The 72,089-nt window shown below is 46.7% G+C and overlaps 1 protein-coding gene across 1 annotated transcript; it reads left to right on the forward strand.

The window, feature by feature from the left end:
- The first annotated feature begins 22,695 nt into the window (after nt 1-22,695).
- On the forward strand, nt 22,696-55,259 carry LOC144179366 (lysosomal acid lipase/cholesteryl ester hydrolase-like). Its single transcript, XM_077707695.1, has 9 exons — nt 22,696-22,863; nt 36,307-36,520; nt 38,724-38,838; nt 39,096-39,246; nt 47,702-47,794; nt 48,969-49,121; nt 53,315-53,386; nt 54,019-54,087; nt 54,944-55,259. Exons 1-9 carry the CDS (start codon nt 22,753-22,755, stop codon nt 55,196-55,198), a joined length of 1,233 nt encoding a protein of 410 aa, XP_077563821.1. The 5' UTR covers nt 22,696-22,752; the 3' UTR covers nt 55,199-55,259.
- The last annotated feature ends 16,830 nt before the right edge of the window (nt 55,260-72,089 follow it).

Genomic DNA, 72,089 nt, shown 5'->3' on the forward strand with positions numbered 1-72,089 from the left:
AGACGATAAGGAGATTCCCACCAAGCATATCATCTTGACGTTTGACCGCGCAGTTCTCCCGCAACATATATATGCAGGTTTTATCCGGTGCTCAATACGTCCGTACACCCCGAACCCGCGGCGCTGTTTTAAGTGCCGGCGGTTTGGGCACGGTACGAACTCTTGCCGTGGCCGAACGACGTGTGCAAAATGCGCGGCGCACGATCATCTGAGCGAGAACTGCCCATCCGAAACCCTCACTTGTGTAAACTGCGGGGGGCCGCATGCGTCATACTCCCGAAAATACGAAAAATTCAAACTAGAAAAAAAGATCATAAACATTAAGGTCACTGAGAACATCACCTTTCCAGAGGCGAGAAAGGTTCGCCTCTTTCCCCCCTGGGAGGTACGCCGACGCAGCTCGCCGGGGGGCGGGGCGGCGTCTGGTGTCCACAAGGACCCAGTTCAGCGAGTCTGACCTGGTCCCGCCTTCGCCCCCCGCTGGGTTGCCTCACGCAGCCCAACCCGGCACCACGCCGCTTGCTGAGGCAGCAGCGCTTGTCGTGCAAACCACTTCTGTTGGGACCGGTGCCGCTGCCGCCTCTGCCTCCCTGTCCTCCAGTGGGTTGGAGGGTGCCGAAGTGATGGACACCACGGGCCCCGCACCGGCTCCCACCGCAACCGAACCGCCCGTGCCACCTCTGCGGCCCCGACGGTGGCTGCTCAAACGAAGGGCTCCCGAAAGGCGGCCAAGTCCGGGGAGCCCGGTTCGACGGGCTCCCCCCGAACATATGAGGACCAGATGGACGTCGCGCAGTTCTTGCCTGCAACGCACCGCAAGGAGTGGCCTCCGACGCCCAAGCCAGCAGAAAGGCCCAAAAAGCCAAACCCTAGAGTAACAGCCCCGAAAGACACATAAACACATATACACACACACTTCAGTAGCTTTTAAAGCTCCATAATGGGAAGAGAAAATATTACACAAAGGAACTGTAGAGGCCTCATTAAAATCTTGATGATGTCCATGAGATATTCCATTCGAACCAGCCAAGTGTGATGTGTCTTCAGGAGACGCATTTGAATCACAATCACACAAATTTCCTAAGTAGGTACATGGTATTTAGAAAGAATAGGGTTAGCTGCACACACTCTTCGGGCGGTGTAGCGATAATAGCCCAGAAATCCCTGGTATGCCACCCTATCGCTCTCAACACCGCCCTTGAGGCTGTAGCAATACGCACAATAATTTTTAATAGGTTGATAACGGTATGCTCCATTTACATTCGCCCTGAATACGCACTTTCGAGCTCTGCCTTCGAGGCTCAGGTCGACCAGCAGCCCGAACCGTACATCCTAACAGGCGACCTTAATGCACACAACTCTCTTTGGCGCTCCTCCAGAACGGATTCCCGAGGTCGCCTGATGGAGAAATTTCTTACATCTTCAGGAGCATGCCTTTTCAACAAAAGCAGCCTACGTACCATAAGTTAGGACATAATACATAATCACATCTCGACTTGGCTATTGGTTCTGCAATTCTATTTCCATGTCTTGAGTGGGGTGTGGGCACTGACCCATATGGTAGTGACCACTTCCCCACTTCCCTAACATATATAGGCAAAGGCCCATGCAGTCTGTCTTCCCATACCAGGTTTAAAGAATCAAAAGCAAAGTGGAGTATATTCACAGAAACATCTAAACTACACCACACAACCATAGAACACCTACACGTGGAGGAAGCATCCCAACTCATCACGGCGCACATCCTCGACGCTGCCGAAAAGTCCATACCCCACGCCTCCAGCGCTCCGCGCAACCAGAGGAGGACGTGGTGGAATGAGGACTGTAGGCGGGCGCGAGAGACCCAGAACAAGGCGTGGGGTGTCCGTCGCCGGTACCCCACGTCAGATAACGTCATTTCTTTCAAACGGGCAAAGGCTTTTGGGAAGCGAGTGCGTCGTGAGGCGAAAAGGGAGAGTTGGCGCACATTCCTCACTTCCATCAACTCATACACTGACACGCGATAACTATGGACACGAATACGTAAACTAGAAGGACAACAGACACACAGCCTGCCCCTGGTTAGTACAACAGGGGACACACTGGAAAACAAGGCTAACACACTCGCACACTTCCAACATGTGTCCAGTTCAGCGCACTACACGAACACTTTCAAAAAACACAAAACATCCTGTGAGTAGAAGTCCTTGCGAGACACTAATAAGTCGACCTCATCTTATAACACCCCCTTCTTACTGCATGAGCTGAAGATCGCACTTAGTACTTGTAAACCTTCAGCTCCAGGCGCAGACAACATTACATACACTATGATTCAACACTTGCACACAGACACACTTGAAACTCTCCTTGACCTCTACGACAAAATATTTCTTTCGGGGCACCTCCCAGGGTCATGGAGGGAGGCCATCGTAGTGGCCTTTCTGAAAGAGGGAAGGACCCTTCCTCTCCGGCAAATTATCGTCCCATCGCCCTCGCAAGCTGCCATTGTAAGCTGTTCGAGAAGATGATCAATAGGAGATTCATGTGCTTCTTAGAGTACAATGGTCTTCTCGACAGCTGCCAGGCTGGCTTCAGGTCTGGGAGATCCACAAACGATCAACTGGATGCGTTGGAATCGTATGTAAAAGATCCCTTTATCCATAGTCAGTTTTGCATAACAGTCTTCTTTGATATGGAAAAGGCCTATGACACTGCCTGGCGGTATGGCATCTTGAGTGACCTCAAGTGGTTTGGTGTCTCCGGCAACATGCTGAACACCCTCGCTAGCTACATGTCGGAAAGTACTTTTCGAGTGAGGGTTGGCAGTGCACTTTCCAATGTATATGTGCAGGAAAATGGCGTTCCTCAAGGCGGTATCCTGAGATGCACACTATTTATGATGAACGCGATGCGGAAGGCGTTGCCACCAACCATTTTCTGTTCCGTATATGTAGATGACGTCCAACTATCTTTTAAGTCGTGTAACTTCTCAATTTGTGAACGCCAAGTCCAGCTTGGGGTGAACAAACTTGCTGGCTGCGCGGACACAAACGGTTTTAAACTGAACCCTGTAAAAAGTACTTGTGTTGTGTTCTCCCAGAAGCGCGGAATTCATGTGGACCCTGATATCTCTATTACTGGTGTAGTAATCCCTGTCCGAGGGGAAAAGAAGTTTTTGGGATCAACATTACACAGTAAACTCACATTTATCCCTCACTTGAACACCTCAAACACAAATGCCTAAAACCAATTAACATTCTTAAAGTCCTGTCACACCAATCTTATGGTGCTGACAAGCAGCTGCTCCTGTGGCTTTACACTGCAGTGGTAGGATCTCGCTTGGATTATGGCAGTGTTGTTTATGTGTCCGCGACGAAGACGACGCTAAAAATGCTTGACCCGGTGCTTCATTTGGGGCTTCGTCTTGCCTCTGGCGCCTTTCGCACTAGCCCCGTTGAAATCCTCTATGCAGAGTGTCACAAATGGTCCCTGTATTACCAGAGGACATACACTAACTTGTTGTATGCCTCTAACATCATGTCTATGACAAATCACCCTTTTAATTCAACCATTCATGATGCATCATCAGAGCAGCTCTTTGCAAATCGTCAATCTATTTACATACCGTTCCCTCTCAGAGTGAAAGCAGAAGCTTCTGAGCTGGCTGTGTCATTTTCACACATCCACAACACACCCATTACTGATTTTATTGCGCGGTGGCAACTCCGCGCAGTTTGTTGTGACTTGTCCTTTCTGCAATTTGACAAAAACAGGGCACCAAGACTAGCCATTATTCAGCATTTACTCTTCCTCAAGGAGAAGTATCAATGCGCAGAGTATTACTGCGACGCATCAAAGACAGCTACGGCTGTGTCTTGTGCTGCTCATGGGCCGAACCTCAACGTGCGTAAAAGAATGAACTCCCACAACAGCATTTTTACAGCTTAAGCACACGGCATTTTACTTGTTTTACACCACAACGTTCAACATCAAATTTCAATGTCCATAGTGTTTACAGATTCTCGTGGTGTTGTACGCCCACTTTTGTCAAGAAAACGCTCAAAAAATTATGTAATCAATCTTGTTTTTAAGGGCCTTATGTCGGCATACGACTCAAGTCTTGGAATAACAATATGTTGGGTTCCTGGCCACTGTGGAATAGCCGGGAATGAAACCGCAGATCAAATGGCCACTGCTGGTACACTCTTGAATACAGTGGACATAGCAACAGTGCCGTACGCAGACATGAAGCCACACATTAGACACCAACTTCGCAACGCATGGCAAGCACACGGGAGTGAACAGACAGATAACAAGTTACATGTAATAAAACCACACCTGGGAGCATACACTACTGACTCACACAACGGACACATTGAAGTTAACTTAGCTAGGTTGCGGATAGGCCATACACATGCAACACACTCACACCTGCTCTCTGGCTCTCCAAGACCCATGTGTAGCAGGTGTGGGGAGGGCCTATCCGTAGTCCACATCTTAATTACATGCAAGGCACTCGACAGAAGACAGACACTTCAAGGAACTATACAGACAACACATTCCGCTACACCCTTCCTTTTTTTGGATGACAATGCCATCGTCTCCGTGCAACGCGTTTTTAAATATTTGTCTGATATTAACTTTTTAAACCTCATATCCTATCATGCGTAATCAACACTAGCCCTATACACCAGCCATCTCCATTGGTTTTATTTGATTTTACTGTTATTCTTGCTTACACACTTTAGTAGCCACTGTTTTCTGTTGTATAATTGTGTTTGGCGCTCTTTGCCACAGCTGGCCTTGCGCCAAAAAAACCCAACCATCATCATCAAGATTAGTGGGACAAACAGTGGGAGTTACAAAAGCGCACGTAAACATACAAGTCACGATTCGTACTGCTGTTAGTACTCAGCGCACTATGCTTCGTTTTGATGCTCAGCACTGCGGGGCTTTGGGGTTGTCTGAGACGACACTGGGCGATTGACCCAAGCGACAGTGTCTTACGTGACCATATTTGCCGAGCAAGCACCAGGTTTCACGAAACGTTTTTTTTCTCCATAAAGAAAAAGAAGCCATGTATAAATACGGTCACTGCCACACCAAAGGCAGAAAACGGCTTGCCGCTGTGTGGTGGCACCATCTAGGTTGACTAACAGTAATCAAGTCTCTGCTCCACACCAAGTGTAGCTGAAAGGTCTGTTCTATTGTGGTGTCATTGCCAACGTCGTTCAAACACACGTTTACTTTTTGGCGCGAGAATCAAAATTTTAGCTGACGTTGAATAATTTGGAAGTGATTAAAGCATCAGTTGCGTCCGGACAAGTGGCAGGGCCCTATACAGCACGAAATCATTCGAATAAAACAAACTTGTATTTTGTCTTCATGGCCCTTTTAAGGTGTCTTTATGTGGGAGGCTTTTCATTCCCGCGGTCGCGGAGCATCTCGTCGGCGTGTAGAGACTGGCAAATTCTATATAGATGGGGGTAATCGATCTAGCCATACCCGTTTACTTATCACGAAGGCATGCAAACAAATAAAGGAAAGTACTGTATTTGCACAATTCGAGCGCATCCCAATTGTAGCGCGCTGGTAAGCTTACGAAGGAAATTTTGAAAAAAAAAATAATTCGACCCCGATTCTACCGTGCAGATGTAAAAGACATGACAATACGTACCTGCCAGATGACATTATGTTTGGGGCACGCAGCTGTGGCAGTAGAAATATATTGCTCTTCCTGAATTTGCGTATCCGGCTCCTGCTGGCTCTACAAGTGGAGCGAAAAACTGGAGCTTCATAGCGGGAACTTTCCGGCGCTATAAAGAATGAAGCGAGATACTAATTGCAGCAGCAAAATAATGTGCAAATTTAAAATAATGTACGGCCAGTGAGGAAACGGCGAGCCAAAATGTACCCGCATGATGGCGACGGAATAATTGAAATTAAAATGAGTTGCAATTTGGGAACCTTTTATGCCCATGGCAATGCTTACACCCGCTTTGAAGACAATTTCAGTTTTGAGCCAGATTGTACAGCGCACACAAATTCGGAGCCAAATTTTAGCCGAAAAAAAAGGTGGGCGTTAGAATCATGCAACTGCGTTACACTGCAGCACAGGCTATGGTAAGGTCTGTTGAAGAGCGCTCTCATTACAGTTCTGAAGACTTTTCCGTTCCCAGCAACCACAGGGATCCTTGTACTAGGAGCCTCTTCGGGGCAGCCATCGCCATCGGAGCATGCTGCATATTGTACAAACTCTCCCTGTAGTAACCGCGCCCGCCCCCCGCCCCCCCCCCCCCCCCAATTGACCACTAAAGCTTGTATTCATTGAAAAGTTTAGAGGTCAATTTCTTCGCTTGACAATACTGGAAACGGCCGCGGGCATGGCCGAAGGGCCACGGACATGGCGCGGCTTGTGCCACTGCGCCCGCACGCCGAAGAAAAATAAACACCGGCGTGCGTCGTCTGCTCAGTTTCAACCCGATTCTGAACGGTAGTTTCAAGAGAGATGTTATTATTTGCACTCACATTGGACTCGAGGCTCTACTTTGCGTTAAGTGGGGTAAAGTTTTGAACGTCCAACACACAATGTGTGTTTAGCACGGCCATGTACCGCCATCTCGCGGAGCCCGGTGTAGCCACTAACGGCGCACTCACGTGGTAGCCTGCATGCGTGCCTCGCCAGAGAATACAGTCTATCACCGGAGCAGCGACCATCACAACGAGAGCAATGGTGCATACGACGTCACTAATAAAGACTCTACTCAAAACATCAAGATTCTTGTTCCTGAAAAGGAAACAGCAGGTGCAGATTTTGGTTGTAGTCATGCTTTTGGTGTTTCACTTCCGACAAGCAGCCTATGCGCAAGGCGTTCTACGACGCTGTTCACATCGCTTAGGTTCTACTCAACATTTTTCTTTGCCTTTTATTACGGGCCATGTTGCTTATGCGACATTATGTTACCCAGGAGAAAGCTCAACTGTTTTTATTTAGAGGAGTATAAAATATGCCCTTACGTTCAGTTTCTCTACCTCCAACTTACTCAATCGAAAGCATGCCTGCAGGAGCTACAAAGTTTTAACATATCCGGCACCTTGTATTGCATACGGAGCAGGACGTGACACATACATTCAGCCCGTGTCCTGTTCTACTTACCTCACACCTGTGGCCCCGCCAGTGGCGTTGCTCTCTCTTTGTGTCACGCCTGGCCTAGACGGCGCTCGGAGGCGCGAATAAGTAATTACCTCCCAGCTTTTATCTCAGGGTACTTTCTGCCGTCTGTTGTTTTTAAATTACCAGCACGAAGTAGTGGCCTCACGTGTTGTTAGAGCAACGTATCCATCCTGTTGCTAAGCCATGAACCAATCTATCCGGATGCATTTGCAATCTGTGTACTTGTTTGCGTGCATTCCTGTCTGCATGCCAACACAGGCAATGAGCGTGCTATGATGCTGTTATGCCGTATTAACTAGTGCAAAGAGTTTCTGTTGAAACAACAACAAACATTAGACTGTGCTTTTGGAATCAGAACTATTTTAAACATTTTACTAGTTTCACAGGTGTAATGTGGCGCTCAGATGAAGATATTGAAGTGACCACCGTAAAATGTGCAAGAACGTTCAAAGCAGAACCATCTTTCCATTTTATTTATTGAGTGCCTAAAGAACAATAACTATAAAATAACTACACCTTTCAAAGGGTTAATTTCATACTCGTTATCGTTCAGAAATGAAGCGATAACTGAGTGTAATGTGCACTTGCTTCCGGTTTTGTTTTACAACCAATGGCTCTTCTTTGCAAATTACATTGCTCCTATTATGTCGTGAAGTGGCCAAACAGCATTGTAAAAACAATCGCGATGTTGCATCGCACGCGTGCCATGTTGCATCGCACGCATCCTTCGTACCTAGCATTACTAACAGCGTTTCAAATAAAAGGCCATATAATTTGTCGATTTCGCCATGCGCCTCCAATGCCTTTATTACTTTCTCAATTTAGGGCACCTAGGTACAATATTCAGAAAAACAAACTACCAAACCACTTATCGATCTTTAAAACATGCATTTAATGATGTCCGTGATATTTTAGTAGAAAAGTGATCGAATGGTTGTTTCTGTAGAGACATTTATATCAGCACAACGCTCGAGCTTGCGGACCAGAACGTTCAACAGTAAACAATGCACGCTTCTTTTTATTACGTGACTGCACCTTTCACATTGTGCAATGCAAGGGAATAATGTAAATATAGCATAAACTGGCAGCCTTCAAATTTCAGTTTCCATGCAAACACTGTTACAATGTACAATAGAAAGCACGCCTGCAAGATTTCAGTAATCAGTTGACTACGCTCCTTTACTATTCTTTTTAGATGCAACGCATCTCTTTCACCCGCCATGTTCCTCCGGCGTAGTCCGGCGGCGTCCGCATCCCTCCCCCATTCTCCTCGCCGCACCAGCTGCGCACTAGCGCCGCTCTCACCGTAGCGCCATCAGCGTGTTAGCGCTCGGCTGCGCTCGCTCTGTCGTCGCCGTGCTAGCTGTGCGTGGGTGCGGGATAACACATGCGCATGCGCTGCTCTTTGCTGCTCTCTCTCATTCCCCTCCCCGTAATTATAAACGCGGTAACTGCGCCGCTCCGCTAAGTCGTTCCGCCGGCACTCCTCCGATGACATCCTTCGGTGGCGGCCGATGATTTCAAATAGAGACTAACAGGCCTGATATCGCGATGGTCGGCGCAACCGTAACAAGCACCGGCCACCCCGATAAAATGTACACCATCTTCCCGCGAGGGGAACCATGGGGTAGATGCGACGCGTCGGCGGTGAACATGCTGCGTAAATATGACACACAACAACAGCAATCCACACGCTAACATAACGGAAACGCAACGGCAACCCCCGATGCGTCGCATCTACCCCATGGTTCTCCTCGCCGGAAGATGGTGTTAATTTTTAATTTTTGATATTTTTACACGAGTGTCTTAAAGGGGGTATTCAGGACCACACGGAAGAGAAAGTACTTAACGCAGCAATTTACAGCGGATTACGCCTTTCCTGAGCGTATGAATAACATTTGAGATAAGAAAAACCGCATTCCATATCCAGGTATGCAGAGCGCTTTACCTGCGTGCCCATTTTCGGCGACCCCGGAAACATACCGACCATGCAAAGGAAGGCCGATCGGGAAAATAGATGATGCCACTTTGAAGTCATCGAGGTTATGCAAGAAGTGGCCTACACAGCCGACGTTTACATTAGAAACGGAAGAAGCTGGGAACAAGGTAGTCAAAATCTACCGAACCAAGATGCTCCCAACAGATTCTTTCTTCATACATTAAGGCGATACATAATGTCTAGTGTGGTTGACGCTCCAGCCACTCTAACTTTCAATGCCGCAGCATACGTCAGCTGCTTCTTTTTTTAAACCGAATGGCTGGGCGCCTGTAATGTTATAGAGCCTTAAAGGGCAACAGACCACAGGCACGCCCTCTGTCTCTCATTCCTGAGAATATATCCACCCAGTCTGGTGGCGTTTTACCTTCCGTGAACATCTCCAAGTTATGTATTTTACCTCTCAATAGGACAGTCATTGCTTCCGCATTGCACTTTTTCGGGGTACCTAAGCCAGCCAACATACTTTGAAATACAATTCATTCGAAATTTTTCTTGAGCTGCCTCTAAAAGTCTTCAGAAGAATATGTTGTTACACACGTTTGCACTCAACTGTGGAATACATCACAGCGCGCAGTTAAACAATTATTATCAGATAAAACACGCAGCAATTGTCTAGTGTTCTGCCTTGCAGTTATTTTCTGCCTCCGCGCTGTAATGTGTTATATACCATATATAAAGGAATTCTGTTAGCGCCTGTTTCTGCATTTTGCTTCCCTCTCGTTTTGCACAAATTACTTTGGCAGACAGACTGGTGACAGTGAGTCTACCAGGCAAGAAAAGGTTTTCCAGAGGAGATTTATTTCAAGCAATGAGGGTATGAGAACATGGACGAGTGTGCGAACCCACATCGGAGTTACAGGTTCTTCTATATGTGCCTTAATATTTATGTATTGCAATATGGTTTTTTGCACATTGAATAAGATGCAGCCAGTGTATTGAACTGTACGCCTGACTGTCCTCGTCCTCATCTGTACATTGTCATCAGTGCTACTTCTCATGTCTCGAGTCATGGTCATCGCTTGTACATAATCATCATCACCGTTAGGGTTCTCCTCCGCCCCAACGCCTGAATAAAAAGTCGTCCCAACCTTTCCCTCATAATACATCAGTATGGGTTTGCCAGATGACATTTTGGGGTTGTAAGAAACGCGCATGTGTATGTTTTATATAGGGGCACGCACTATGGGCATGTTATTTGCAGGCGCAGGTGTATATATTCTTTATAGAATGTTTTTAACTAAGGTGTCTTATCCCTCGACGGTAGTCATTCGAATGCAATTCGTAGAACCTCATGGTTTGTTGATGCGCTATTCCTTTCATTGCTCCAAAATTTCAAGTATCTGGCACCTCTTTCTGTTGTACCTAAAGCCTCCAAGAAATAAGAATTTCTTTCTTTCTCTCTCTCTCTCCTCCCTCAGCGTCCACAGAAGCAGAGTTCTAGGGTTGGTATACATTGGTACACATTGATTGATGGTACACGTCTATTACTGTAGGCTCACAAGCAAATAATCAATCCCTAGAAGTTGACAAAAACGTCTAACTCCCTGAATATAGCCTATATAAAAGGCACCTGATAGCAGCAGATACTAGAATTTGCTGGGTGTTAAATACTAAGCGGAGCTGAAGATAAATTTCAGAGTAGAGCGATGTTGTAGACAAAACCCTTAAGGGTTAGAAGTCCAGAGGCATAGGATACAGCCACTCCTACAAGTCAGGACATTTGCATTTCCTTCTGGCGCCTCGGTGGCCGTAACAACATCCTTGATCGTCATTTCTTCGTGTGTGGCCGCAAATGAGAATGAATTGTGTTGCACAATATTCAAACGCACCTTACGGCGGAAGTGCAGCGTTCCGACGACGGAACTTTTCTATGCGTCTTATATATTATCTCAAGATGGGCACCCCGCCAACCTGCTTCGGGTTAGCCTTGTTTCCAGCGCGCCTCGTTACTCTGTTAAAATGTTTAAAACAGAACAGCACTGCAGTGAGGTCGAAATGACCCTCATCTGTTCTATCTTGCGTGGTCTGATCACAGTGTTTTTTTTTACTGGATGAAACCTCACTATCCCGGAACTGAGACAAGCGGCACCTTGTTCATTCAGGGCCAAAACGTTTGGCTCCCAAGGCAATCACTGACATGACGAAACAAAGGATTCATACATTCTGGCCGCCAAGCTTTGTTCATTCTGCGGCCTGCCGAACACCTGGACGGTGTTCTATGTAGGGCTTAAGCAGATAAGAAGGTCGCACTTTACCTATCCCCTTAGAAAGAGGCAAGACAGAGAGAGAGCAACTTTATTTAGTCGCCTGCAGAGCGGTTTTGGACGACCCTCTCACGAGAGGTTCATCCTAGCCGTGACGCGGCCTGGACGTCGTCCCGGCTGTACCCTAGGACCTGCGCCCTTGCTTCCCCGCTCGGGTCGGAGAGAGCCACCGGTCCCCCTCCCCTCTGCGTGTTGGCTCGGTCGCTGCAAACCTAGGGCCGCCGAGACCTGCTGGCTCACAGTTCTTTGCAAATGGGTCATCACGCTCAACTAAAAACACTTTGATTCAAGAAATTTGGCACGAACAGCAAAAAAGGGCAGTTGCATGTCGCTTTTACAAACCTGTTTCTGCCCCTTTGATGTCCATCAAAAACTTTGGTTATTAACAAGTGTGCTGTGCATCATTCTCACTGAAATTGTGCCCTGTGAGGATTTATTTTGCTACACTACCCTTTTGTGGTCGACTGCTGTACCTAACTTACCTGTACCCGAGGAATCAGCTGCACACTCACCCTTCTCAGGTAGCCTCACTGCAGCACAAGCAAAGGGTTGATTTTCGCATGCCTTAGGCCCATGAAATGGACACAGCTATCTTCTAGGGAACTGAAGTTTCGGACTACAAGCGTCATGGTTGTCAATAAACTGGCTTCGTAAAGTGCCGTGCCACACCTTTTCTTTTTGCTGCCCGTGCCAAGCTGCTCGATAGAAAATACTTTGGGTTCAACATGACTTCACACATTTATACGCCTAGGTAAAATAATAACCTGAGGGAGTTCATTTTTTACAACAGCGCAAACACATAGACAGCAGAAAGGAAAAACTTGCAAGCCCTCTGTGGCTTTTCTTCCTTATACTTGTGTGTTTGCACCATGGTACAATTTCTATCCGGCTATTTCTTTGGGGTAGCTCTTACGTGAAGATCTTGCAGCTGTGTTCGTTGTTAGTGCAGTCAACAGCAGCACAGTCACGCTTAAACGAGAAGCTCCTATACATGTCGAATATCACGCAAGGCGTGGATTTAAAAAGAAAGCAAGGGGCTGTAATAACCAGGGTCTATCAGTGGACATCAAAAAGTCTAGCGCTACAAAATAGAGCCACACAAGTCGCGATTTTAACGAAAACAACGCGCACACGCTGCATTGACATTCTGGGTCCAGCATGGTTAAGCCTGGCAAAAAAATTGGTTCTCGCTTTCCTTGAATATGCTCTCTGGTGAACAAGTAAACTGTGGCATGACTATACATCAAATGAGAAGGAGCTTAGCAATTTTTAAGCCACATGAGACATACGATATCCAGTCCAACACGAGCGATGGCACACTGCTAGGGTGGCAGCTGGTGTGCCTGCAGTTCCCCCACAAAGCGCTTGCATGGCACCGCACTCATCACAAAATAATGGCAGTGCCCTGGGAGAGCCAGACAATTATGGTCCATAAAGATAACTGCGTAAGCCAGACCTCGATTACGCCCCATACACAAAAAAAAGATAATTGGCCATGTGTTCATGGGAAGTGTTAGCCACTCTCCATATGCCTTTTCCTCCGACTTCTTGCCTTTTTAGCGTATTATCGTATGCAAAGCCGCATCAGTCTTTCCTTCTCCCTCTGTGCTTGTGTGTGGTTGCAAGGTATATGCATATTCTTTCTGCGGCCGAATAAAAACTAGTTGCAAGTCAGCAATTGTGTTTTGTCCCTTTTCGTTGTCCTGTTCTTTTGAACAGTGTTGTTTCCCACAATATTAATATCTTAAGTCCCCTCCCATTTTGTAACCATAATCTACCCCTCAGCCTGATCTTAGGTTGAAGAGCTAGAAACATAATTCTTTTTTAATAATACCGATTCCCAAGCAAAAGCACCAAATCGAAACAGGTGTGTCAGCCAGCCGGAAACGTCATATATGCTCTGAATATAACATCAATCGACAATATAACCTTGACCTACTTTTTTTAAACACACATTATAATAATATAAACGTTCACATACGTTTTCAAGTTCCACATCGGCCAAAGATGCTGTCTTTTCGACCGCCCGTGCGATGTTGTCGAAGGTCTGCCCTGTCACATCCTGTACAGACGCTTCTGTAGGGTTGCCAGATCCAGGCAAAATTCGCCATAGGATGCGTTTCGCATCAGCCACGTCCATTTGCGTTGGGCACATCCATGTTTGGACCAATCTGCGCCTGCAATTAGAAAACAAAGCAAATAATTTTTTAACTCCCAGCGGAAAAACTTGGGCTATTTGAATCAGGTATAAGTACTATATCTTGTGTTGAGGTTGTACCTTACTTTATTAGCAAGCTAAATGATGTAATCAAGCCTTACTCCACACCCACAAACCCAACGAATGGATCAAATTATTTTCCTCTTCTGCAACATGCTATACCAGTGGTCGACGAAGAAGGAGCGGTCTCTTTGCGTTCTTCCATGCTCGTTGTTTTCGCCTGAATTCGTAATTACCAGCTGGTTTATCCCCTCTTGTGCCTTTTGATCCACGCTGCAACGTCTCTGGCCCCTCCACGGACAGTCGGCAAGCAAGAGGATGACCCCTCGGGGACGTCCTCTGCTTCGGATCCCGCTCACCGGCCGCTAGGCCTAGCACCTCAATCGCAGTCCAATTGGCGGGCACGGCACCGCTCAGCTATGTCCCAGATGTCAGCGCAACTGGCGGTGACCCTTGCTGCTGCAGAAGCGACTACGCACCCGACGCTAGAGGATTTCCCACCAATGGAGGTAACGCCACCGTTCCCGCTACCTCCGGCTGAGCCCTCCAGTTTATCTAAGCGTCCGTCTGACCAGGGGGCACCCCAAGTCACTACTGAAGACTCAACTTCACCTGCGGCCAAGCGGGCGTGTTCCACGGATACAAACAAGCCACTTCAGCGGTCGGATGAGCGCAGTTCACCACCGGCAGCCGCTCCACCACGTGCAGCGACCGCCGCTCCCCAGGGCTTTACAGCGACGGCCAGCTCCTCCACGTACAAGGTCGCCATCAAACCTCGAGAGCGCTTCAACATCCTGTCTCTTCCAACGAAGGTACTTCAACAGACTCTCGACAGCTGCCTGCAAACCTCTGGATTTACTGGATACGCCTACCACAGTCGCACCAACACTATATCTGTGTGGGTGCCGTCTCTAGAGGCTGTCCAGCGGCTATGCTCCCTACACCGTATTCCACTCGCGGCTGAAAAGCAGCTTACTGTACAAGTGTACCTGCTGTCGGGAAGTGACATCCGGCGATATGTCGTTTCTGGGGTAGATCCCGGCGAGGATCCCGAAGTCCTTCGTGCCAGCCTCCGGTGTGCCACTCACCAGGTGCTTCTTGCCCGCTACATGGGCTCTGGCCGCACGTGCCTGGTTACTCTGCGTGGCCCACTAGAGCCACCAGAACGACTTTTGTACAATGGCTGCGTACTTCGGCCCCGCCTGTTCAAGGCCGGAGTGGTGCACTGTTACCGATGCTTTCGTCAGGGGCACATGAGCACTTCGTGCCCATCCTCTGCCCCAGAACCACTCGCTACTTCTGAATCGGAACCGCCAGCTAACCCGTCGGCCACGCCGCCAAAGGTCACGTTTCGATGCGGTCTGTGTCGTAGCGATGACCATGACATTACGGACAAGAAATGTCCTACGAAATGCAAAGCTGCACTTGCTAAACGACGAGCGTGGCGACGCCGGTCTGAGCCCAAGGCAATCCATACGTCCAATCGCTTCGAGTGTTTGGCGGAGGATAACGAAGACGCTATGGAGGAAGTCGCTGCAGAGCCGGCAGAGTACATGCAGCCCTCGTACCGCGATGTGCTCCGTCGCTCCTCACGCCGACAGAATAAGCACAAGTTCACTGGAAATGCATCTCCGGTTACAGACGAGCTAGCAGAGGTGGACCAACAGTTGGCTGTGCTGCAAGCTGAGGTCACCAAGCTCAGCCAGCGCCGTGCTCGGCTAATTCGTCGGTCGCAGCGTCAGCCGCCAGAACAACCAAGCCAATCGAGTCAGCCCAGTCTCTCACAACCGAGCCTGCACCAGCAAAAGCCAGTCCCTTCCATCCGCACCCAGCAAGAGCTCCTTCAGTTTGTGGTGCAGCAGCTACAGAATTTGGTGTCTGTGTTAGCAGCCCAACTTCGCTAGACCTCTAATTACTATGCCTGACCCACAATATGTAGTACAGTGGAACTGCCGGGGGCTCACAACGAAGTTGGGTGAGCTTCGTGAACGTCTCCGCCTAGGCAAACTTCGAGCTTGGGCGTTCCTGCTCCAAGAGACAAACGGGTTACCTCGCCTCCCCAATTTTAGAGCCTATGCTACGCCTTCCATACCTGATGGGCGCTGTGGCTCCACCACGTCTCCACCAGGCAAAGCCGCAATTTATGTGCACACGGCGTATGCACAAACTCCAATTCCATTAGAAGCATGGTGTACGGCTTGGCAGGAAGTGGTTGCGGTAAAGGTGCAACTGCCCAGGTGTGCAATAATTCTTGTCTCGTGCTATGTGCGACCACACAGCGGACGTGCACCCCGGCTGCGATTGGGGTGGCTAACATCTCTGCGCCGTTCGAACGCTGGCTGTCCCATACTCGTAACGGGTGACTTCAATGCGCCCCATTGCAATTGGGGATACCCTACCTCAAGTGAACGCGGATGTACGTTACTTGAACATTTCAACGATGCCCACTTCGCACTTCTAAATGATATATCATGTCCTACGCGTCGATGCACTCATCCCCGGATGCCGCCTTACTCACCCGACTTAACCTGGTGGCTTGGTAGTGCAGTGGTATCTTGGCAGCGAGAGGCCGACTGCTGGGGCAGTGATCATCACCCTATCAGGCTTGGCATTGCCCCGAACTCGACGCGTCGGCTTCGGCGGAGCTACACTATAGTGAACTGGGATGAGTTCCGGTGCAACATCAACGCAACCATGACGGCCCCCAGCACCGACCCCACCACTGTGATTAAAGAGGCTCTGCGCAGTGCCAGTCGGATGACGTGGGTAGAGGAGTCCCGGCCAAAGCCTGACCTCCGACTTTTGCAGCTGTGGGCCCAGCGCAAACAGGCTGAAGTGGCTGCCTCGCGGGATCCCTCGTGTGCGCCGGCTCGAATGCGTTTGCAACGGTTGACCGCTGCGGCCAGACGACACGAGAAACGTCTTTCGCGGCAACGATGGCTTAGCTGGTGTGAGTCGCTCGGCCCTTCGTCCACCACATCGTCTATTTGGCGCACTTTTCGGGCAATGGAATCAGGCGACCGCACCCCGGATGCAGCAGCTAGTGCATGCCTGGCATCAGGCAAGAACCCGGACCAGTTTGCCATCGATGTGGTTCGCGCCTTGTACCCTGCATTTGACATCCTCCCGGCTAGCAACCCGTGCCCGTTTCCTCTACCGAGCCACGTAGGAGCCTCTCCTTCTGATGCCGCGGTCCGTGGAATGCAATCGGCTTTCACCATGGCAGAGTTCCTGGCTGCGATAGACCAGGCGAAAATTCGGTCATCTCCCGGCCCAGACGGCGTTACGTACGAGGTTTATAAGAACCTCGACGATCCGGCCCTGAGCCGTCTCCTCGATTCCATCAATGAGGTGTGGCTCTCGGGCCAAATACCAGAGTCATGGCTCCGGGCAGATATCGTCGCTATACCAAAGCCAGGCAAACCACCCGAGCATCTCCCCAATTTGCGCCCAATCGCATTAATGTGCACCTTGTGGAAACTGTTGGAGCGAATGCTGGCTACGCGACTTCAGTGGTGGATGGACACTTACCGGTGGTACCACCCGGCACAGATTGGGTTCAGACCTCGTCTGGGGACAGAGGATGGACTTGAGCATTTATCATCAATGGTGCTACTGGGCGGCCGGTCTCGCAAAGTGCGGACGTTGCTTGCCATGGACATTCACAAGGCATATGACAACGTCAGCCACAATGCTATCCTGGAAGTTCTCCAACGCTTACTTGTGCCGGAAAAGGTCCGATCTTTTATCCGGACCTTCTTGACTAAAAGATCATTTTCAGTACGGATTGGTGGAACTAGTTATGGCCATTTTATGCCCGTCCGTGGAGTGCCTCAGGGATCAGTGATTTCACCCTTCCTATTTAATGTAGTTATGCTGCCACTTGCCTGGCATCTTGGCTCCATGCCAGACATACACCTTTTGGTGTACGCGGACGATATTACAGTATGGACTGTCCACCCAGACCTGTCTCAACAAGCCGCGAGCTTGCAACAAGCTTTAATCGACACACAGAAGTGGTGTGAATACGCTGGGCTCTCGCTTTCAGTCGAGAAGACTGCCCTTCTATCCGTTGCCAATGCTTGGGGCCGTCGTAGATTGGAGATATCCCCGATCGCGCTACAACTATCCGGCCAGCCTGTGCGCACTGCTACATCTCTTCGCGTGCTGGGATTGGAAATTTCGTCGTCAGGGTCAGCTGCCTTGTGGCTTCGATCTGCCCGCCAACAAGCAGGTCAAATGCTACACCTTATCCGACGCATGTCACAAAAGGCTGGGGGCTCCTGCTTCAAAATAGCCCGACTCTTGGTGCGGGCAATACTTCAGCCTCGACTTATCTATCAGGCTCAATTCCAGCATATGACCCAAGCGGAGTGGGCCCGACTTGAATCAATTAATAGAGCTGCAATGCGGACAATCACCTGCCTCCCTCAAATGACGCCCATACCATCTCTTCAGGCAGAAGCTCAACTGAACACCCTGGATGAGCTTGTACATCAGCGCCGCTCCGCCCGCCAGCACAAACTTAATTTTGTTGCGGAGGCAGCGGCATTGGCAATTTACATGGGCCGTCCTCTACCCGCCTTTCCAGCCCACCCTGTAACTAGGCCGCCCTGGCTATATCATCAAGTGACCGACAACAGGCCGCTAACTAGACTCCACAGTCGGTCGACCGGGAACGCAGACGCGCAGACCGCGGGCGCACCATTACGAGCGGCTGCGAACCAGCCCCAGGTTGTAGAGGCATTTGTGGACGCTGGGGCCCAAGACGGCGTTTTAACTACGGCGATCCAATGTCCCTCTCATTCAGAAGCGAACCAAAACTGCGCTTATGAATCACTTCGCACTTGGCCTTCTATGCTAGCAGAGCTCACAGCCATCCGGGACGGACTGCAAGCGCTACTACCAGCACTTCAAGCCCCTGGAAGTTTTACTGTACAAATGTACACGGACTCAACGGCGGCCATACGGGATTTGCGCCGTGTATCCTCCAACTCGTCCGTTTCAAGAGAGATTCATAAACTGCTGGACACATACCCCTGCCCTCTCCGACTGTCGTGGATCCGGCGTAATACTATCACCGCGCATATTGCGGCGGATACTTCCTGTCACCTCTCCTCGGTTCCACGACCGCTGCCCTTGCTGACAACGGACCCACATGAAAAATTTGTCCAACTAAAGGAAGATCTGCGTCGCGCCACACGCGCTCTCATCCCACCGTGTGGAACAGACCTTCCCAGTGGGCTCGCTCGCTGGGAGGAGGTCCTGCTGCGTAGACTTCGAGTTGGGGTGGCCCTATCTCCTGCGGTAACCCGGGCGTGGCCACCACGATACCATGCCCCGTTTACCAACACCTGCCCTTTCTGTACGGTTCCTGCCGAAGACGCCGACACCAACCACCTACTATGGACGTGCCCTTCCCTTAGTGCAGCGAGATCCAGACACCTTCGCGGCACAGGCCTGCATCCTGGGAGACCTCCTGATCTGCACCGATGGCTGTGGGGGCCCCACCACCGCTGTCTTCTGGATTTCCTCCGGGAAACGGGTGCCAACTTGTACCTATAAGACTTTATGCCAAAGGGCATACTATCGCAAAAAAAAAAAAAAAAAAAAAAAAAAAAAAAGGCCCCAGGGGGTCCGCGACAGCATTTCAGGGGTCCGCGAAGCGTCCCTCAAAACTTTTTCTCCGCCATTGTTTTCTCGTTTTTGCCAGAACTTTGCTGCAATGCAAAAAGGGGGCTTCACCGCATTACATGTACGTTTATTTTCTCCACGTAACACATATTTTAACACCTGTTTTCAGCACAACACACTAGCTATGACAAGAAAATAAAACAGACCACAAAAGGCAGCATATAGGTGTTAGAAGACATAGAGTCAAGTACAACTTGGTTAATTACTGCTTTATAAAACACTAGTTACGACTAAACTCGAATACGCTTCCGCTATCTGAGATCCACACTTATTATCACTCTCCTCATCGCTTGAATCAATCGAGAACCGTGCCTCTCGTTTCATTGTTTCCAACTACTCTCGGGCAGCTAGCGTTTCATCACTGAAAGCAAACCTTAACCTTCCCCTTTTAAAACTCGCAAGAAAATTGCACGTTTAAGCTTTTTTCACAAAATATTCTACACTAACCCGGATATTAAAACTGCCATTGTTTCACCTCCATCTTACATTTCCCCATGCTTTGACCAGAGATTAAAAGTTGCAGTCCCCAATTGCCGGACGAATTTACGTTTCAATTCGTTCTTACCGAAGACAGCATCGGACAGAAACAGCCTCCCCTCCTCCATTGCCAGCAACCCTGATCCTGCTTCCTATAAGACGGCCATAACTTGCATTGTATAAACCCTCCCAATCCTCTCTGTAACGCCTTTCGGGGCTTTGAGAGTATTGATATAAATAAATAAATAAATAAATAAACATAACGTCACCGATCAACATGTGTTCAATCATGGGGCCGCTATCAGTTTCGAATGCCCAGAAGGGGTCCCCGGGGTAGCCATAGCTGAGAAGCACTGTGCAGCTATACTATTGAAGTTTTTATAGGCGAAAAGATAACGCACAGCAAAGTACAATACTTTGCGCATGAGCTCTTTCAATTAATTGTCAACTCACTACTTATTGATATCGAAGCCATTCAGATTTGCTCCCCACACTTCATATTATGTAAATATTTTCTCACGGTTAGCGTTACTTCTATATAAAATCAAACCTGAAGTTGGTGAATTTATCCATGTGCAGAAAAATTGGCCGAGTGGGTTTCAAAAAAATAATCACGTCCATCCAATGATAAGAGAACCTCTGTTTGTTGCACCTACATATTTTTCAACGCAAAAGAACCATCAGCAAAATTAAATGCTATTCCAACTCATTCACCCCTGCAACTAGCTCCAACTGGAAAAGCCTCCCCATTACGTGCCTCGCATCCATAGTCGACCCAAGCAACGGCAATGTGGCAATTTCTGGCCGCGTTAAATAATTTATCTGATGGCATGGTTGTATATAAATCCTGTTGAGTTGTTTTTTTTTGCATGTGCAAAGTGTCTCTCTAGCAACTACTGCAGCCAAAACTCGAAAAAACTAACTGTTTGTACACAATTTCCCTGATGAATCTCCCATTCCTTTACCAAATTGTCTTCGAAATGTAGACTCTGTGACATCAAATGGCCCGCAGTCTGTAAAAATGATACCCGCATATGATTCAAACATGCATTACCCAGGCCAGCCTGCATTAGAGGAAGTTAGATGACCCAACAGAATTTGGAGCACTTTTACCCTAGTGGAGCATAGAAAGAGCGAAGATGGATGCCCCCCCCCCCCCCCCCCAGCTTATTTTTGGTTCGGCTAAGATTATGCCTCGTTATGCATGGAAACTCGGCCACGTTTTACACCTGGTTCTGTTTTGAAATGCAGACAAGTTTAAACAAAAGCTTTCTACCTCTACCAGCCAACACTTTCTTTGTGACGTGTGAGACTGCGGTGTGCGACAAGAAACTCTTGCCGTGGACCAGGAGAAGGAGGGCCCTTTCCCCCATAGGGCACTGTGTATATGGCATGGCAAGGGGCGCCATTACCCAGCGTTTCCCGAACGCCGGAGCTGCTCGCCCCGGCGGGCCTGTCGGCAAGACCACTCTTTTGGCTTTGTTGTCTGCTTTAGCGGTGGTTGTTTTGGGCCTGTTCTTGCGCAGCTCCGCGTTCATTGCGCGCTTCCTTCGCACGACTTGATTAACTTGTTCGACAGCACCTCCTGGGTAACCCAGACCCAATGAATTAAGTGGTCGTACAGCAAAGATACATTAAGGATTGGTTTGTAGGGGCGGGAAGCAAAATGTAGAGAGCACATACAGACATCTGGTTGCTAGAGTAACGCTATCTTTTACGCACTGCTCGCCACGAATGGGAGACTCCGGTTTGTGAATTGCTGAGTACAAATTTGGTTGTGATTTAACAGGTAAGCTGCCGTTTTAAGGTGCCGGTGAAGTGGGAGGGGTTCCCATTTCAAGACATTCATGTGATGAGCGGGTACCCTTCGCTCTGGAAGAAAGAGTGTCTGGACATCCATATCGCTTCTAGTCACCACAATCTCTCACGGCTCATTGGTGGACAGAGGGTATGGAAGAAGGTGTAGGTTTGTGTTTTCCGTGCGCTCTAATTGATATCACGAAGAGTGGCAGGTTGTATATAGAACTTGCATTCGGTAGGAGATTTCGCTGGGACTATACGTTGGCGGCCGACTGGGTGAGGAAAGGTATTTTTTCCCGTGGGAGTGCTTTCTCGGCGGGAGTGAACGCTGCTCATCGGTCACAGTTTTATGATGGGTAACATGGGCTCCCAACGGGAGGCGCGGTGTTGCAGAGAGTCCCAACAGATGGCAAGCGCCATGCCTTGACGCTTTTTACCGCCCACGTCTTCTCTTTCAGCTTTATGATAAATGACAGAATTGGTGCGGGAGGCGCGTGGTTACAGAAAGTGCCAGCTGATTGCGAGGTCTAAGCCAGCGCCAGAAAATGAAACCGAATTCCACGTCCGCTTTGATGTAAATTAAATATTCTCGCTTGCTTTTTTATGCGTTTGTTAGGGCAAAATCCTGAAATTGTTTTTGGGGCAATTCCATGGGCAGCATTTGCAACTGTAAGCGGATTGAATATATCAACTTGGGCTGCCTCGTTATATATGTATATATATATGTGTGTGTGTGGTGTGTTTGTGCGTGTGTTGGAGTGCATGTGCGTGTATGAAATATGAGTTTGCCTTAAACATTGTTTTCAATGCCCAGGGTGCGTGTTCATCCTCCGACATTGCGGATGCAGCCACCTATGTGCCCTTGCGGGATCCCAATTAGAAGTCTGAACATCCACGTATGCCTAGGTTTTTTTTCTGTATCCGTCACAGTTTTCTTTACCGCGAAAACAGGAACACGCGCGTATAGCCACATTTGGCTGCCGTTATTTCTGGAATAAGGAAGTAATGCCGCTGAGATGCCTCGACAAATACACGGACCGGATTTTAAATCCGCCACACAGCTATAAAATTACAGCGGCAGGTGTTTTAACCCCAGCCAGGTATCGGCACTACTATTGCAGTGACTCCCAAACTGTGTTCCCATGGTATGGCAGCCCTATGGAAGTATTCGCGCCTCTTTGCAGCTATCACCGCCTTTATCTGTACTTCACCGTGCGCCGGCGAAGACGAGCTGGCCCTCCAAGCCCGCCTGACTCCTGTAAGAAAACTATCTATCGCTATCCGAGCGTAGTTAAAAATAACGTAGCGTCGTGCCATTTTTTGAATTATACACGGATGCTCACGTAGAAAAAGTTATGTAAGTGCATATCGAAGTAGCACGCTTTCGCGAACTACTAAACTGCTTCCCCGTAGCGAAACCTCTATTTCCTATGTTTAATATGCTTTCAACGTATAGTGTAATGTCATATACATGCGCTAAAGTTTCGAGATCGCTACTGAAGGCGATCATTTTGTTTCTTCTGCACTTATATTTATCCCTTTGTTGTGGCCAGCAGAGGTAAAAACTACTTTTATGTGTTTATAGATTTGAGATTTATAGATTTTCACTTTTTTAGTTTAGTTTTGTCTATATTTTAGTTTATAGATTTTGGAGAAAAGTTGGAGTACTAACTTTTCTTGAAAAAAAAATGGGGCGCAGTTTAATGTAGATATTAAACAACATATATCTGACGGTTGTCCTCCACGATTCGCTGCTCTTAGTTTACGTAAAACCCGGAATGAAGGCCATGGGTGACTAGTTCGGTGACCCTAACTAAGAAGTTTCTTTGAACACAATACACTTATCAGGACATGTCCCGGTGAACTGTTAGGAAGCGGCGGGTACATTGCAAGACTTTTTGTGTCTAGACACGATTTCGCCAAACCTCATGTGTCAGTTTCTTTTAATTACAAAACATGGCACTGTGTATTTACAGGAGCACAGTCAAAAAAAATAAATTATTGCTACTTCAGGTTAAAAATTCCGAAATATATAGGGGGTAACTGGGAGAATCAGAATTATTGCTCTAAATACTTGGTTGAACCATTAGTCAAGTATCGTGTTAAAAGAGATACTATAAACGTGTTACGCCACACAATTGAGGTTTCAAAACTGCTGTTAGATACCCCAAGATTGCCATCTGCAAAAAATCTGGAAGCGCTGGTGCTCAAACTCTGTGAGAGCATCATTACCGTTTACAAAGATCAGTGCATCCCATGTAGGGTGCCCAGACCACCCGTGTTGACAGCGGCAGTCCCGTTTTTGAACTCTGCTTCTGGAGTTCCGGCTTTTTGTCACAATAAGCAATAATGTCCTGTTTTCGCAGGACTACATACTTTCAAAATTGGTGCCAGGCAAGTTAATCAAACAAAAGTGCACCAACCTGTTAAAAGCATATTTTACAAAGATGACCTTGAGTACTTTAAAATATTTAGCAAGAAAATAAAAAAAGAGCGCTTTGAAATTTCTTGCCGACGACGACTTTAAAGAGACATTCTTTTACCATTGGACCATTGCCGAGCAGAACACTGGGAAGAAGCAAGAAAGTTGGAACTCTTCAGCTGTTTTGGTCTCTGAACGATGCGGGCAAGTACTTAAAAGACGGCAAACAGGATGTAAGGTCCGCTGAGATTTCACGTGTCGCGGAACGGGCCCTGTGTTTACTTTGAACCACGGCTCTAATGGAGCATGCCTTTTACGACCGTGAACTTAGCGTGAACATCAACTTCTGTCCCCATTGTGTGCAGTGCTAACCGCCAATGAAGCTCAGTGGTTAGGCGCGGCGCTGCAGAGCTCTAGGATGCGGGCTTCAATCCCAGCCGCGGCGGCGGCTTTTCAGATGGAGGTAAAAAGCACAAACAGCAGTGCGTTCGAAATTTCGGCACACGTTAAAGATTCCCAGGTGGTGAGAAGGAATCCGGAGCCCCCCCCCCCCCCCCCCCACTATGGCGCACCTTATCGCCTGTGTAGTGTCAGTCTGTTATACCCTACAATCAATCAAATCAAGCGTGCAGTGTTACTTGTGCAATAGAATTTTCCGTACGTGCGAATAATTTTGCAACTGAGTGTTGTGGGATAAAGTCTACATTAAATTTTTTTGTCGTCCGCAAAATACGCCAAAAAAGGACCTGAAGCAGCACCTTGCAAATTAATGCTTGTAACTAAAGTGTGAGTGGGATTGTTCCTCGGCCTGCAATGGCCTGCAGTGCAAAATGTAACTCTTTAAACAAGAGGAGTTCTCGCATTAAAACGTTTTCCCCAATCTCAACCTTTTGTGCCTTGTACGTCCTCCCCTTCGCTGCGGTGGTGTTCCCTCTTCTACCTCGAGGAATATAGTCACACTAATCATGATAGCATTCTATTTTAATACCACCAATAAATTCACAGCTTGTATATTGACCTTCTTCAATGCAATAAGCCAGGGCTCCCACAGGCACGCATGTTGTGGCCTAGTAGTATGATGGCGCAGATCAACAATGAGAACGCGGCTGGCCACATGGAAGCAATGCCCACCTTGCGAAATTATTTTGTTGTCCCTCTAGCCGTCGTTTTCATTATCGTTGTCGTTACTGTAGCCGTGTAGTGTGTAACTGGTGGTTTAGCCTAGCAATACATAACACATATCAGCCCGCCGTAGTCACACCTTAGCTGATAAAGATGTTCAGCCCCACGGGTATTTCTGCGAACCCTATCAGCAGACGTGCATGTCATTGAAAAAACTCAATGAATTTGCGGGAAGTAGAGATATTTTATGAAATAGTGCGGCGCCTTTTTTTCGCAAAGCAGCCAGTGAGTCCGTGCACTCCGCGGAGTGGTGCACGTTACCTAGCATTCCATTACATGGTACTGCTCACCGCAGTCCACCAGGTCATAATGCAACGCTCTTATGGAACCTATGCCACTAACATGGCTTTACTTTCCAGAAGGGGCAGACCAAAGAGATCCGCTTTTTTAAGCCGTATAATATCGAAGGTTAATCACAGTAACGCATCGACCAAGAGTTTATCGAGTAGTTTGATGGAAAAGGAATTGTTGGAGTTCATGCCTTCTCTGTAGAAGAAAAGTGCAGCTGCAGTGCTTTTGTGCCACATAGTGGTGTTGTTGCCTTAAGCTCCAATATATGATCCAAGCACCTCACCACTGACGCTGAATGACATGTTGGGTAACAATAGTTTAGAACTCAATGAATGCTTGCAAATTTTATAAGGTTTTTCATGTTCAAGCCGCGATACTTTGCTGGGTGCTGGGTATCGTAGAGTGGCGTCTTGACGCGTCGCGCATGATTTAGGCTACCGAATCAGCAATTGCCAAACAATCGCCTACTGTGAAGTAACCACCACGGTCTAATTGAAATAATTATCCACCCCTCCGTCTACAAAGACAATTCTTGAAGTTTAAGCTTTTTCGTAAGAGATTACTTGGTTGTCGTCTGAGTTTGGACTATGGCTTGAAGTCAATTCGGTGTTGGACTCGTTCAGCGTTGACTGGCTCACAGTTTGAACTTTTCATGACACAGGCTTTTACTTTGATCCTTCGCCTTTGCTTTCCCTCAAATGAAGCTTCCTATTCAACCATCGTTGCTGTTATGAGAAGGGGTGCTTGATCTTTCTGTCTAGTTTTCAACGTCCATTATCATCATTAGCTTAACTACGCCCACTGCAGATAAAGGCCTCTCCCATAGATCCCCAATTACTCCGGTCCTGTTCTATATCCGACCAACTTATCCCGCAAACTTCTTGATGTCATCGGCCCATCTAGCTATCAGCGGCTGCCTGCCACACTTGACTTCTCTAGGGATCCATCGTCTTGCCCTATTGACCAATGGTTATCGTCCATTTGCATTACAAGCCCTGCCCACACTTATTTCTTCTTCTCAATTTCTACTAATATGTCCTTAACAGGCGCTTATTCCCTGACCCACTCCGCTCTATTCTTGTCCCTTAATAATAAACCTATCATCTTCCGTTCCATTATTTGCTGAGTCGTGCTCAATTTAAGATGAAGCCTTTCAGTGAGCCTCGAAGTTTCTGTCCCGTAGGTGAGTACCGGTAAGATGCGGCTGTCATACACTTCTTCCGGGGCAATGGTAGGCTACCATGCATTATCTGAAAATGCCTGCCGAATGCACTCCATTTGACGTCCATGCATCCCTCCCCAAATCCAAACTGTTTCGACCATGCCGGAATGGCGCGTTCGGCTAGACGTCGGCTTCACAACGTGAGAAACCCAGGTTTTATTCCGACCAGAGAAGCATTTTAATTTTTTTTTCTCTGCACCAACGACCATAATCCCCATCAGGAAAAGTTGCCTTTCCTGCAGTGCGTTTCGGGTCGACTGCAGACTAGATCACTGGGACGATGAAAGCTTCGCTTTAAAATAAGTAAACCTTTGCTGCAAAGGTGCCCACAGCTGCTCCCACAGAGCCTCCACACATATCCACACAGCCACCGATATAGAGAGGAAAACCTAATTTTTTGGCCTCCAGCAATCCAAACGCCGGCCACGAGCTTTCGCGCGGTAGCAGCGTCTATGACCAAGTGAGTAGCCAAATAAAGATTGTATATTATAGATCTGTGCTTCCTCGAAGCGTTCCATGAACCTAACCAGGCTCCTTCACTCACCAAGACATGCCCGTTAACTGCAACATCAGGAAGGCACACCTTTCATTCGCGGCTCTCCTGAAACAACGTTCGATCCGAACTTCCTTGCTGTATAAAACTAAACTCTGGAAATTCACGCGTAACCATTTAGTGGGATAGTATGAAGTGACACCAAATGCCTCCTAAATCACTCTGTAGCTCCGCTGAAACGAAGTATCCTTTGTACCGAAGGCTCCTTCTTGAAGAGAAGATCATGTGCATGTGAAGAACTGAGACCGTGAAAGTACGGTCGTCCAAATTCATGGTTGCGAATTGGGATGACTTTCGGGGTTAAAACCAACACAAACCTCACGGCGCTCACCCAGATCCCACCGCAGGCTCTGAATGACGCCTCTAAGAAAACGTGGGTAGAAGAGTCCCGGGCAAAACCTGACCTGCGGCTTTTGCAGCTATGGGCCTAGCGCAAGCAAGCTCAAGAGGCTGCCTTACTAGATTCCTCGTCTGTGGAGGCTCGAGAATGCTGGCAAGGTCTGACTGCGGCTCCCCGGCTCCATGGGAAGCGTCTGTCAATGCAGCGATGGCTGAGCTGGTGTGAATCGCTCGGCCCATCGGCGACTGCATCATCCCTTCGGCCCAGCTTTCGGGCAATGAAAAGTGAAGGCCGCACTCCGGATGCCACAGCCAGCGCATACCTGGCATCGGGCATGGCTCCCGACCATTTTGCCACCGATGTTTCCCGCGCCTTGTACCCTGCCTATGACAGCCTTCCAGCCAGTCCCCGTGCCCTTTCCATTAACACGCCAGGTTCGTTCCCCACCCTCATGGAATTCAATCAGCTTTCACCATGGCTTAGTTCCTAGTTACGATTAACCACGCAAATCTTTGGACGACTGCGGGACCGGACGGCATTACATATATGGTATACCAGAAACTTAATGAGCCAGCGCTTAGTTATCTCCTCAACTACATCAACAAGGTTTGGCTCTCCAATGTCGCGGCATCCACGCAGATATTCTACCTACACCGAGGCCAGGGAAGCCGCCCCACCATGTTCCTAACTTGCGCCCAATTGCCTTGACGTCCACGCTTTGCGAGCTTTTTGAGCGCATGCTGGTAGCCAGCCTTCAATGGTGGTTGTACGCTTTCCTATGGTACCACCCGCCAAGATTGGCTTTAGACCTAAGAGGATGACCTTGGCCATTTGTCGTCGATGGTGTTATTAGGCGGTCGTTCAAACAAAGGGCGGACCACACTTGCCATGGACATCCACAAGGCCTCCGATAACGTCAGCGGTAGGGCTATCCTGGAAACTCTACGAAACATTTCTCTCGCAGACAAGCTGTGCTTTTTCATCCAAGCCTTTCTTACAAAAAGATCTTTTTTCATACGAATTGGCGGGGCAAGCTATGGCCACTTCGCAGCAGTTCGCGCAGTACCTCAGTGGTCAGTTATTTCACCTCTCCTTTTTATTATTATGATGTTGACGCTTGCCTGGCACCTAGGCTCCATACCAGACCGGCATTTTCTCGTCTACGCGGACGATATAACGGTATGAACTGTAAACCCCGAAATGCATTGCCAAGACGTGCGCTTTTAACAAGCCTTTACAGGCACGCAGACATGGTGTCAATACGCCGCACTGACGCTTTAAGTGGCCAAAACAGCCATTCTGCCTGTGGCAAGTGCTTAGGGCCGTCACAAACTAGCTATTTTTACCCTCATACTGCAACTTTCCGGCCAACCCGTACGCACTGCCACATCTCTTCGCGTGCTAGGGTTGGACATTTCTGCGTCTGGGTCAGCTGCAATGTCGCTTCGATCTGTTCGACAAAAAGAAGGACAGATGCTTCACCTGATTCGACGCATCTCGCATAAGTCTGGTGGCTCCTGCTCCAAGATGGCCTGCTTACTGGTGAGGTCAATATATCAGCCTCGACGACTGGTTTATCAGATCAAATTCCAGTACATGACTCAGACGGAATGAGCTCAAATTGAGGCTATTAACAGAGCTGCAATGTGCACCATCACCTGCCTCTATGCAATGACCCGGTACCATCGCTCCAAACTGAGGCTCAGCTGAACACGCTTGACGCACTAGTCGAACAACGTCGCTCAGCCCGTATGCACAAACGTACTTTTGTTGCAGAAGCAGCGGCCCTAGCTAGTTATACGGTCTGTTTTCTATCTGCTTCACCAAAGATCGCCCTGTAACCAGGCCGCCATCGCTGTATCACGAGGTGACCGACAATCGACCACTGACTCGGCTTCACACTCGAGCTACAGGAAACGCTTGTGCGACGCAGTGCAAGTCGGTAGAGGCCTTCGTGGACGCTGGGGCCGAGGATGCCGTTTTATCTAATGTGATACAGTGTCCCGTGTATCCTTACACCTCTCAAACTTGCCATTATCAAACCATCCGCACCCTGCCATGTCTACTGGCGGAGCACACAGCTATGCGGGATGGCCTATAGCCACTAACGCCGGCCCATACAGTGTGTCCCAGTGGGTGCAATCCTAGATATTTATACGGACTCCACGGCGACAAAATGGAATTTACGCCAGATATTCAACATTTGTACTATTTCAAGGGACATTCACACACTACTAGACACGTACCCCTGCTTTCTCAGGCTGATGTGGTTTAGGCGGAATACGCTCCCCGCTCACATTGCAGCGGATATAGCTTATTCCCCTACGTATATTACTCGGCCGCTGCCAATGTTAAGAACCGATCCGATAGAAAACTTTCTCCAACAGAAAGACGATCTGCGTCGCGCCACACATGCCCTCATCCCACCGTGTGGAACGGACCTCTCCAGTAGACTTGCTCGCTAAGAAGAGGATTTGCTGCACAGACTTTGCGTTGGAGAGCCGCTTTCACCTCCTGTGACCCAAGCGTGGCCACCACGCTACCAGGCCCCGTTTGATGACACCTGCGCCTTCTGCACAGCTCCTGCCGAAAAAGCTGATGCGAAGCATCTAATATGGGCGTGTCCTTCACTGTACTCAGCCAGAAAGCGACACCGAAGAGGCACAGGCCTCCATCCTGGAAGATCCCCCATCTCCAGTGGTGGCTCTGAGGATCCCAGCACCGCTCCCTCTTTGACTTCCTTCGAGAGACGGGTGCCAATCTTTTCTTGCAAATAGGTTATTTGTATCCCAACGGTTATTCCATCGCTAATAAAAAGAGGCATGTCAAGTACATCAATGGCAAAACCAGGCGAAAGGTAATGTGCGTGCGTGCCTGTGTGCGTGTGTCTCTGTGTTTCTGTGTGTGCGCGAGTGTGTGTGTGTGTGTGTGTTTGTGTGTGTGTTTGTGTGCGTGAGCGTGTGTGTGCGTGTCCCGTGCGTACGTACGTGTGTGCGTGTGCGTGTGTGTGTGCGTGTGTGTGCGTGCGTGGTTGTGTGTGTGAGTGTGTGTGTGGGCGCGCGGGTGTGTGTATGTCTGTGTGTCTGCGTGTCTGTGTCTGTGTGCGAGTGTGTGTGTGTCTGTGTATGTGTATGTTTGCGTAAATGTGCGCGCCCGCGTGTGTGTGCGTGCCTGCGTACGTACGTGGGTCTATGTGCGTGGGTGTGTGTGTGCGTGTGTGCGTGTGCTAGTGTGGGTGTGTGTGTGGTGTGCGTGTGTGTGTGTGAAAACGCATTTGTGTTCACGCGCGTGTGTGTGAGCGTGCCAGCGTGCATACGCACGTGTGTGCGTGCGTGCGTGTGCGTGTGTGCATGTGCGCGCCGTCCCGATTGAAAAACTAACCAAGTACCTCTCAACTCTAGTGCGCGCCGTCCCGTTTGAAGACCTAACCAAGTAACTCTCGCCTCGAGAAATTTAAAGTCAACTGAAACAATCAAATTAGGGTTTGATAGATATATGAAGTACAGTGATGGCAACAATAAGCAGTTACGGTAATTGCCAACTCCCTTCACCCCATTCCCACTTCTGCAACCGGTCCTCCTGCCGACTTTCACGGAGGCTTTTACACGAAGACCACCAACAACGACTGCAATATTTGCAAAATGACACTACTTTCTCAGCGAAGTAAAATTGAATAGTGGAGATTAGAATTTATATGGTGGGGTTCGCGCTCGCAACTATCGGTGGGGAATTTTTACAATTCAGTCCTACGGCTGACGCAGTACCACATGATGTATGCGCTTCACTTAACAAGTCATCATGGACTTTAACAGAACCAACAGAAATGTTTGAAGGATCACAACATGCAGGACAAGAAAGCAATAACTTCTAGAAGTATAGTTCAACAAAGATAAACTTGGAACGCCCATATGCAAAATTAAGCACTAAACTGGCCGGAACAGTTGGATTTTTCTACCGAATCACGCAAGTCATTCCATGGTGGGTAAAAAGATAGCTCCATAACACCCTTTTTTACTCCCAGTTATGCTAGGGTGCACTTGTATAGAAAACTCCTACCAGCCAAAATTACAAAAAGTGTATTACCTTACAGAAAAAAATGATAAGAGGTTACATTATTACAAAGGCTGCATCAGTGACCTGCGAACGGCTTCACTTTTCGGTCAATACTGCATACGTCAAGCGGACCGGACTCTAGTACTTAAGACTGCTGCAAATTATTTATAAAAAGGCACACCTCGTGTATAACGAACCCAACGGAACGTTTTTACACTTAAGGCAATTCAAATCAGTATGCTCCCAGAACCACAACCAATTATGGAAAGCAGGAGTTTTCATACCGAACCATCATAGTCCTGCACAAACTATCTGATCAGATCGACTTTGTTGTCTCCATTAGAAAATATACCAGCCAAATATCAGATCTAGTCCTGAGACCGAACACTTGTTTTTCTTAAGTACAAAAGTGCCGTTTTTACGTGTGACACTTCCCCTTTTCCTTTTGGTTTCGTTCTTTTCTTGTTTTTTAGAATGCCAAAGCTCGAATACTGTAAATAAAACAATTGAACAATCACTTCTCTTTAAATGCTATGTAAATCAATCGTTACCTGGATCCTCCTGTATGCTTGTGATAGGTTTTAAGATACCATCAATTTTGCTTGTAGCCCATTTGCAAACCGTGGATCCCATTTATGTGTTAATTTCCGAGAAAGTTGCTCCCGCTGTTTTCTGCATGCCACGGCTGTATTTTTTGTGTAACTGTAGTCTGGATGCGCGTCAGATATAGAATAAGAGTTGCTCGCACATGTTCTCAATTGCACTGTACACATGCCAGCGTAGGGGCCAACGGTTCCGTCAAGCTGTGAGTGTATATTATGGTATAAGAAGTTTTTTCACATATTTTCAAAGCGCTGTACACTTACAAACGTGTGGGCCTGCAGCTCCGTCAAATTGCTTTTCTTAAGCTTTTTCCGCAGGCCTCTGGAATTACGTACCTCTGATGCGAAATAAACAATTCTATCCTATTCTGTTCCAGTAATACACCCTACGACTGAACAGGTGTTACAGCAAGGAGACAAATACGTAAAAAAACAAGCCGGTGTTTGTAACACCGCGATTGTGACACACTTGAACGTGTTTTCCTCTTATTATATGGTGAAGGTGCAGGTGAAAAGAAGTAGTTTTCTATGCATTTGTGTTTATTTCCCTGGGGTCGCCTTCATTTCTTAAATTCACATAACTAGCTAGGTTTGTGCAGTGACACGTAATGCAATCGCCGGTTAACCGAAATTCTGGAAACCGAAATATGACTTTCTCCTACCTGCGCAACAAGCTCATAACATGGGTATATAAGGTCACAAAAACCACAAAGAAGACAACACGGTAGTCGTGCACAAAGTGCAAAACCTTGTGTTGAGTTTCCAAAAGTCCAGTACGTTTGACACATTTCGTGATATTTAAAACTTTTACATCTTTTGCAACATAAACTACTCCCGCTTTAGCTGCAGATGTTATTTTTAATCGAGAAATTGCATACATTTTAATGAGTTAACTTATTCCAGGGAAGTCAGGCGTTTCGCTCTAAATTGTCACAATACGCATTCTAGAATTTTTTCTCAATAATTTCCAACCCAAAGCTAATGTGGTCATTCATGTGTTGCCTCAAAACGTTTTACATTAATTTGTAGTTTTGTAGATACAAAACATGAATTATGACCTTGTTAGCTCTGGTCCGGAGGCATACTAGAGTGATCTGTAGCACATTTCTGACGTCAACATAACACAGAAATGAGTGGTGCAAACTTCTTCGTCCTGCGCGTTTGAGAAGCTAACAATTATTTTAGGCAACCCAGCTTTTACTGCCTTCCCAGGGATGACGGGTTTGATTTGCGAAAGTTTGCGCAGAGACAGGCGCATCTAGAGAAACATCTACTCCTTGGTTTTGTACTTATTCGATGTTTGAAGGCCACGAGAAAGAGAGAAATTTTTTCTTGCATAAACTATCTGCAGACTCATTTAAAACCAAAGGGTGACATTTTTATTTTTGATTTCAGTGATTGATTATGACATTTAACGCACCGTATACTCAGGCGATGGGGCACGACATAGAGAAGGGCTGCCGAATACTTTTCACCACCTGGGGATCTTTACCGTGCGCCGAAATTGCGAACATAGTCGTTTTCGCTTTTCTTTTTACTCTCATCGGAAAACACGCTGATCCAAAAATATTGGCGTGTTTAGAGTGATTTCCGAGCATTTATGCCTGCGCTATGAGGCGCAACGTATACTTCAGGGCAGCAGGCACATCTTCCACTTTCCTCAAAATGAGGAAAGTGGAAGCCGGGGACACAGATCAAATATGCATCCTTGCTGGACGCTCAACCACTGAGCTTCTCATACGGATACCACAAGTATTTAAGCTTGGCAGGTGTGCCATACTTTTAAGAAATTTTCGAAACTTTAAAATCACCCGTCATTACATGGCAGTTTCTTTGAACCCCCCTGTTCCATCTTTCCACGCCGTGATCATCCTAACAAAGTTAAGCGCCCGCTATCCCGCACACTTCGTTTCGCTCAGTCGTTCATCCCGCGCACTATTATTGAATGGAACAGTTTACCCGCACACATTGCCACCGAGAAAGACTCGGCTAAATTTTTAGAGGTAATGCGCGCTACGCTGACCAACTAATTATTATTTTTTTTTGCTTTTGTTGTTCGGTTTTTGTTCCTCTTTTTTTAACTTTTTTAAACTATTGTATAACGCCATGCAATTGCTGCACGTATTCATGGTTTGCGTTTTGTTGCAGTTGTTACGTTGCATTGTATCTTGTTGTACTGCTTTTTTTCTGTTTTTTTCTCCTTTTTTTGCTGTTGTAGTTTACACACCATGTGGTATTGCCCCCCCCCCCCCCTATGTAATACCCTCTTCTAGAGGGCCTTTAGGGGTAACCTGAATAAAAAATAAAAACGCAATAAGGAGAGACACCTAAATTGTGTCTCTTCGCCGTTGTGCAGTGCAGCAATCTCAGCCGTGATTGCTCCTATAGATCTTGAGTAAAAGCGCGCACAAACGGGTACAAGAAAGGAAATAAGCCAGGCGCTTCTAACAACAGAAATTTTATTAGAAGAAACAGACTCGTTAGCCCACAGCGCTTCGCACAAGATTGCAGGAAGCAATTCGACGGCGCACAAATCAAAACTTGCTCATTGTCAGTAATTTGATAAGCACGATAACAGCAATTATATCTTCTTATCGGTTAACGCTAAGGATGAATGGCGTACACAATCTTCGATGTGACGGAAAATATGCAGTCTCTCTTGATATTTTATGAGTGTACGAGAGCAGGAAAAATATCGAGCGTAATTGTAGAGGGTTTTCCGATTTGTCGTCACAAAGTCCTTAGCGCTGTCCGATAAGGAGATATCATTGCTGTTGTTGTGCGTATAAACGTACTGAGAGACAACACAGTTTGATGTGTGCACCTTCGAATTGCTTCCTCTATCGTTCTGCAAAGAGCTGTGGGGTGTAAAGAGTCGGTTTTATCGAATAAAATTTTAGTTGTTAGAAGCGCCTATCCATCTTGTTGTTTTTTGTCCCCGTTTTTGTGCGCTATTTGTCAAGACGCACCAATTCCGACTCGGTCGGCGCGCAGTTGGGCTCCTGTAGAGTTGCAGTGAAGGAAGGGCAAAGGAGACGTTTTCTATCACCTACGAAATGCTAAAAGTGTGTAACTTCTTTCGCTCAGCCTTGCACTCAACATACGTGATCAGCAGCAACATACCGTTGCTACATTGGTGCTCACCTTTTTGCGCCTAGTTGCGACCTTGTATAGTGCGTTAAAAGGTGTTGATTGAGATTGCGCTGAGGGGGAAAAGTTTATGAGAAGTTATGAAGGTAATCTTAAGTGAGAGAGAAAAACCCCGAATTAAATTAATTGTGGATTATCAACAACGGTTGGTGGAGCTGTTTCGTCATGAACCGGTAACCGCTATTTATTTTTGTAGCGACCGCTAGACTACCCTACCTCGGGCAGTCTTCGCGTAGTAACCAGGTTTGACCTTGAGAGATGGAGGTCAAACCACACCCCCTTTATGAAGCGCCCGGATTGGAGCAGCGCCCTATGTCGGGAAGTGATCGGCGAGGAGGGAACGCAGAAGCGCGCGGGACGCGTGCCCCAGCGTGACCGGGGAAGGCTAGGACGCCGCCGCCGCAGCGAAAAGTGCGCGCGACGAAGGAAGGTGACGCGAGCGCAGAGCCTCGTGCGATGGAGTAGTACAAACATCCAGCTCTGGCCGCTCGTAGACCCGTGACGCTGTAACAACGACGTGAGGCGAAAAAGAGGAAACATGCGACTTTTCCCTCCAGCTTCGCTACCTTCAAGACTGGCGCGTTTGTGTGTGGTTCCTTCCTTTTTTGCGTCAGTTGAGGTTCGGCGTCAGCGGCATCAAAAAATGACGTTGCGAGCTCGGGTTCAGTTAACGGCAGAAGTAGCGATTCAGTTCCGGTTTTCGGTTCGTTTCGATACCGGTTGGAAACACTGAAGTTTTGACAAACGCTTCATGTTTTCTCAATCTTTTTAAAAGCACATACATGGGCTCAAAGACTCGAGAAAGAAATGTCAATTGCGTCGTTCAATTACCATTTATGCCGTATAACATTTTGTAACAATGCTAAACGAAGATGTGTCTGTGCAGTGCGAACTGATCAGGTACTTCGGCTACCCGTGCGAGATCAGCTACGTGAATACCGAAGATGGCTACATACTCGAGATTGAGAGAGTTCGGAATGGAATCAACGGAACCACCTCGGGAGCCGGAAACGCTACCCGCCGCTATCCGGTCCTCTTCCTTACTTCTTTCCTCGCCGCCTCAGACATGTGGTTTCTGAATTACCCGAGGCAAACTCCAGGCAAGTTATCCCGAAGGCTGTATTCTGGCTCCAGAGTGCAGAATCTACCCAAACATTATCCAGAAGCTTTACAAATGAGTGAACGGTATTAAAATGCGGAGAGGAGTATCCTCAATTGTTCCAATCTATCAAAAAAGCTTCCAGTCAAGGGAAATCCAACCCGCGAAATTTAGAATGTGTTAGCGTATGTAAAAAACATCAATGTGCCGATAACGTAATCTGAAAGGAATATGCAGTGACGGCTCCAATCGGTGCTCACGGCGCCCCACTCTTGTTGGCTTCTAAAGAAAACAAATTAGGCCTAAGCTCCCCTGCTAAGTTATTGTCACACAGCGCAGCCTTTATGTCAACTATCTTCTTAGGCAAGCGTGCCGATGTGACAGGATATCTGCGGTTTGAACAAATTTAACTCAATTCTATGCTTTTTTGCTGTTGGCGCCGGTCGCGACAGCGGAAGGCGGTATTTTCATTACCTTTTGTTTTTGCTCCAATTCTGTTTCACCTTCCGCTGACGCGGGCGTTTATCACTGGTTTTATTTTATTTTCTTTTTATTACCTTTTTATTAGGTACCGCTGGAATGCTTCTTTATCTATTTGTGTTCTGGGTTAAATCTGCAAAAAGCTCGCTAACTAACTTACTAACTAAACTCACAAAACAACGTTGGCTGTTATGAATGGTGCAAGCGGTGGTAACAGTTTGGAAATGTTTCAATCAATCCGCATTGTATTCGGGCTTACTGGTGCGCGAAACGCGCAGACGGCGCTTTTACTTTTTCGCTGGAGTAAGGTTACGTCAGCACAAAGAGTGCCGATGAACAATCCAATCTCGGAAATTTCTCAGTCATCAACCGACGAATCCTATGCACCAATGTAACTAGCAACCTTCACACGCGTAATCTTAAAATTCCGGAAAATTTTTGCAGGCCTCTCGTGGAACTTCCCCTAAACTTCGCGCACTTCAGCCACACAGCTATAACAAGGGCTCTGCCATACGCGGGTAGAGAAATGTTGGGTGAACAGGTTTAGAACAGTCGCCACCGTAGCCCGTTAGAAAACTAACACAGCGTTGCTTTAGAGATGGTATGAAAAGCAATAAAATAATTTATTGATATTGCGTTTAACACGCCGACGCTACATAGGCGATGAGGCGCGCCGTAAAAGAGCGGCCCGGATCCATTTTGACCGCCTGGGGATCTCTACTTTAGCCGAAATCTCAAAAACATAGGCGGTTTCGGTTTTGGCTTCCACCATAAAAGCGGTTGTCGCGGACGGGAGTCGAAGTCGCGTACTTTGGCTCAGCAGCACAACGCCTTAGTCACTGAGCCACCGCGGCGGGCCACTTCCATAAAATATTTCCAATTCCCATCAGCCACGGCGTGTTTTTTTTTTTTTTTTTTACGCCACGTGTTACCACCGTGCTAATGTGGTAATTCCGCAAGGTGGTCGCCGTCCCTCCCATAATTGATAATTGTTTTTAGTACTGCATCAACAATACATGGCACATGTCGGCAAAAGTTTGACAAAGTGACCACAATCAAGTGGACACAGCGGACCCAACCAAGAAGAACAGAGAACGACCACGCATTCCGACAAAGGGGGCATTTGTCGAGCCGGCGGAGGCATTACACGATGTGGCGACCTATGGGGGGTCGCCTTATACACCCCAGTATCACGGTATCTCGACTTTCTGCGTCTCCGCTTGTATGCGTTGTAATATTTAGTGCACAGTGAATGCCGAGCCACCCAGTGACTATCCGATTATTGAATGGGTGGGGCGGCAACAAAATGCTGATACTAGTGGGCAACGAAACAAGTCACTTACCGGCAATGGCCTGGATAACAAAGAAAAGACCATGTGAGAAACGCCGTGGTGTCTGTATCTAAATCTGGAGCATATTTGTCATAAGCGGGCCAAGCCTGAAGTTCGTCAGGGAGGGTGATGGGATGATCACGCATTCAAGAGAAGTTACAGGTAAATCCGTTATTACTTTTGCTTGTCTCTACTTTATTAAGCAAGTACTGTTGCTGTCCTTCGTGCTAAACAAAAGAGAACAAAAAATTCCTCCTTTGAGTGCCCTACGATCGAGAACAAGACAGTGCGCTGCTTAAAAAAACAAATTGAGCTAGACCATGTACTTCTCCAACATTCTGCATTAGAATTACTGCATGAACATGGAGAAAAGTATGCTGTTTTCGTCCGCAGGATTTCTATTTGCAGACGCTGGTTTCGACGTTTGGACCTTGAATGCGAGGGACTCGGAGCCATATTCGTCCCACAAGACTCTGTTAAAAAAAGACCCGGCATATTGGCGCTGGAGGCAAGTTTCTGACGTTGCCAAGCGGCGCAGAAATGTAGCGCTAAACACAACGTCTGGCTGAACAAAATGTTGTTTTCGTGGCTGTCTGTATCCTGTCTGTGTGCATGTTATTTGTATTTGTGTATTTCTGGGTTATTTTAAACATAACGTACATTTATACATGACAACTGTCTTTACGTTGATTTCACAATCACCTAACCAGTGCCTTTCTATTCCCATTGATGTTGACGTATCCACGTGTTTTATTATGCGTTTAGCTTCGACGAAATCGGGCGTTACGACGTTGCTGCAGCCATCGACCACGTTCTCAACGCAACTGGCGCCGAAAAGCTCACGCTCATGACTTTCTCGCAAGGTGTCGCTGCATCCGTTATCCTCTTCTCAATGCGACCGGAATACAACGGCAAGGTGAGCCACTCAGGGAACATGGTTCTCTATAAAATTTAATTTTACCGCGACCATCGTGTACGAAAAATGAATATTTAATTTGGCACAGAGTGTGCTATATGGTGGTTTTCCATAAAACGTTGCAGGCTGTTGCCATCAAACAACAGAGCAGCGTGGGTTTAGGAAAGGGTACTCAACCATGGATCACATCCATATCGTCCACCAAGTGAAAGAAAAAACCCCAGTACACTAAAGCCTTTTACATAGAATTCATAGATTACAAGAAAGCGTTTGATTACGCACTTACTGCCGTTTTTTAGAAGCACTAAAGCGCCAGGAATATAGGAAACCTGCATAAGACTTTGAGGAGACAAATAACGGTTACACATGCAGGATAACCATCCACAAGCAAAGCTGTAAATTTTCGATAAAAAAGGGAGATAACAGGAAGATATCATCTCTCCAAAACAATTCCCAGCATTCCTTTAGGGGGTATTTAAAAAGCTTGACTGGAAAAACATAGGTGTAAGGATAAACGGGAAATTTGTGAGCCATCGGAGGTTTGCGGACGACGTAGTACTGCAGAGTACGACTGCAGAACACCTGCAAGCAGTGCTTAGGGAACTACAATCATAAAGCGAGGCCGTGGGGCTAAAAAAATGTAAAACAATTTAAAGTAATTAATAAGGAATCAGCATGCCAAAAACGTCTGCTTCAGCTTAGGAAGCGAAACGCTTGAAGAAGTAAAAAAATACAACCACCTCGGACACATGGTTAGGGCTGACACCAACCACGAGAAAGAAATCCGCGCAGAGTAGGTATGGGCTAAGGAGCACTATTGAAGTACTCCCAGATAACGAAAAGTGAGCTACCTCTCTTCCTCAAAAGAAAAATCTACAACCAGTGCATACTGCCGGCTATGCCATACGTAGCTGAAACTTGGCGCCCTACCGAGCAACTAGAAATAAACTCAGGTCGGCTCAATGAGACATGGAACGAATATGTAAGGTATTGCTCTCAGGGACGAGAAACCTGCTACCTGGATCAAAAAGCCATGGCAGAAAGGACATGGGCTGTTCATGTAGTGAGACGAGCCGACAACCGGTGGACAATGAATGTAACAGAATGGATACCACGAGATGGGTATAGAAGAAGGGAAGGCGAAAAACACGATGGAGGAATAAAATACGGAACTTCTGGGGTAAACCGTGAAATCGAGCAGCGCAGGACAGGAGAAGTTGAAGATTCAAATTCAAAGATTCAAATTCAAATTTATTCATTTATGTATTTACATGTCCCGTTGCAAGGAGACTGGTCAAAAAGCCAGCACAGGCGCCGGCTTGACGAGGACCCTACCCCGTGTACACACGTCGACGGCAGCACAGCACTGCCGTTCTCTGATTACAAAGCAAGTGTCATATGTTAAAACAAAATGAACAGAAACAAGTGGAATCTCAGTCGACTAACCAAGTGCGAAAAACGAAAAAAAAAAACATGAAACAACTGTACAGAACAATTTCTAAATGGTACAGTATACAATGCACAATTCATACGAAACAAATATGCATCTTATTTACTTCCAACAGAATTTCACAACTTCGGCCATGGTACAACATAAAAAGAAGCATGAATGAAAGTACAGACAACACGTATGCACATTTAGCAGAAGAGCGCCAAATCAACATTGTATTGCTTCCACGATTTAAGCGTTAGGTTTTCTGGTTGTGTTTTACATCGAGTTGGTTTGAGTTGTAAGGATGCATATATTGCACTCTTTGCTTTCCGTAGTTTGTCCTGGAAACGGGGGGAAGCCAATGTGGGATGCGCTATAACGTTCGAGTTATTGTTTTTTTGTAATTTAACAGTATCATCCAAGAACCTTCTACCAGTCTTCATTTCTTTTGTATAGTGTCGTACAAGTATGTATGAATATAGGCGTTTGATTGGAATCATTTTTAGATCGCGGTATAGGTCTTTAGACGCCGAATCACGGCAGCGGTTTGTTACATTTCGTAATACCTTGTTTTGCAATGTTTGCAGTTTGTTCATATGGCTTTGTGCAGCCGTCCCCCAGCCCAATAGAGCATAAGTTAGTTGACTGTAAAACAATGAGTACTAAATAAGCAATTTCCCATTTCGCGGAAGAATGACCCGGACCTTGCCGATAACCCCACACGACCTCCAAAGATTAGTTTTTACTTGATCAATATGCGGGTCCCAAAATAAATGCTCGTTAAATGTAACACCTAGGGTTTTGACATTCGGAACACAGGGTATTTTCGAGCCACCAAGGAATAAATTCACAGGGCCGCGCAATATTGTGTTTCTAGTTCTGAAAACAACTGATTTAGTTTTTAATGCGTTTATAGCTAGGGAGTTAGCCTTACTCCATTCATGCAGTTTTGCCAAGGTAGTATTACCTGCACGTGTTAATTCTTCAGTGGTACTAGCAGTGAGAAAAAGGCTGGTGTCACCCGCAAATATTACATATTTTGCATCTTAATTCTGTCGAACGCTTTCAAAAAATCCGCAAACATTCCACGAGTTAGTAGCTATGACTCAAAACCATCCAATATGATTTCTTTTTGTTGAAATAGCGCATGTGTGGTAGACTTTCCTCGTCGAAATCCATAGTTGGAGGTTAATGGGAGAGGCCTTCGTCCTGCACTGGACCTGAGTCGGCTGGTGATGATTATGATGATTATGAAGATGGTGATCATAGTTACAAGGGTACAAAGCACGAAGCACGGATCATTCATGGATACAAGAACCGTAAGTAAGGGTGAGTATAGCCACTACTGCTTCTGCCATTCAAGCTGAGAGGAGCACGGCAAGAGTTACATACGCTGTGCATCAATTCACACTCGCATGCCTTATAGTAAACAAGGCACAAGGAGAACCAAATGGCTCTCGCCAAAACCTTCCGTTGCTTTAGTGTTGACTTGTCAAACAGAACTTATTTTAATATGTTGCTTCTTTCTAATCGCTCGATCTGAATTGGCGGTTAGAATGAACACACATGTAAGAGGTCTTAGTTAACCTACTGGTTCTACATACTCCAACTAATAGTAGGAAAGCCGTTTTGACGCCAATATAAAGATAAACATAGCAGTGGATGGGACACTAAATTGAAGTTACCACCTCTATGGAGGGCACAAGCCAGCGAACTTTACGGGCACCACGAAGTGGAATAATCTGGATTCAACGCACACTGTCGACGCGTTTTTAAAGCTTAAAGGCAAATAAAAAGCTTGACGCTGCATGCTTTTTGTAAATCTAACAGGATAAAATACGATTGCTTGCATGACCGTCAAGCTTATTCGTCTGTATTTAGGGCAGGGTGGAAGAAATGCTTCGAATCTGAATTCGATTCTGTAGAGAAGGCAGCGTAATTTTTGTTTGCACTTATAACAGGTTGTTTCACACCTAAGAGTTTTCGACAGAAGAGCAAAAAGGATCAGACACTTGCGTACGACCTTCCGCAAGGGAAAATATACAATGGAGAGATTTGATCACAAACTAATAACATCGCGCGAGAAAATCCTCTGCTGTTGAAGCCTAAGGAAAGCCTGCCCCTTTCGAGTCTATTTGTTCTGGCTCCACACCTACGGCAGCCAATGGGGTTTAGCTTCAGCCCCGCAAAAGTGAAAAGTCATCATAGTACAAAAATGATCCAAGGACCATTATGATAGCATAAATATAGGTCTTGGGGTTATGCTCATCAAACCGACATCCTCAATCAAGTAATTTGAAATGACGTACTAGGAAAACTCCAAAAACACCCTTCTCCTCAAGAGGCTTCAAGAAATCGCTCAAATTGTTCAGATGCTGCGTAGGAAAGCGAACTCGAGCCGTAAATTGAAAGGAAATGCCATGGCCCGTGTGGAGCGTGCTGTTTCCATCTCCAGAATCGTTTGCGTGGCTCCACATGAGGTTCTGGAGGCATCGGAGCGCGAAAAGCTACACGCCATTTTTAAAAAGGCATAAAAACAAGCTCTGATACTTCCTACAAGCACCTTTATAGCCCACCTCATGAGAAACTGCACAACACCATCGAAGAGCTCATTAAAACTCACCTAACGATGAAGAAAGTAAAATTCGGAGCAAGGCTAAGCATGGGTTCACACTGTTGCCGCAACTGTCATAATAACTTTAAAAAAATGACGTCTTTTCACGTCTCAGCCAACCGAACTGTGGGACACGCCATTTTTGTTTTCGTCCACAGATCACGCTATGACTTTTGCGTCAGTAGTCTGTACACAGTCTAAAGGGTAGAGAACGCAAGCTAAGCTTGAGTACACGACGCCGCACATCACGGAAAATGCAGTGAACATCCAAGCTGACATAAGGACCAGACTTTTTGCCCGTTCAATAGCCCGAAATATGTCCCCCTCAATATAATTAGAAAGACGCATTGCAAGAGCTCCTGCGTTCGAAAGACATTATGGGGGACTAGGCCATGTCGTCTACACCAACGAGGCAAAATACACGAGGTACGGAGTAATATCGGCATTCGTTCATTCCGGAACCGACCTCAATTCAAGTGTGAACATTTGATGGTCTAACACTCAGCCCGTTGAAGAGACGGCTATCGCCCTTTCCCTGTCGCAGACAAAGGCCAAAGTAATTTCTGCGTACAGTCAAGCCAAATGCCGAGCATTCCAAGCAGGTAGGATTTCAAGGGAAGCGCAACGAGTTGTCTTCCAACTACCCCCACTCAAGCAGGTCACAATGATATAGACCCCGGACCACTCTTCTGTTCGCGGCAACCAGACAGCACACATACTGGCCCGAGGACTCACCCACCGGGCACCACAACAAGAGTCGGAGCGGACCTGGCAACCACTCCTCACATATGCCGACATCAATCAACATTGCCGACTAGCAAAACAACTCAACCCAGTCCCCGATCAGGCCACAAAAGAACAGGAAGTCATCCTGGGACAACTACAGACTAATACCTACCCACACCTAACACGGCTACACGCCATCCATCCTACTCTTTATGACTGTCTATGTACTGATTGCGAAGCTCCAGTCATGCTCTACCATATTGTCTGGGAATGCCAACTAAACCCAGATCTTCCCCCAACCCCTCACGCGAGCTGTGGGAGAGTACGCTGGCCAGCTTGTGCCCTGAAACGCAGCTTTTGCTAGCGTAAAGGGCGAAGACAGCCGGGCGTACCAAGGGAGTCTTGGACTTAAGACACCGACCCCAAATATGCTCACTCCAAATGTGAAGAAATTTCTCTCTCTCTCTCTCTCTCTCTCTCTCTCTCTCTCTCTCTCTCTCTCTCTCTCTCTCTCTCTCTCTCTCTCTCTCTCTCTCTCTCTCGCTCTCTCTCTCTCTCGATCGCACGAAAGCTTGGAGGTTAGGGATGGATCATCGCACTTGGCACGACGCACTCTTTTTGCTGCCCTGGTCAGCTGCAATGGAGTTCAGCGCGATATGAGTAACGCAGCGTTTTAGCAGCGATCAGAGTAAAGAGCCTCGATGCCATGTGGATGACAGTGCGCTCTGATCCACTCTCTGTGCGTTCATGCTACCTCCTTTATATAATTTGTATCAACGTATTCTAGTTGAATTCTGCCTTTGGTACGCGCAACCAAAGACGAAAGGGAATTTTCTTACTTCAGGGAGCGAAGAATGATTCACACAGGACGTTAATCCTGAACTAATTCAGATCGTCAAGGCAGGTAGGTTGCCCACATCCACCACAGATATTTGGTGGGGCCAACCACGAAACATTGAACGCAATCGTAACACATTGCTGCCATATAAAAAGAAGTCAATTCAGTACATTACGGTGGGTAAGTGCTACACGGGGGTACAGGATTTAGAGCACACGCTCAGACCACTTCTGGCCTCGACCTTCCTATTGAAAGCACTTAAAGTGATTGATTGATTGATTGATTGATTGATTGATTGATTGATTGATTGATTGATTGATTGATTGATTGATTGATTGATTGATTGATTGATTGATTGATTGATTGATTGATTGATTGATTGATTGATTCATTCATTCATTCATTCATTCATTCATTGATCGGTTTTTAAAACGCCGTGCAATATCTCTGCTGTATCGGTGAAGGCCAGCCAACGTGATTGGAATTGAACAAGATCCACGTTTTTCCGGCTTAACAGGACACTGAAGACAAAACCGAAGTTGGCCTAAATAGATAGATTGGTGTCCCGAAAGAGTATCTGGTTCAGTATCTTGAAAACAGTCGCGTAAAGAATAAAAATGAAGGTATCAGCCGCCCAGCAGAAATGACATCAAGGAGGACTGAGCGGATGTTCTACCAGTCACGTCACGAACAACAGAATGAGAACCGCGCACAAGCTCTCAAAGAAACACATAAAATCTTTCTTTGCACGTTCACTTTATTAAGCCATAAGCACTGATAAATATACAGGTATATTTCAGGCCGTACCGACATTCGCAAGCTACCAAGCCGCGGTGCAGGTGTCGGTTGCGATGGTTATTGCAGGTTCGGTAAAGTCACATCATGTGTTATCTCCTTGTTTACATCATGGCGGAAAGTAGTGCGTCGTCCTTCCACTATTCCTCTATTCTGTGCACAGCCTAATAGAACAAGTTTGTTGCTCCCTCACGTATCGCTGCCTCCGCAGCCTCCGCTGTCCGCTAGTCATTTTGTAGGTAACGTGGGAAGACGCGCGGCACATTCACATTGTTTAGCCACCATCTCACGTCCCGTGCTGCACCAAGATTTATGCCCAGTGAGTTGCGGGTAACGCTGTGTGATGCGGACAAGTTCTTTGTCGTATGCGCCGATTGCATGACCAGTGGGTTTTGCGGCCGCGATTGTTCCCTTAGTAGGTTTTAGTTTTCCTGCTAGAACACACCGCTGTCTCACTCACTTGCGGCAACCATCGGCGTCACGCGAAACGCCATGAAATGCCGCAAGGAATAAAATGCGATTTTCAATTGCTCATTTCTCAGCAATTAAAGCATCTTTCACCGCCAAATAAGCGCTGAAAGGGCTTTGTGGCAGTCGAACATTCGTATGGTCCCAACTTGCTGTTTGCCTTCAGTGTCCCTTGAAATTTGGGCTTAAAAGAGTAGTCGGCATTCTTTTCCTTCGGTGTAGTTTCCTTTTATCTGTTACTATTTAAATTGGACAGTCATACATGCGTTCGCGTTCGGTACGCCCAAAGTTGCGCTTAACGAGCAGCCAAGCAACGTCGAAGTCATTGTATTTCAAGAAGCGAGTACAGTTCGATGACATTAGTACTCAAGGCCTAAAGTTAGGTCTAACATCAAGTGGGTGCATACCCGCGTCACTCCGGTGTCGCTGTACCATAATACGTTCGGCTGGCTCCTCAAGAATAGTAACTTCGTTGCCAAGGCCTCATGTTACGCTCGCAAAATTGAAACAGATGGAGTGGAAGTGTTTTTCGCCAAAATCTGCTTTGGCGTGAGCTATTTGGCGCATAATCGCGCGGAGTACAGTTGTACGCGCTGAAGTTCTCACCCCCCCCCCCCCCCCGCCTTCCTGTACACCCGATTAAGTGTGATCCACTTATATGTCTCAGGAAGAACAGGATGAGATGTAGGAGTTGTGTGGCTTTGCTTTTTAGGAGTTTTTAGTGGAGCGGCCGCTCGGTAAGCACGCGTCTGGAGTTTTTCTAGCGACATACATTGCATGCCCGCACTGTGTGGTACCTGGAGTGTGTGAGTCTGGTTGGGAACTTTACATTACAATACAGCTTTATTTATCGAGGTTTGGGGAGGCCTAGGCTGCAGCGGATTCCTTCAGTTCTCGGAGGGTCCTTATTCTTCTTTTGAGCAGCAATTTTCTGCGAGTACGCTCTCGATGATGGAATCAGTAAAGGTCATAGAGTACTTGTTGATCTATTCAATTAGCTTTGCTTCTGCGCTCCCAGCAATTACGTTCTGGCCCGGTACTCCCATAGCAATTAATTTCAGGCTATGATTGGTCTCATGGACCCCCTAAAGATATTGTCACCATTTGGGGTGGGCTCCAAAAGGGCGAATTTGCACCGACAACGCCAGACAAACTGGTCTGGGCTTTGCTGCCCAGGTGTCGTCGGTAGCAACAAAGAAAGAATCGGGTCCCTCAATAGTTAACGAACCAATCATTATAGCTGAGCAAGGCCAAATACAATGAAATACAAATCATAGCTGAATCCCGGCACATATCACTCTTACGAGCGCTGTGGCAGCTTCAGCAAACGATTACGAAAAAGAGAAAAATACAAATGAAACCATTTACCCCTCTATAAATGACACGTAAAAGTATTTTTACCATAAGTACAATAAAACGAAAATGTAGGAAAATCAAAGTGCAAGAAAATCCAATACAATTTGTGATTATTTTTCTTTCCTAATGTAGTAATTTGCTGTGACATTCTGATCTTTCTATGTCGAAATTCACTAACTCACCCAAAAGATCACTACGCCTTTTAATATTTCTTTTTTTATTGTAGGTAGACCTGCTTGTTGCATATGGACCTGTCGCCAACTTGAGCAACACCGGATTACCGCTTTCCGTGTTCTTGCCCATTGTACCAGAGCTCTTAGTAAGTACACCAATCATTTATTGCTGAAGCTTCCGATCGGTAATGAACACCCTTAACAGGCTTCCCTGAGTAGCGGGGCATATTTCGAGGTCGGCAACTTCGTTAGTTTCAGAACTCGCCTTAACATCACTACGGGTGGAAAGGTTGAAGTGAGGCAAGATGCTGCCAACTGATGTAAGAGGTTTTGACTTCAGTAACCTTTTGAAGCTTGATGTTCGATATGATGTTGAAAAAGGGTTCGTGATTGGCAAGCTCAGTTGTTGGAGTCTAGCCTACTGTGTGTCACTAAATAAAAAATGATTAAAGAAACACCCTCTAACTTAGTTTATCCGAATTACATGCCCGGCGCAACAGCAGTAGTTTTTGGAGTTGGGCTGTTTATTAGTAGGCTCGCAGTTACTCCTTTCATTCTATTTTAATGACTCGTTAGAGGGATCTAACCTTTCTCTGAAGGCGTCCAGAAAGTCCCCAAGTTTGAGCCTCATTCCTTATTATAAGAACCACACAGGACGTGCACCATTCTCTTAAGAGACGCACATAGCTTAGTGTTTTTAACAAAGTTCTTTACGAAATAGGCAAAGGCAATACATATTTTGGAACTTATTCCTCTGGAAAAAAATTAGCTAGATCTAAACAAGAAATGAATACATTAACATAAATATCGAGCACTTCGCCTTTGGATACGCTGTTTCACAAAGAATTTTGAATCATGCCTGGGTAATTTCCCAAATTTTCGGCACATTACAAAACGTAGGAGGCAGAAAGAATGTATGCCGCATTCTTCAGTTACCTACAATACCTACAGTTCCGCACAAATGCGTTCTTGCCGAATACACCAAGACAGTGCCGATGAGCGGCCTAAGGTCACCTACAGAAAAAATCTACGTTTCATGTAGGTATTTTTAATTCTTTCTTATGATCTAACGAACACCTTTCACCTTAAATAACAAGCATGTCGCCTTTCAAGACCCTTTCCAGACGTTGAATTTATATTTTCACCGGTCTCTTGTCTTCCTGTAGCAACGCAAGAATCTCAAACCTTCGATTCTTCCTCGCAGCTCATCTTAAATCCCTGGATGCCTAAAAATGTTTGCCATTCTAGTGCATACCGTCTACTCGGCGCCAAAGCACATCTTCGAGGATACTGTTCTTAAGTGTTCGTCATCTTACACAGCTCATTCTAGATCCCTTGTCCCGTGGAGGCTACGTCAAAGTGCCAGAGGGCTTGCAGCGAGCTCTCACGGCAGTGTGCCCTATCATAAACGGCCAGGTGTGTTCTCTCGCTGTGACACTGACCTTTCTCAGCAGTCCGTATCAACTGAACGAGGTAAGTGTCATAAAACTCCGCATGATAGGCGTGTTTTACGATTAAATTAGATTACCTTCTTGGTCAACCACGTTTGTAGCTTCAATTTAACCTTTGGTCTGAAAAAATGGATGCGCGTTTCCATAGTTTAGCTTAAAATCTTCACGGGCCGCTGAAACCTTACGGGTGATGCCGAATTTTCAGGCAATTCGAATCTGTCATCTGAGGGGTTTACGAACACTTACGAAGATGGCCGGCGAAGTTGTTTAGCCCACGACATGGGGACGGCATAAAATTTTGGTACCAATTTCCCAAGGGTGAACACGGGTAAACTAAGTTTTTTTTATTGATAACACGGTTTTTGCACCCCGAGCCCAGAGTGAACGCGCACACAATTGCGCCCCAAGTAGAAACACAGACACTTCTCGGCGCAATCGGCTCGCAAATGCACAGTTTACGTGGATGCGTCCAGCATCTCCTTGTATCACATTTTGGTGCCATGTGCTCTTATCATTCTCCCGGTACTTAACTCCCCACCCCTGCCTTTGAAATGAACGAGCGACTATGAAGACGCTTTTTCTTCGCAACCCCACCAGGAACTGCCTTGGCATTGGCTGAGCATCATGGTCACATTGACGCAGTGAACAAGTTGCAGTTTTGGGGGGTTTGAATTTGAGTAATTATTCAGGCTTCGCTTAAACCTTTTAGTTAAAACAATATTCGTTACGTGGGTACCTGTTAGCCTACTATCATCGAAGGTTCAGAGAAGAAATCGTCAATGAAGTCCCGTAAGGGAGTTCATGTCTTTGACATGTGCTTAGAGACCGGCGCTTGCGGAATTTCGTCTTTTGGGTTCGCAGGTCGAACTATCCCATCTGCTACAGATACGCCAGAACAAGCAGGTTTTAAGGAAAATGAGTAAGGTTTGCAGCTGTGCCGAGGTCAGAAGCGTCACGTCATGCGGCGCATGGAAACACACTTGCAGCGCTAGTGCACAGCTCCAGTACTACCGCAGTTCCAGTACTAGCTCCAGTTCTAAGCCTTATATGCCTCATCGTTCAGTCACCTCAAACGTCCTTGGCCGAAACCCAGTGATTGACACAGATCCTATGAAAAGATTCTGGACGCCTCCAGCGAGAAAAAAAAACAGAACACCAAGGAAGAGGCCCAACAGTACGACTCGGCGATTATAGAAATATTTCAACTTGCATAAGGGGAATCGAAGATACGACAATCAAAGTGGATTCCCTAGAACCAGATTAAATAAAAATTGAATAGTTATTTGATAAACGGAGGCAAATTACAAGACCAAGTGAATTACAGTATATCAATTTGAACTAAACGCAATCAAAGTAAATGATTGTCGATGAAAAAAAAAATGAACGAAAGTGAATAAAATAGATGACTGGGTTGGTAACCGTGGTTAAAAGTTTATCCAAATGGGTCAAATTGATTAGTATGAACGGCGAAGCGACTACAAAATCCGGAAGCCATGTTCTGCAATCCACCTAGGTCCGGTAGAATACAAAGACACGACCCGAACAAAGAAATCCTGCTGCAGGGCAGCCCAACACCGAAAACTCAATACATAAGAATTCTACAGCTTAACCAACACGGTCACCATACAAGCCGTGCACAAGAGAGCTGTTCAAAATGGCAGACTTTTGTCCCGAATAGCAAGTAAAAACAATGGCTTCAAGGAACACAATTGCATTCGGTTAGTTCAGTCTTTATCATCAGCAAAATAATTTACGTTACTCCTTAACTAAAACTTAAGGAAACAGAAAAAGACTAAAAAGAACGCAACGCCATGAAGATGGTTGTAGGCATTTCAATAGCTGCCTGCACAGAATAATTACTAGAGATGTGCATTTACAACACGTTGGATAAGCATATAGAAGCCCAGCGAATTGCCCAAGAGACAAACCTGGCTGGGACCCCAACTGGGATGAACATTATGGAATCACTGCACGTATCTTACCCGGACCATAATAGAACAGAAGTCACCATGGCAGAGGACCATCGAGCCAATATCAGCGTGGCCCAGTTCCCTAGAAATATGCATCCGGACTGCAAGACCAAGTCGGGCCCGTGCCAAGGCGCTCCACAAACAGTATAGCTGAAACCCAGCGGTACGCTACGAAGACACGGCGGGCTACCGTGGCCAACGTGCGGTAGTGGCCATGGTGAGAGATCAGCAGGGAAATGCAATCTCATTTTGCTCAATCCCTGCGTCCAACCGAGAGGCGGGTGAAGGGGTGGCCATAGCTCGTGGAATTACTGCCACGCAGGCCGCTGCTATTTTCTCGGACTCCGAGAATGTAGTCTGCAACTATGCCCACGGCAGTATCTCCCCCACGGCGGCCAAAATCCTCACACAGTTTCAAGGCACATCCGCATGGTATGGATGACTGCTCACTCGTCTCTTCGGAAGAACGAGTTGGCACATGAAGCAGCCCGGGGATTCACCAGCCAGTCTGACTTTGAAACCGACAACGTGCCATCTGTAACGGGTGGGGAGGGACAGTCTGGCAACTTGCCGAGAGATAGCCCATAACTATAGGCTAAACCGACTGAAGCTTCCTGCTGCCAGACTAAGTTAAAGAAATGGCAAGCACTTGCTTGGTGCAGGTTGCAATCAAATGCGTTCCCTCAACCCGCCCTGTGTCACCGCAGCTGTTCCCATAAGTAGAAGGACACGTGCAAGTAGCGCAACATTGCAGCAGCCCCACTACAACACATGGTGTGGCAATTCCCCAATATACCACAGGGCTTCGAACAAGACACACACGTAAGAAGTATTGAGCAGTGGAAAGACGTCTTGCTCAGCTCTCATCCGGTGATACAAGATCCTGTCATTCAACTGGACGAGGACATTGCTAGCTGCCACCCGTTCCTGACCGCCATCTCATGGGACGAAACCTCCGGACATTTCCGCGCGGTGCATTCGTCCTTAAAAGGAATGACAATAAAGTATACTGCCTCTGTCTCTCTCTGTAGTTCTGTCAGCGAATTCCAAAGGATGGCTAAGCAAATAAAGTGGAGGAGTCAGATATAAAAAGGATGTCTAAGGAAATATGTTGGTCCACCTGTGTAATTTGGTCAAATAATCACGTCAAATAGATGGCTGGAACCATGGCCAATTATGCCAACGTACAAAAGTATGGATGACAAAGCGAATTTATCTGGACGTCAATGTGAAGGTTGCTAGTAAAAAACTCACTTCGGAAGGGCAGAAAAGGTCTGTCGATGGCGCATGTGGATGTGAAAAAGGTTACGGAACACGAAGTAAACCATCTATCTCTACTGCATGTCCACGCATGCTTTTGCGTTCGAGTCATCTTGGGTCATCTTCAAAAGTGCTGTGAATTTTTACCTTGGTAAAGGTTGTGCAGAACGCAATTGCGCTTATATCCGGCCATGTTGTCTTATTTTCTGCCCAGAATTTTATATCACTACCCATCAACCCAACGGTTACGGCTCAAACAATAAGCCATGCCATTTCCGTCGGCTGACCATCAAAAAGCAGGCCAAGGCGCAGGAGAAAGGGGGAAGGGTCCTCTAATCGGCTGTCTGTTCTTTAGCGTTACTTGAACTATTTTGCCTTCATTTACTAGCCATGAGGGGTGAAATGGGGAAAGTTGAAGTGACCCGAAACTGCACTTACCCAGCAGGCAACATTCACTATGTGCTCTAGATTAGAATTTTAGAACCCATGCTGGTAAGTCGTGACTGCTGCGTGTGTCACGATTCCATTTAAAAATTGCATTCTCCATTGAATCTGTTGTCAAAGATTGAAGGAAAAATAGAGCCTTAGCAAAGGAATTTTATTCTTTCATTCGGTATACCCCCCTAACCCTCATGCAAGCTGTCAAGGTGACTTGTTTGTCTCACCACTTGTTCTTTTATTTCTGACACCGCACTCGTATACTCACATCCAAAATTTAAAAAAAACTACAATTTGGTCACGACTATTTTGAGAACCAAGTCTTGCAACTTGTTGATTATGCGTTACAGACTTTCTGCCATAGCTGTAACAGTATTTGAGACAGTATACAGGGACGTTATGTGGATGTTGTCTGCCAAAAAACTCCATTGTCCTTTGCATGGACTCAGAGGGACACAGTGCCAGAAATATGTACCCTGTAATGCCGTACTAGGCCAATCTTAGTATACTAGAATGAGAATTTCTAAGTGATGAACCTCTCTTGCAGACACGGATACCGATGTACGTGGGCCACTTTCCCGTAGGCACATCATACCAAAGTATACGGCACTATTACCAGGTGGGCAATCTGTTTTTTTTTTTTCAGCTACTCTTTAGCTGAACCTCACGTTGTGCTGGTCGGCTCCATCCAGAGATGCGACTAGAAAGTTGAACAAATGTGCGCAGAAATTATCAAAATCAATAAAGCAATATGACTGCGCAAGTACGGCGATGTACTTACCTGTAATATCGGTGTAAGCCCACAACATGTCATACCCAGTGCCTCGTTGGAAGAGGTACGTGTTAATTATGCTAACAATGTTAATTCGCCAGCCAATAAATGGCCCAAAAACTTTCTTGCTGTGGCAATAACGTTTTCCTATCCCCGAAACGCTTTCCTTGATTTTATGCTTACTTTTGGTTCTTTTAACGTTATCCTTGGGTGTAGGCCTCGCTCATAAGCGATGTGTTAAGTAGCGGGCATTTGACCTTCCTCGTCCTCGTCTTCCTTGCGCTGGCTATTTTCTATCACCATGAACCAATACCAACTCGCCCAGCTTGCCGTCTTGGTGTTGACCAAGCTCTTCTTAACACCCTAGGTATCTTTACTAGTGAAATTAAACCTTCAGAGATTTGACTTCAATTTTCACAAATGCCCGCAGTTTTTATAACAGCTGTAAAAAACTTACCGAGTGTGGGGTTTTTCTGCAGATATATCGTGCCCGGAATTTCCTTATGTATGACCACGGAAGAATGGAAAACCGTCGGCGCTACGGACAGGTGTGTAGCATTGCTTGCCCGCTTCAGTGCACACTGTTACCTTTGAACAATCCGAAGCCATTTACAAAGCTATCTACGAAGCCATTGGGCGCATTTGCGGAAGGTTTTTTTTTTTTTATCACTGCTCATACTTTTGTCACTCTCACGCGATCAACGCCGCCAATCAAAGAAATATTGCGCATACATGTCAAATATTTCCAACCTCATATCAGTGAGGGGAACACAGTAATCGAGTTATTTTCAGGCACCAGTAAGGAAAATCTGAAAATATAGCGCAGTATTGGCTGCTATTTTATCACTTTCTTGAGAAAGATGCAAGAGCTGCTGCATTTTGGTTATTCCGTAAGATTAATTTTCTCTGCTTCCCTTGGAGGAATGCAAAAGAATGAATATACTTTAATCAACGAAATAATAAAAACGCAAGCCCTAACCATCATAGCGAACTACAAAATTAACACGAGCGTACCCTTGTTTTCATGGCTTGTATTAGCTTACTGAAGTAGCAAAGGCGTTGAAGCGTTAATCTAGTAGACATAACGTCACGGTTCCCAGCAGAGACTTTTAACGCCATTAAAAATCCTCCTGCTGACTTTCTTGCCCAAATCCTTTTCGGGTTTTCGTAATTCTGTGGCTCGATTACTGCATGAAGGTTGCAGAAAAACTTCCCATGTGTCGTCATTTCCCTTTCCGGTGAACAGGCACACCAGTTGGAGTGTCTTTTTGATTCACCAATAATTGGTGTACAAGTTGAAAATTACTCCAAATATCCTAGTCTTATGCATCCAACGAATTAAGCTCTAGTGTCTAAAAAGGGGGTGCATTTGGTTTATTTTTTTGCCTTCTTATGCACGCAAAGGACACACCACCACCATATCCTGTCGAGAAGCTCAACGTGCCGGTGGCTGTATTCTCGTCCGATGGCGACACGGTAGCCGACAAACGTGACGTGGAGCTCTTGGTTGCCAGACTGGGGGACAATGTCGTCTTCCGTAGTGTGCTTCCGGAGAAGACACTGCGCCACGTTGATTTCGCCGTGGGCTACAGAGCAAACGAGATCCTTCACAACATCGCCATCGGCCTTGTCAGAGACCACGCCACCCAGAGCACCTAGAACAGCCATATTTCAAACGTGCTCATTAAAATACATACGCACTATGTGCTGGTTGACTTGGTAATCTGACTAAAACACTGCAGTTTGAATCAGAAATTTCTACGGGGATTTGCTTATTCTGCATTTGTTAAGATCTCACCATGCTTCTTTTAAGTAGGAACAAGAATATGTCGCTAAGTTACCTCATTCGATCTCCTCCTCTAATTTAGCGGTTTGGGCAGGACGGTACATGCGAAATATAACAGGTCTGTACAGCCAAAATAGCCCTAAGTTCAGAAAATACTTGGGATACACAAAATTGGAGATTCCGAAAGCTGGTTCTTCCCAAGTGAATCCGGGAGGCCTTTATGTCTGCGAAGAACATTTATACATTGACAAAATTAAGATGACAGGTTCCTGGCTAAATCTGTGGGTCCTTCTGTCTATGACTAGATTTTGATCGATATTTTCTTGCGGGATTCGAGCTGACTTCAAGTTACAACTCGTCTTGTGCTTGCACAACTATTGAGAAATCAGATTTAAAGCGGCTACAGAAGACTGCATGCAATTGCCGAGGGCTGTTATAACCCGCGGCCCCAGTTTGGGCGTCACCAAAACAGGGGCTACGCAGTTAGAATGAAAACACGTTTCGACCAAACTGGCAAGGTGTCGGCCTCCTTAGCCGTGGTAGCTAAGCAATCAACGAGACATCTGTAAGTGGTAGCTCCCCATCTGAAAAGCAAGGGATAATACAGTCAAATCTCGGTACAACGAACACCACATTAACGACCTTTACAGATTAAGGAGCATTTAGGAAATCCCACGCCGACGGCTTATAGTTTTAATGTAAAATTATTTCACTACTACGTACTTCAGAATAACGAACTTTTCAAAATAACGATCGTTTTATTTAGTTCCGTGCCATGTTAACAACGCCTCAGTACAACGATTTCATATTTTCAAGGCCGGACATTCTTAGAGTTCCGTTAAACAATTGCGGCAACAGGAGCCGTATGCTAGCAGACGACACGGCGAAGAGCTGCGCAGAAGAGGACGTCTTGCAACTTGCTCCGCGGAATGTGCGAGCCGATGCGAGAGAGAGAAAAATAAGGTGAGGAGAAGGGGAAAAAAATGAAGCATGGGTGGCCTCTTTAGTCCACAAAGCCGCGGCCGCGCTATTCGCGCCCCACCTCGAGTTTTTCTACGCTCCGCCGCTGCTCGGGTTGCTTGCTGGATCTTCACGGACATCCGCGGAGCTGACCACAGAGGACATTTTCCAGAGCATGAGCGTTCAGGATGAAGGAGGCAGTGAGGACGGCATGAACGACGATGCCTCTGAGGGTGCGCGGCAGCACTAAGACTGCGACCAGCTCGTGACCGCGGATGTGCTGGGCAGCGTACTAAAATGGCCCATTTCCGGGGAAAACCGCGTGGCCAAGGAGTCACTCCATAAGAATATTGAAGAGTTAGAGTCCTTCGTGCTAGGAAGCTTGCGCTGCACGCACCAGAAGAAAATTGTCAACTACTTTAAATAAACGTACATTGTTTCATGATCACTTGGGCATTTTTTTTCTGAAAAAAGACTTCAAGGATGCACAACTCTACAGGTAGGTCGTTTTATAGGTATTGAAACGTTATTTGTTGTCTTAAATTTTGCGATTTTCGATACCACGACCTTTCAGAATAACGAGCAATTTTCCGCCATCCCCTGAAGTTCGTTATATCGAGATTTCACTGTAATAACGCCTTAATTATGCCTCTACTTTTCCGCTGAGAATAATGTAGCAGTAGTAGAAAAAAGCTTATAGGGTCACTCGTCGGGGCTCCGTCCTGCTCGAAAAAATAATACATACATAATTCAGAAGGCGTACAGCAGAGAACAACGTGCCAGCAATTTAAATCCGCCGAGCTAAATCTGCGTAAAAAGCACTTTACACGGGAAAATATGGTTTACATCGCTACTGTATAAACGTACCCTGATGATAAGAGAGAGTTAATATTGTGGCAAAACATCAGTTGTTTTCTATACGGGTATACAGAAATGAAAACTAAAACCGTATGAAGGACTTAGGGAGCATGGGCAATACAACGACGCCAACCACTTTGTTCCCAACCTATTTACACATTAGGAGACATATATGACGCTATGGTGATGCAGAAAATGAAATAATCCGAGTGACTGCGGACAATAATTTACGAGCCACCCAACTATCATATTTCTTTAACCACTACCCGCTTGGGGTAGGAGTTTCCTCGTTGAATGATATCAACCGATCAATCATTTTAGGCGCTCAACCCAATGAATGCCAACGCTAAAAATAAAAGAGACCGTATGTAGATTGTACCCCACTGAATGTAGAAGCGTGTCACGTTACCATGACGGTGGTATTCGTTGCATTTCAGAAGAAATCTTAGATCCAACACATCCCACCGTGTATCTTTCTTCTGATATATCGTTGTATCTGAGAATAGACACGGTGGACCGCCGTCTCTCTCGAATAATCACGAACAAAAGAGAACTTTTCTTGGCTGTCAAGGCGTCTTTTACCAGTGGACACATGATGCCTGAAATCAGAAAATTGCTATGCACGAAACAACACATCATCCCATTCACAAAAAGGAGGAAATCACACGTGGAAGACAGAATTCACCGATTACTCGTCGACAATTCTCTTGATTTCACCTGTAAGAAGCCGTCACTGAAAGGCGGTTGAAACGAAACATGTCTTGGCAATCTCGGAGGCGACTCCATCGCTTGCCATGGTAGTCGTGAGTAGTTCGCGCCACACAACTGACGGTGCTCTGTTGGCAGGACAGCTGACGATTGTGGTGCCCTCATTGATCCACACTCGTCGAGAACTGGCACCAACTTGGATGCGTTCCATGTTCACCCGTCCTGCAAGCGGAATGAGCTTAGATCTAGTTTGTTTCAAATTCTCAGAGGCTTGGATGGACCTGCATTTGGCGTACGTGGTGCGTTGCGCCTTCTCACGAAATTTCCCTCACCAACATTCGAGCCCTCCCCGCTTGCATCTCATCGGCGTAGGACTTCATTCTTTTCTGCTTTTGAAGAAATCAATCACGCAGTTGGCGCATGGCCAAGGCATGCTGTTTAAAGACCTTGTTGAACCGCCAACCCGCAATGCCCAGGTGCGTCCTGGGCAGGTGGCGGTGGAGCAAGATTGCCACAAGCACTCCTATAAGTACATTGCGGGGTGGTCCAGTCCACTGTGAAATTCTCCGCGATACAAAACTGAATGGATCGGCGTTCAAAGGCCGACCATTGAATGAAGTCCTTGGGGGTTTGATTAAACGTTTCCCCCAAGCATTGGTGTGGTGGCATTGGAGATATGACGAGTATGTGCTTGGCGTCTTGGTACCATCGAGACGTAGCTCGTACCATGAACTTGTAGCTGTAGGCAAGCGTCGTATTCATGTTGACCGTGGACTCAAGTTGCTCCAAGAATGGGTTCCACTTGGCGGATGGTCATCATATTTCTGGCCCGCGCAGTGCAGCTGGTTCTGTAGAGCCGGCCGAAATACAGGGGCTGTGTCTCTCAAATTGTTAACGCGTTGGCTTAGCTTCGACGAGCACGTGAAGGTTTTGTCGTTATACTCTGCGGTTCGGAGACACTCTTGCTCCAAGTTCAGTCCTGCCAAAGGAGGCTGTGTCGCGGTCGGTTTTCTTCAGCTCTGTAGACAACGCACCAACGCGGTCCCGGAAGGTAACGTAGTCCTTCAGACTCTCCCCGTTTCTATCCAAAGCAGCCTCGGTTTCAGAAAAAATCGTCGTTAGTAGAGAGCACTGGGACTTTCGCTTGATTTTTAGGTGATCCATGATGGTGCTGGCCGAGGTACTCAGAAGGCATAGCTGGTGCAGTTACGGTGGCCTTGAAACGCTCGTCCGCGTTTCGGTACCGTGGATTCCGTTGTTGCTTAGTCCTCCCCACGGGCTTCGGCACCTCGCTTGACAAGAAGGCGGCGCCCTTCAAGGCCAGCAAGCGGCTTTAATTAGCTTCTACGATACCACCGTCCGTAAGCGTCCATGACCGAACATGAAGAAGTCAAAGATGAAGTGCACGAGCCGGGACGATACCTGAATCATGCAGGGCAGGCCTAGCGCCACCCTTTAGTGTCACGTCTTTTCCCGTAGTTTTCCAACACTCTTCGCAGGCTTTCGCCCTAGGTTAGACAGGATGGCATGTTAGGCAATTTGACGGCTTCGTACGTGCGATACGTAAAGAAAGGGATCAAGATTAACGTATAAAGGCATAACAAGCCGTTCTTTTCTGTGAGAAATGATGCCCAAGCTTCATAACAACTGAAACGCTTTCTATAACCCCCCTATCACTGTGAGCCAGAAAAGAGAAACGTACAAAGTTCCGAATTTCTTTTTCTAACTTGGGAGCACCCGTGGGATGCCTAAAAAACACACAAAAAGGTTTAAAATTTCGGCGAAAAGACAGCTTAGTCAAATCCCCTCCGTATAAGAACGAGGGTAGTCTAAATGCGAAGTTTTTCCATGTGCTAAAATGAAATGCCGCAGCTTGAAATTCAAAGTTACTGCGATCGCAGCCAAAGCGTCAATAACTATGTCAACGAAAAAGATGAACTAGAGACATACAAAAAGCTGATAGTGTTGAACTAGCGATTTTCTTCGATGTGGTAAGTTGCGAAACTCGCTCCAAAAACCACCCTTCAAGCGTCCCCGTAATAAATCGCGCCCACCGAGGCCATCTAGCGGGAATTCTACCAATTTTCTCGGGCGTCGCCGCCTCCAAGCGCCGATTGCAGCGATATATAACAGACATCCAGAAATATTTTTAAATCCCTTATCGTTTCTTTTGTGGCAGTGATGTTGTTAATGGGCCTTTTCCGACGCCTCCATGGACAATTCACCGAAGTTTTAGTTTTTATTCGTCGCGAAACAAAGTTTGGCGAGTCAGAAAGCTGTTGAATAGGAGCATTTGCGTGTTTCCGATTCAGGAACACCTGTAGGCAGTACTGCATGCTAAAGGCTCCATTTTTCCCGTGTCTACTGCTCGTATTCCACAGCGAAGCTTTCTTTGTCTCAATGATGGCGGTGTCGTTAGCAATAACGCACTACAGGAAAGACACTTTTATACAATGGTAGGGCACAGGATGAATACAGTGATGATGATGACGGCACAAGAAAAACGCTTCCTGTCGCGTGAATGAAACCTGGGCCTTTGGCTCTATGAACACGACATTTATTTGATTCTGCCATTCAGAAACGGTCGCAGGTCGCAACTCTTTGGATTTTAAAGCGAATTGGATCGCTTCACTTTCAATGACAAGGATTGGGTTCCCGGGGGAAGGGAGGGGTGGGGGGGGAAGGGGGGTGTTGGAGCGCTTACCGGTCTTTGGGGGATTGGTTATCTGCCGCCTGAGTTTGGACGTCCGCTCTCAGGCAGTTTTCAATGTGATAATTGACGCTTGGACTTTGACTGTTTGGGGGTTTGCATCTTGATCACTGACGCTTAGACTTTGATTGCGGGGCTGGGATTTTGGCCCTTCGCCATTTGATTTTCGCACTAAGAAAGCTTCGCGTTTGAACCACCGTCGTCGTTAGACGGAGCGGGTTTGAATTTTTTTATAAAAATATCTTTATTTCAGACTGTATAATGTACCCCGGCAGCAAAATAAGTCGGGGAACGGGAGCGCGTGGCAAAATGGATCGCCGCGACATCTCACGTCGCAATTCTGGTGTCGAGACATCCATGTACTCGGTCGCATCCAAGAACACTCGCTGCCCTCTCTTTTCTTTTACTTCAAGCAGTTAAGATGATCGCGTTCAGAGTTCGGCCATAGGAGTCACTTTCTTCGCTAACATGCTTCGCTCGAACACGCTTGGGCGGTGATCTGTGCGTTGCTCGCGCTGCCACGATCCCACAGATAACGTCCCTTGGCCGCCTTGGTGACCATCTTATGCCACATATATTCCATCGGGTCTTGGTATTTTTTGCTTAAACATGCAGTTGGTCGGTAACTACAAATGAGCGCACCAACACCAAAAAACACCGAGGCAAGAAAAAAAATTATGTAACTAAGGGGTAATGAGAAGTCACCTCGCAGAAATTCTAAAGCCGGTATTGACGAAAAAACGCGACCAGAGACAACCGTGGTCGTGGGTTTGACAAAAAAGAACAATAATAGTAGGAGGTTGCAATTCGCGTTACATCTAATAACAGAGACACAGAACAAAAGTTTCGCGTTTACTATTGCCCTAACGAACCTATCGCCCAAGGCTTAAAACTAAGATATCGCAATATCGTTGCAATGCGTCCTTAATCATAGCAAGGCCGGTAGAGCAAAGACGGCTTCACCCTCGCCGTTTGCCGCCGAAGTGTGCGCCCGCGAGACGTGTGGAGCATAAAACGTTACCCCTGGAGCCAAGCGCTCAACGGTATCAGCTTTGCTGCTTCAAGCTAGGGAACGAAAGGGTTAGTAGACAGGGGTTGGACGCGCACGCGCACGGCGGTGTCTAGACAACTGAACTGCAACGTCAGATGCCACGGAGGTACGTTTTACCACGAGCTCACGTGCCCCGGCTTGTTTTCCCCAGGGTGTACATAAAGCTGATGGTGATGGGTTTGAGATTACTGGGTGCAAGCAAGCTTCCCGGCGTTTTGAATAAGTGAAGCAATACACTCAGCACCGGGCTAGAGCACACACACACACGATGCGGGGAACGCTTCAGTCCAAAACAGAATATTTCGATGCTGTTTCTTGGTCACTCCATGGTTTACGGACATGCAAATTTGTATGCGAATGTCACAAACCCAGCTAGAGACGTCTTTATTCAGCTAAAGATCACCGTTGCAGATCCATGAGCCATAAAAACGACAATCAAGCTTTCTACACGCGAAGTATTTGAAAGCAGGATAAAATTGGCTCCAATCCAGGCTTGGAAGGTGATTGGAAGGCAAAGCTTTATACGGCACCCACAACAATTACCCATGCCACGTTACTTGAGTTCACACACGTGGGTCTACAAACAGTGAAACCGGGGATTCTGCCGGCCGTTACTTGGAATTCGCGGGGGCCGAGTCCCGAACGCAGCAGGGTCGGCCACGGCCGGCCTAGTCGGGAGAAAGAAAACCGAGTTGAGCGTCTTTCAAAGGGTGAGACAGAGGAACCTAGCCATCGTGACGTGCTATCGCGGGGCTACACCACCGCGCGACACAAGCGCAAACACCAGAACAATTCGACATGGGAGCTTAGTGATTAAAACTAGTTCATTTATTAAGTTTGACAATCGCGAGAAAGCTGGGGGAACTCTTTTTATACAATCGCTATTTATAAGAATCAGTCCTACTTTCACCTTTTGCAATACCTCTTAAAACACAACCGAATTGGTATTCACCAAACGGCGTCCCAGTCATGGCAAGCAGTGCGGAAAAGGTAACGTTTTTCCAGCCGCCAGATCTCTCTATGTGGTCCCTACATTTTGTTTTCCCGCCCTGAAAACCATTCCTTAAAGTATCTTTGCCGTACGACAAGTTACTTATGTCGCACAAGTACAACTAAGTCCTTCGAATCGACATTTACGATAGCGACGCAACACTCTCATGAATAATTTTGCTTGTGTTCGAACTGTAGACCAGGCTGAGAATGCCGACAATATTCTCTTGGCAGTCAGCGAGCCACCGAACCCGTTCAGTTGCGCGGCTTGACCGACTTCTCTACCGCCTCCCAGCGGCGTAGCTGCGAGCGGGGAAAAAATAAAGGTAGTGATTTCGCCGGCAGACAGCGCCACAATCCAGGACTTGAATTTCGGAACTATTCGCCCCGAGATCGAACACAGTCGGCTCCTGGCGGCGGCGGGACGAACCGCTCCTAATGTGGCTGACGCTCTCGCGTCGTCTGCTCGTTCAAGTTGCGTGCGGCGCAAGACGCGCGCTGCACACGATAAAGCAAACCAATATGTGTGCTTGTTTTGCAGTAAGCAATGACATAGTTACCTCCACTTCTGCCTTTACTCTAGAGACTCAATAATCAGAGGCCGTTGCGGGTTAATACGCTGGTTTAATTCCACGAAACATCTTCGCCGTAGTCACCGCTTGAGTGTGAAACGTGTTGTAAACATTGCTTCCACGCATTGCACATTTCTTATGGATGAGTGCAGTCGTCGGCCATTTCGGGAGCGTCAAAGGGTGTTTTTTGGAGTTGGCGTGGTGGTTATTTCAACGATAAAAATTTAATACACGGAACGTGCAAGAGGTTACAAGACCTGTGCATACCAGTGCATTTGCCACACCCTTGTAAAATTGCACTGTATTCTTATAGAAAGAAGAAACAAACACAAAAATCTCAATGCACACGACCCGTCCGTTAGCGCCCATACGTTATCGGGGACGTATTTTACACCCGCAAGCGTTTGTGTGATGGAATTCTTCCCGTACCTTTTCGAAAATAAGTGCCATTTTCGAACACACGTTCCGTACACTGTGTTGCTAATTTTACATAATATTCAAAATACGTTTCTCTGAATGTTCAAGCCTTTTTTTTTTTTTTTTGGGGGGGGGGGGTTGAGGTAGAACTAAGCAGTTGTGAGTTTGCTTCTGTCTTGTGGCGTTTCGCGTGTCATGTTTACATATCCCATTTTCAAATCCCGACATAAATCACCTTGGCCAGAAACATGTTTCAATCAGCATAACTAAATGCGTAATATGGTAACGTCTTAAGCTCTTAAGGTGGACCTAAGTTTAAACGAGGAGGAAAAATCGCGTAATATAATGCACGTTGTTGAGGGTGTGTACCATGAGTCGCTGGATGTTTTTCCCCACAATGCTCGCTTTCAATACAATTTTGAGAAAGGCGAGCCCCAATTCCTGTACAATCTCACGCCTAAAGGGGAGCTAATGAGTTTTGAAAATACTTGCGTCTACGTGTTGAAGTACTGGCTTTTCGCTGCTACGGAACATGACGCCTAGCGCACATTCAATTGCAAGTAACACTGATAACCAACGTTTCAATTTTCGCGACACATGCGTTCTCATCTCGCTGCGCTTGGAACGTTAGCTGTACTCCCCCCCCCCCCCCCCCCCAAAAAAAAAAAAAAAGAATTGCACAGAAAACCTTCATCCGTGCCTTTTTTAACCAATCCTCAAGAATCGAAGACACGAACGAGGTTCAGTTTACAACACAAATAAGTTACCGGGAACCCGTTCCGTGTTTTCGTAACAAGAAATAAAAAGAAACGTTTTACTACATCTACAACTTCGTATTCCATCTGTATGGTTCGTAAGCGACGTAAGCGCAATGATGCAAACACATCTCGCTCTTGTACGCACCTGTTAGATTCTAAAACGAACGCAAACAGTCAACAGTGCACCCGTAACAGAAAATCTGTGTTCACTTTGAGGTCCCGGAAGCTTGGTTTACACATGAAACCTGCTTGCCACTTTGCAAGTGTAGCTGATCAACATGAGATGTTGATTGTACTGCGCACGTTAGAAATTTAATTTTCAAGGTAACTTCCGACGAAAGCATTAAATAAGTGATCCGACACCATTATTCATGATGATGATTGTAGGGTTTAACGCACCGACACTACGGAGGCGATAAGGCGCGCCGCAGTGGAGGCCTCCTGATTATTTTTGACCACCTGGGGATCACTAACGTGAGGCGAAATCTCGTACACACAGGCGTTTTCGCTTATCGCCTCCATCAGAAAAGCGGCCGCCGCGGGCAGGAATCGAACGCGTGACCTCGTGCTCAGCAGCGCAACGCCTTAGCCACTGAGCCACCGCGGCGGGTAACACCTTTATTTATCTAACCTGCCTTCAGAGTCGCTAAAATTTCATTTACTAAAGCTGCGCGCAAAAGACCTGTTCGAACGGTTGCATTTACATCTCTGTGCTGGTTAGAATTCAGTTATTGTATGTTGTTGCCTTTAGAACGCACAAAAATATCGTAAGGTCTTAGCCAAAATGTCGGGGCCTAATTAAGTGCTGTAACCATTTCAGGGCATCCCACCAATGCAAGACTACGTCATGCTACCAGGGAAAGTGATTGAAACTTTTGTTGTAAACTGAATTCCTGAGATCGAGGCTTCCTGATCTGTTCTGTTTATGATGTTATTGAAGGCTCAAAGCCATAGACTGGAAATATCGAGCTTGCTACAAGCCACGGCGTTCAAACTCATTGTCATTATTGCGGCTGTCCTGAGGTTCCCGATGGGTCACCACATTTTTGGCGCAGTAATGAAAACTTATTGCCGCTTCCATGCTATACATTGAACGTTGAGGAACCGAACTACAGCATACCACTCTTGTCTGCGCCTTTCGTGTGCACATACGACGCGAGAAAGGCACGAAGCGGGCCCACAGTGTGCATTCTCCCGGGCCGCTCAGCGGAGCATTCACACTAGCAGCACGACGCTGCCGCCACCTACATTTTGATCTCGCGGCGAATAGTGTACTGTAATATGCTGGAACCTTCCAAAAAAACGCTTTCTGGCGCATCTGGCAATACTGAGTTTAGCACCTCCTTTATCAAGTGACTCTGGGGAAGAAGGAGATAGAGCAAACGGTCTTCCGCCTACTCAGTATAGTTGCAGCTCAGGTCGGATTGTGTGAAATGGATTCAATGACGTCTTCTACAACGCTGCTGCGATATTCATTGTCAGTCTCTCACGTAAACAAACAGCCTAAGGTGTCTGATTTTTATCTTGCTTCTTTCTTCAAGTTACGTACTAGCCTAATGACGCATTAACCATTTATTTTAGTTTCATATTTCTATTAGGTGCGCGAACCCAACACAAAGGTTCTGGTTGTTATGCGTACCGCCCTGGCTCATTCGTTAAAATGGCCATGAAGACAAAATGCAAGTTAGGCTCATTCAAAATATTGCCTCGTTAGAATCATGCTGACACCACTTTTAACGTAAAGTTCGCTCAAATGAGCTGTATATTTGAAACAGTATACAATGGCCATGCGACCCACTAGCTCATTTCCCGCAACACAACCTATGATGTCATACCAACCAGCTCTGCGATTGGCGGAGGCCGGAAAAAGCAAACGCAGATTAGGCAGAACATATAAGTTTGCCGAAAGAGCTATTTGCGCCTAAATTTAGGGCACACTGTTTTTATATCAGTAAGAATGGTGGTAAAAACAGTGGAAGTTACGAAAGCGCACGTAAACATAGAAGTTGTGATGCGTACTGCTGTTAATACTGCGCGCACTGTGCTTCGTTTCGATGCTCAGCACTGCGGGGCTTTCGGGTTGTGTCAGACGACGCTGGGCGATTGACGCAAGTGACGGTGTCTCTCCGTGACCATATTTGTTGAGCGAGCACCATGTTTCACGAAACGACTATTTTCTCCATGAACAAAAACAAGCCAGGTTTAAACACGGTCGCTACCAAACCAAAGGCAGAATACCACCAGCCGTCGTGTGGCGGCGTCATCTAGGTTGACTAACAGCAAGCATGCCTCCGCCCCACACAAAGTTTAGCTGAAAGGCCTGTTCAATTGTGGTGTCAGTACAGACGTCGTTCAAACACACGTTTTTTCGCGAGAATCAAAGTTTTAGCTTAAGTTGAATAATTTCACAGTGAATAAAGCATGATTTGCTTCGGGACAAGTGGCAGGGCACTATAGAACACGAAATCTTTCGAATAAAACAAACTGGTATTTTGTCTTTAAGGCGCCTTTAAGGTGGCTTCCTGTGGGGGGCTTTTCATTCCCGCGTTCGCAGAACATCTCATCGTCGTGTAGAGACACGCAAGTTCTTCTATATAGACGGCGGTACCCGATCTAGCCATAACTGTTTACTTATCATGCAGTCAAGCAAACAAATAAGCGAAAGTACCGTATTCGCACAATTCGAGCGCGTCCCAATTGTAACGCGCTGGTAAGCTTACGAAGAAAATTTCGAAAAAATAATTGGACCCCAATTCTACCGCGCAGATGTAAAAGACATGACACCACATACCTTCCAGATGACATTATGTTTGGCGCACGCAGCTGTGGCTGTAGAAATTTATTGCTCTTTCTCCAATTTGCGTATCCGGCTCCTGCTAGCTCTAAAACTGGAGCGAAGAACTGGAGCTTCATAGTGGCACCTTTCCGCCGCTTTAAAGAAAGAAGCGAGGTACTAATTGCAGCAGCAAAAATATGTGAAAATTTTAGATAAGCTACGGCCAGTGAGGAAACGGTGAGCCAAAATGAACCCGCATGATGTCTACGGATTCGTTCCAAATTAAAATGAGTTCGAATTTGGGAAGCGTTTGTGCCCATAGCAATGATCACAGCCACTTTGAAGCCAATTTCGGTTTTGAAGATTGTACAGCGCACACAAATTCGGAGCCAACTTTTAGCCACAAAAAAAGGTGCCGTTAGAATCATTCAAATGCGTTACACTGCAGCTCAGGCTATGCTAAGGTCTGTTGAAGAGCGCTCTCATTACACTTCTGAAGAGACTTTTCCGTTCCCCGCAACGGCAGGGATCTTCGTACTAGGAGTCTCTTCGGGGCAGCCATCGCCTTCCGAGCGTGCTGCATATTGTAGCGTACAGCGAATGCGTGCTTCCGGGTGGTAGGGGTTTTTAATGAGGCACAAAAGACTAAACAGCGACAGCCAAGGGTCTAACCTAAAGCTCGAGAGCCGAGGGACCACCCCAGCGCGCGCGATCCGAAGACGAAGATTTTGTTTCTTCTGCCTCGTCGTCGACCGTTGCGTGTGCCCTTTCTTATACAACACGTGACAATATTGTACAACATCTCCCTTTATTTATCGCCCCCCCCCCCCATTGACCAATAAAGGTTTATTAATTGAAATCTTTCCTGTCAATTTATTCGCTTGGCAATATTGGAAACGGCCGCGGGCATGGCCGATGCGCCATGGACATGGCGCGGCTTGTGCCCCTGCGCCCGCACGCCGAAGAAAAATAAACACCGGCGTGCGTCCTCTGCTCCGTTTAAACCCGATTCTCAACTGTTGTTTCAACAGAGATATTTTAATCGCACTCACATTGGACTCGAGGAATTACTTTGCGTTAAGTGGGGTAAAGTTTTGAACGTCCAACACAGATTATGTGTTTAGCACGACCAAGTACCGCCATCTCGCGGAGCCCGGCGTAACCAGTAACGGCGCACTCACGTGGTTGCCTGCGTGCGTGCCTCGCCAGAGAATACAGGCTTTAGTTGGAGCAGCGACGATCACAACGAGGGAAATAGTGCATACGACGTGACTAAGAAAGATCCGACTCAAAATATCAAGATTCGTATCCTGAAGAGGAAACAGGAGGTGGAGATTAGGGTTGTAGCCATGTTTTTGGTGTTTCACTTCCGACAAGCAGCCTATGCGCAAGACGTACTACGACGCAGTGTTCAACCAGCTTATGTTGCACTCAACAGGTTTCTTTACCTTTTACTACGGGGCATGTAGCTTATGCGACATTATGTTACCCAGGAGAAAGCTCGGCTGTTTTTCTTTGGAGGAGTATGAAATATGTCCTTACGTTCAGTTTCTCTACTTTGTGTATTCGCTTTTTGCTTAAACTTCCTCAATCGAAAGCATACCTGACGGAGCTACAAAGTTTTAACATTTCCCGCCCCTCGTGTTGCATCCCCAGCAGGACGTGACACATGCATTCAGCCCGTGTCCTGTTCCACTTACCTCACACCTGTGGCACCGCCGGTGGCGTCGCTCTCACTTTGTGTCACGCCTTGCCTGAACGGCGCTCGGAGGCGGGAATAAGTCATTACCCGCCAGGTTTTATCGCAGGGTGCTTTCTGCCGTCTTTTGTTTTTAAATTACCGGCACGAACTAGCGGCCTCACGCGGTGTTAGAACAACTTATTGATCCGGCTATTTAGCCCTGAACCAATCTAGCCGGATGCATTTGCAATGTGTGTACTTGTTTGCGTGCGTTCGTTCATGTGTGCATTCCAACCCAGGCAATGAGCATGCTATGCTGTTGCGCCGTATTTACCAGTGCAAAGAGTTTCGGTTGAAACACACAAACATGAGACTGTGCGTTTGGAATCAGAATTATTTTAAACGTTTTACTAGTTGTACAGGTGTAATGGGGAGCTCAGATAAAGATATTGAAGTGACCGCCGTACATTGTGCAAGAACGTCCAAGGCAGAACCCTCTTTCCATTTTATTTTTTGAGTGCATAAAGCACAATAAATCTAAGATAACTACACCTTTCAAGTTGTTATTTCACATCCGTTTCCGTTAAGAAATGGAGCCAAAATTGAGTGTAGTGTGCACTTTCTTCCTGTTTCTTTTTTACAACAAATGGCTCTTCTTTGCAAGTTCTATAGGGGTCCTGCGCTGCCCAGGGTGTGCTGCGAAACCGGCTTCCGGGCAGTACTTTTGGGTAGTGCAAAGCTGCGGTGGTCCCATAGGATCCCGTATTGACAGAAGAAAAATAGCTCGATTAGCCGATTGTTTTGCTACATGGTCTCCAGCCAATCTCCGACACGTCCGATCTCGTCCGGCGATCAACTTGGCATTAGGGAAAAAGGCTGTGGAGCCCTAAATACGTTTACAGCGTCGATGAAAGTGATGGGACGGTGACGGTGCTCTGCCACTCGCAGATTCACCGATCGATGGTCGTATGAAGTGAACTTTGAAGTGAAAGCTTCTTGTTCATACTAATACGCTTAGTGACAAGGACGTTTCAACAACAGCTGCTCAAACAAGAAGACTGACGCAATCGGCGATGATCGCGAGTAAAAGGCAACGAGTCTCGCGGACCGCAGGCTCGTCCGCTCCGGTGAGCCGTACTTTTGCACACCTGCGCACTTAGGCGTGCATTTTCAATAAACACTGCTGGTTTGCGTCATCGTTACAAATACATATTGCAGCGCAAGTTTGCCGTTTTTTCCGTGGCCCAGTCACAAAATGCAGCCCTCGTCATAAGCGCCAAATATGTTCGTGATTAATAAAGTATTGGCCGTAAAACAAAGTGGTCGGGCGAACTGAGTGGCTGTTGCATTTTCTTGATGCTCTCACCGTATTTAATTACAGTCATGAATTATATATTCCAAGTTCGTTCTTAATAGACTAAATTTATCGGCAACGTTTCGAGGTGTACGGCGGAGTTGCATGAAGTCGACGCGGTGGAGGGCTGGACGGCAAATAGGGTGGGAGTGGGGAGGGTGGCTTTGAAGGAAAAAGAAAAAAAAATCAGCGAATTCCCAATATTTTTTGACAAAATCTGGCGAAGTGTGAAGATGGGGGACAATGCAACTGGAAGCGATGAATTTCGATCTGTTATTGCCACGCCGTCCAATCCTTTTTGAGGACAAAACTGGCGTGTCGGCGTTCATATTAGCGACAAACCCTGCACTAGAAGATAACCAACACAACCAGTGACGATCTTATACAAAAATTTGGGCCGTGCACCATGTATGCGACTATGTTATGTTACACATCTAAGCAGGCGACGGACTTGTGATTCGTTGGTTGATTGGAGTCCTTTACTTGCGCTGAATTTGTTTATTTGACGCTATTGCCTCACCTACTTGCTAGTATACGTGTACCCCGCCGTTCGTAAACCGTGTGGCGTAAAATGTTAAGCAAGAATCATTTAGTTTGCGAAAGTACAAAACAAATTCTCCACTCGTTTTCTAGGCGTTGCCAGGCCAGCAGCGTCCGCTGAATCAGCTGCGCTCCTCGCGTCCGCTGTCATGCTCCTGCTGAAGCGACCATTTGCAGTTACCTCAGGCTCTGCAACGTTATGTTTTTACTATTTGTGAACTTTCCTTTTTCGCCCTCATGCAAGAAGAACGAAAATAATTATCGTGAAGAAGTTAGACCACCCGACCTGCCCCACGCCGCGACGATCACGACAGCTCGCTCAAAAAAACACCGATAAATCGGCTGTTGTATGGGACATTATTTTGTTTAGCCTCTGTAAGGGCATTTCCTTCGGTATGCAGCCAATTAAACTCACCACAATGTGATTAAATTAGGTACAACCAACTTTCGCTCTGGCTTGTAATTGAAAACACATGGAGGACGGCGAGGGTCGTCTGCTTTTGTACTACCCAGAGGCGTCGGCCACTAGGGGCGATGCATATCGCCAAAACTCCTGCGCAGGAGGCCTATTGCTCTAATTGTTTCGTGAAGTGGCCAAACAGCATCGTAAAAACAATCGTTATGTTGCATCGGACGCATCCTTCGTACCGCTAGCATTAGTAATAGCGTTTCAAATAAACAGCCATGTAATTTGTCGAATTCGCGTTGTGCCTCCCACGCCTTTATTACTCTCAATTTAGGGCACCTTGCTACAATATTTAGAAAAACATAATACCAAGCCACTTATCGATCTTTAACACACGCATTTCATGATTTCCTTGATCTTTTACTAGAAAAGTGAGCGAATGGTTGTTTTCTTAAGGACATTTGTGCCAGTACAATGCTCCAGCTTGCGTACCAAAACGCCCAACAGTAAACAGTGCACGCTTCTTTTCATTACGTGACTACACCTTTCACCTTGGGCAATGCAAGGGAATAATGTCAATGTAGCATACACTGAGAGCCTTAAAGTTTGAGTTTCCACACAAACACTGTTTCAATGTACAATAGAAAGCACACCTTCCAGATTTCTGTAATGAATTGTCTAGAAACCTTTACTACTTTTTTTTTTCATTTCTGCTATTTTTGCTCGAGTGTCCTGAAAAAGGTATTCAGTACCACACGGAAGAGAAAATTCTTAACGCAGAAATTTACTGCGGATTACACGTTTGCACAGCGTATGAATCACATTTTAGATAAGAACAACCGCATCCCAAATACAGGTATGCAGAGCGGTTAACCTGTGTGCCCATTTTCGGTGACCCCGGAAAAATGACAGCTCCCATACAGACCCTGCAAAGGCAGGCCGATTGGGAAAATAGATGATGCCGCTTTGAAGTCATCGAGGTT

The sequence above is a fragment of the Haemaphysalis longicornis genome, unplaced genomic scaffold (genome assembly GCF_048455015.1).
Source record: "Haemaphysalis longicornis isolate Haplotype H1 unplaced genomic scaffold, Haemaphysalis longicornis Haplotype H1 scaffold_4, whole genome shotgun sequence".
Classification (NCBI taxonomy): Eukaryota; Metazoa; Arthropoda; class Arachnida; order Ixodida; family Ixodidae; genus Haemaphysalis; species Haemaphysalis longicornis.

Coding starts and splice junctions, on each gene's coding strand:
- LOC144179366 (XM_077707695.1), top strand. CDS start 22,753: ATGGCAGCCCTATGGAAGTATTCGCGCCTCTTTGCAGCTATCACCGCC. Junction 22,864..36,306: donor TCCAAGCCCGCCTGACTCCT/GTAAGAAAACTA, acceptor GTGTCTGTGCAG/TGCGAACTGATCAGGTACTT. Junction 49,122..53,314: donor GTCCGTATCAACTGAACGAG/GTAAGTGTCATA, acceptor CCTCTCTTGCAG/ACACGGATACCGATGTACGT.